General features: G+C 35.1%; 1 long non-coding RNA gene across 1 annotated transcript; it reads right to left on the minus strand.

Moving 5' to 3' along the window:
- Positions 1-338: 338 nt before the first annotated feature.
- LOC134757114 (uncharacterized) lies at positions 339-42,625 on the minus strand. Its single transcript, XR_010130737.1, has 5 exons — positions 42,561-42,625; positions 41,784-41,839; positions 39,291-39,374; positions 2,669-2,753; positions 339-409 (listed from the first exon to the last, which is right to left on the minus strand). It is a non-coding gene; the product is annotated as an uncharacterized lncRNA (long non-coding RNA).
- Positions 42,626-72,089: the final 29,464 nt, after the last annotated feature.

Below are 72,089 nucleotides of genomic sequence, written 5' to 3' on the forward strand. Positions count from 1 at the left end.
TCTTGCTGCAGAGATATTGGCTCAGGCAGCAGATTAAATGAATAGATTTGCTTCATATTTGAGTGTGCTAAATTGAATACAAGTCATAATAGAAAATCTCAACATGCAAATGAAATCAGAAGAGCTTTTCTAATTTTCAGGAAGTGAATGACAGAATCACCCTTTCAGTTTAAAAAAAAAAAATCTTCAGACCACTCATTAATAGCTGATCACATTTTGGCACTAGCCAAACTAATTGAATTTAAACCTACTCAGAGGTTGTGTTAGTTAGAAGAGTGAACCCTGTTGGAGCAAGTCATTTTAAAATCCACCCAAAATTTGAAAGAACTATTACTTACATAAGATAATCCTATGGATGGAGAGGAGCAGTGCCATGAATATCAAGAGAAAAGCAATAGACATCCATCTTCTATTAGGAGCTCAGCAGGGAAAGGAAAAAAAGCAGAGTCAAGATGCATTTTCCATGGGGCTGGTTCAAATTCTGTCATAAACCCTAAGGCCATATTTCAACAGCTGTGGCAAAATTTTTTATAGGGGAATGATTTGACATTTGAAGAGTTATCTTTCCAGTCTCTTCCGTGTAATTCTGTGATGAAACAACAAACTCAGGCACCCTGGAGAGGGCCTGGAATATCAAAAAAACCAATAGATTGTGGATTCAGACAAACCAGACTTTAAGTACAAGCATACCCATTCACTACATGAGTTACCTTGGAAAATCAGTTAACTTTTCTCAGCCTTAGTTCTTTCTACAGAAAGAGAATTAACTAAACAAACAGAGGCATCAAAGGTCATGTACCCAGCAAATATTTTGAAACATAATAGGCATTCAATAATTATTTGTTCACTCATCTCCTTTTCTTCAGATATTACCTTCACCCTAATTTTTATGCTATTAGCTACTGTTCAAAAACTTCAGTTGCTTCATGTGATTTTGCCTTCAGTCTCATATATTCTACTTTTATCTCAAGGTGTTCATCAGTTTGACCATATAATATATCTTTCGAAATACCTCAAGACCTTCTCTCCCCACAACCTCACTCCATTCTTCCTCTAGGGCTGGGGGAAGAACAGAACAATAGACAAATGGAATTAATAAGAATAGGCTATTGTACCAGAAGGTGGAATTTCTGTTGGGAAGAATAAAGGAATCATAATGGCAGCTAGACCCATGCAAACACACTCCTGTCTCTCATTAAATACTCTCCCCCTTAGAATTCCATGTGGCTGATAGGTTTCTTTTCTTATTGGAAGAGAAACACCCACAACTCTGGAGGAAGAGTTCAGGAAAAAGGAACTAAGAGACAGGATAGTGAGGCCCATACATTATTTAGGGCAAGGTAGTCCTCATGATACATATGAAGTACCGGTTTGTTCTCTGGAGGGCTGGATACATAAGCATTTCAGAGCCAAATCAGTAATTATTCTTTTTCTTTTTGTGAAATGGTATCTGTGCACATGGGACTCAAGTTGAGATGGTCAAGGGGGGCTGCAACTGCTGTATGAGACAGGTAGAAATCTCAAAGTTTTGATCCTGTCCACATGCTATCACTGCCCTTCTAATAGTTACGTGAATGTAGCCTAGCTTTCTTGAGTTACATACAAAAGTTTACAATATTATAAAATATGATTTTATACCTTTACTAAACCACAAAGGTTTAGTACCTTATAAAGAAATTTTGAACTTCTTTTCCAAAAATGAGTATAAAATATTTGTTCATATCATTTACAAGAACTCTCTTAGGTTACACATTCAGGTAACTATTTATAGACACTAATTTTCGATGGACCAGTATGGTCAGCTACACAATAGCCCCTCAAAATATTTATACCCTAATCTCTGGAATGTTTGGATGTTTTCTTACATGGCTAAAGGAATGTTGCAGATGTGATTTAATTAAGGATCTTGAGGAGGGGCAATTATTTTACCTTATATCATGGACCCTAAATGTAACCATCAGTGACCTTATATGGAGGAGACAGAGAGAGTTTGTTACAGGAGATGATGTGAGGGTGCTGCTGATTTTGCAGATGAAAGAAGGGGTCCGGGGTCGAGGCATGCATCTCTAGAAATGAAAAAGGTAAGGGATCACATTTTCCCAGAGAACCTCCCTAAGGAATATGGCTTTGGCGATACCTTCGTTTTGTCCCAAAGAAACCCACTTTGAGATTCAGGCCTCCAAATCTATAAAAGAATACATTTCTGTTTTAAGTTGACTAAATCTGTGGTAATTTGTTACAGCTACAATGGGAAGCCAATAAAGTCAGAAATGTTCTAACCAAATAGCAACTGAAGATTAAATAATTTATAATTTGAGTATGTGAACAGAAACTAAAGCTTTTCCCAAAACCTCCAAACTTGATTAGCTGCTTTCACAGCATAGCATAATCCTCTTTCACTGCATCTCTCACATACAGTGAAACTTAATTATTTAGTTGTCTCTCTTCTCCAAAAACCAGAAAGTCCATGAGAGCCTGGTTTCATACCTGCCTTGCTCATCTCTGTATCCCTAAAGTCGAGCACAGGAGCTGACACATAGCAGCATCAATAAACATTTGTTGAAACAATGAATATGTGAATGAGAAAATGAATGAATAAATAAATTGCTTAAGAATGGTGCCAAGCAAGGAGAAGCAAAATGAGGCAACACAGGCAAAAGAGAATTACCTTACACAAGTAAACTGTTGTCAGTATAGGGAAGAAAGCCAATGGATTCAGGGGATTTTTTCATGCTCCTCTTGATCATCTTTTGCTAAGTTTCAAGAAGCAAAGCACAAAAAGACAGCCAAATGAAATCAAAGTTTTGTATTATTTATAAACTTTTAAACAGACCTTAAATTATAAAATGTAAGCATTTATAGATGAGCGTAGGATCAAACATTTAAATATTTGAAAGCAATCTAATTCAAATTGTATTTTAAATACATTTCGTTGTAGTATATAATAGAAATACTATTATTATACTGTTATATTGTCTTATTATATGGTCTAAACGATGATTCTTAGTAACAAATTACAAATACAGTACTTTTACCATTTTACACAAGCCAATAATCAATAGCCGAATTCAACATGGAATTTGTATCTTTATACTCCGAATGTTTTATGTACCCCAAATGGTTGTGTTTCCTGTCTCCTCACAGGAAAGACAAACAACATTCACTAAAGTTTTATTCTCCTTGACAATCAGCACTTCTCTAAAACACACTCAAAGACATAGAAATGGGTGATTCTGCTTTGACAGCACCTAAACCATCTGCGTGGTAGGGTTGTTTGTCCAGTGACTTGCTCCTTGCAATTACTAATATTGCTCAGTAAAGAGGGCTAAGTTTTTCACTCTTTCTAATATATGTAAAAACCTTGTTTGTAAAATATTTTACTGTCAATAAATGCATTTCAATCATAGCCAGTCTATGTATCCCAAGCTAAATTCTTTCTTCAAACAGAAGTTCATATCCTGGAATATTTTGCACCTGTTAATTTGAAAGCAAAATTTGGATCTGAAACTTTTTTTAAATTTTTATCTAAGCACTTCTTTGCAGCTGTTCAAACTAGTATGATAATATGAAAATCACGTATCATTTATTCAGGAGGGAAATTAACTTTTATAATAACATACATTTCAGAAATTTTCTATGTAGATAAACATTGTTTTTGTCCCCAAATTTAGATTCTCTTTACAAAGATTTGTTCTGTCACTGAACTCTTCTTTCTGTAGTTTGAGAGCTATATATGAATACACAAATAAACTGGAGCAGTAGTCATTCATTGGAAAGCAATACTAATACTAATACTAATGCCATTTGTATCTTACAAAGAACTTCTCAGAGTTAATATATAATATATAGTATTATATGCAAGTAATTATCACTTGCATATAATATAGAAAAGTATGCCTGCTTCAGTATAACCAAAGATGAATTTGAAAATATTTCCAGCACAAAATCCATTTTTAAGTATTAGTGATCATTAAAAAGTCAGGAAACAACAGATGCTGGAGAGGATATGGAGAAACAGAAATGCTTTTACACTGTTGGTAGGACTGCAAACTAGTTCAACCATTGTGGAAGACAGTGTGGCGATTCCTCAAGGATCTTGAACCAGAAATACCGTTTGACCCAGCAATCCCATAACTGGGTATATACCCAAAGGATTATAAATCATTCTACTATAAAGATACATCCACACGTATGTTTATTGCAGCACTGTTCACAATAGCAAAGACTTCGAACCAACCCAAATGCCCATCAATGATAGACTGGATAAAGAAAATGTGGCATATATACACCATGGAATACTGTGTAGCCACAAAAAAGGATGAGTTCATGTTCTTTGAAGGGATATGGATGAAGCTGGAAACCATCATTCTCAGCAAACTAACACAGGAACAGAAAACTAAACACTGCATGTTCTCACTCATAAGTGGGAGTTGAACAATGAGAACACATGCACACAGTGAGGGGAACATCACACACTGGGGCCTGTTGAGGGGTGGGGGGTTATTGGAGGAATAGCATTAGGATAAATACCTAATGTAGATGATGGGTTGATGGGTGCAGCAAACCACCATGGCACGTGTATATCTATGTAACAAACCTGCACATTCTGCACATGTATCTCAGAACTTAAAGTATAATTAAAAATAATAGAATAAAATAAAATAAATAAAGATTGTTAGCCATTAACAAATGACTCTTTAAGAAACAACACACATTTTGATTAGGAGCAAGGAAATGTGGCAAAGATTGTAAAAATTCCCATCAGATTTTAACATTAATACATTGGTCAGGCTAAGAGTTAAATCAATGAAGGATGAGTGATGAGAAAACTTCAAGTATACCAAGAGATTCTGGGCTAAAGTACAGAACCATCACAAAGAAGATCTGCCAAAGTAAAGGAAAGAAAAAAAATCACAGAATGGTACCCTCAATTTCACTGGTCATCTGCTAGAATATTTGTTTTAAGATCTTGATTTCTGGGTTTAAAAGATCACCAAGGCTGGGCATGGTGGCTCACATCTGTAATCCCAGAACACTGAGAGTCCAAGGTGAGCAGGTCACTTGAGCTCAGGAGTTCAAGACCAGCTTGGGAAATAGGGCAAAACCCCATCTCTACAACAAATACAAAAATTAGCGAGGTGTGGTGGTGCGTGCCTGCAGTCCCAGCTACTTGAGAGGCTGAGGCAGGAGAATTGCTGGAGCCCAGGAGGTCGAGGTTACAGTGAGCCATGTTCGTGCCACTGCACTCCAGCCTGGGCAACAGAGTGAGACCTCCATGTCTAAGGAAAAAAAAATCATCAATTTTCTTCTCACTCTAATACATCATGGTAATAATGACCTGAATTATGTTTCTGTTAAGGCCATCTTTTAACAGGAAGATAAACGAGAAAAGAATAACTTCACATTAACACAACGGTACTTATAAAATTTAAAAAGTGATTATTATCAAGCTTCCTATTTCCTTTATAGATACAAGAAGAAATACAATTCAATTTGGAGTTGACAAGAAATTGTAAAAAAGCAATCGCTTATTTTGAACATGGACTCTGTAAACATATTTGAGCTGCTGAATACTTCACATGTATAGCTCTGCCAGATTTTAGTGGTCTTTAGTCTCAGTTTGGCACCTCTAAAGTTCACACAAACTGTTTCAAAAGGAAATTTGCAAAACAAAGAAAGATCAAAGTACATTTAAATATGTGGATGAGGCTGAAGTATCTGTCAGTGGAAAAGATCTCCAAGATAGAAACTGTGATCTTTAAAAGACAGTTTCTGTTCATCAGCAGAACCCAAAAAAAAACATCATTTTGTTCCAGAAGATGAAACCAAGGCATTTTACAGTTAGATTTGGACGATGGGCTTCCTAATTAATTCATGACTTCTAGCTCTGTATGGTAACATTTCTAATCCATTTCTTGAAGAAGAATAACACCACACAATGAAAAGTTGAATTTATTAAGAGGCCAACATTAGGAATGGGCAGAGACTTAGAATTCATGTAATAAAACTATCTCATGTTACAGGCATGGAAAGGAAGGCGTAGGGAGGGAAAGTGACTTGCCAAAAAGATGACACAACCTTTCCTCTAAAAGGAGGAAAGATACTCCTCATCTCCATACCCCCTGCCAAGTCCCCCTTCCCCTAATATTAAAGCACAACAAAGAGCAACTGAATGTGAGTGAATGATTTACCATACGTCATACTTGAGTTTTGGCAGCATTTCACTACTTTTTGAAACCATAGTGATCTGAGTTACTAAAGATTGACACTACTATTTCGGTGAAGTTTATTGTTCACATGAAACCATTACAAAGTATAGTAAGAGACAGAACAAATTTGATTTTGAAGTTGACTTTTTGTGCTTAGAGCATGTGATGAGGGAAAATGTTCTGACAGTTCAAGCTTACTCAAGCTTAATGACAGATCTAAATTGGAGCTTGGAGATAAAAGAAATTCTTTAGTGATGCCTCAGTTGTCATTGATTGCTATGAGCAATTTTAAAGCTATTCAAGATGAGAATTGCCAGCTTGGTTCTGAAAGAGGAGAAAGTGGTACATAAGATTAGAGGCTGGTACAAATGCTATCTTGGTTTAAAAAGAGAGAGGACAGTTTAGTATCACACGCATAGGTGACAATCGTGACTACATATAGACATTTATCAGCAGGAAATGACTCAATGAATGTTTAGGGTAGTGTAAGCACCAGCTGTGCTGAGGAAGATGAAAATGAAAAGCAGCTTCACTTATAAGGATCACCAGCAGCAACATGGCTGGGGAGGGAGGGGGAAGAAAGTGGTTGCTAAAGCTGAGAGCTAATAAAAAATAATAATAAACTATCTTCATAAATTACAGGATATCGTCCTTCTGCTTGCTGAAAATCATGGAATTAAAAAGATATAGAGTCCATTCTGAGAAATTCAATTTCATCAAATGGAAAGTGAAAGCATCTCCAATTCTATATATACACTGAAGCCTTCATGCCCCATTTACACTACTTGCATCGAATCCCGTAATAGGTTTCTGCCTATTGAGTCCAAATAAATGGTGGTTATCAAAATGTTCTATTTTTAACTGATCTTTTAAGTTGCTTTCTCTTTAGCATTTTTCCTGATAAAATATCCTAATTCCCTAAGTCTGTTAATTAATTGATGTGCTTTCCCCTAAATAATAGTATCATTCATTTAAAGGTAGGAGCCAGAAACAGAAACATTCAGCAATCTTTAAGATGTTTTTTATTTTTTTAATTTTTGACAAAAAGAGTTCTATCTACAGGTAAGATAGAGGGCCCCGGAAAATAATATAGCCCCAGTGGAGATTTTTCCACCGGAGCACACATCTCTTACCTGTTTGTTATCCTCTAAATATACTGTGCATATTCACACTCAATGCCTTTTTAAAAAATGAAGCTGTTCGTCTACATAAAAATGGCTTTTCCAAGACTATTCACCTAGTGTATATAACTCATTCTCTAATTCTTAACTCCAACGTCACTTTAGTGACCGGAAATCACATGTCAGAGAGAAATAAATATTCTGCCTTTGTATTTCCACAGCACACACCTCCAACATAGCAGTATCACATACAATTAATTTGTATGTCCATTTCCTTCACTACAAGAAGTGCCCTATAGAATATTATTTGTCCTGTATCTGTCACAGGAGTTAATGTATTTTCTAGGACATAGCAAGTACTACAGAATGTTTGTTGAATAAATGAATAAAAGTTGACTTTATCAATAGGATTGTATATTTCTTTGCTTTCAATGGGAATTACAATAAAAAGTAAAATCCATCTACAGACAACCTTGCTGGTGAATTTTTATTTCACATATATCACAGGAATGTATATTTTACCTTAATATGTCCTATGCAAATATTTCATTATGTCTATTTTCCACCTATTTATTGTTAACAAAGAAATTGCACAGGAATTTATGAGTGTGTTTGTATTACGAGATAAATAACATTTCTTCCTTTGTTTTGCAGCAAAATAGAAGAACTCACCAAAAATGGTATTTTCTGTTGACCTAGACTAGGATTGATAAACATAGAAATGGAAAAATGATTTTATGGAAATGACAGAATCCACCTCCTTTCAGAATCATACGTGGGTTAGGGAGGAGAGGAAGTGAATCACAGGAATTCCTGTGTTGTCTCTCGCTGACGTTTCACCTGCAATATCATAGCTTTCAGTTACTGTGGTGAGATTCAGCCACAGTATGGTTCAGTATGGTTACCTGTACTACACCATACTGTCTGCCAAAGTATTTCCTTACACAATTTTTTTATAGGAAACAAAAACTACTCTTATCTATTTATTTTTATCATATGGGTGGACCTGGGCAGAAAAATGCAGATGGTTTTGGTACAGTGAGCTGGCAAAACCCAGTGTAAATTTCCTAATAAACAAAAGCAAGTATTTTACAGTGTAAATTGTGCCACATCAGGGAAATCTCAGAGTCCACAGATGTTGCAAATTGCTAATAAGATATCCAATCCCAGCAGTCTGGGTATATCCAGTTGCTACTTGTTTGTTTGTTTTTCACTAGAAATGATCCTACCAGCAAAATGCTGTTGTTTTCTAAATTCTTGTTCATTTTGGCAATGTGCTCTAATAAGAGAGGAAAAAAACATTCATTGAAATAAGCTGCCATGAGGGTGTTTGTTATCTGTGAAGGTATATATAATGTCATTGTCTTTATCAGAGCAGAAATAGTTCTGACCTTCTCAAGAATGTATACAATCGCTGGGCACGGTGGCTCACGCCTGTAATCCCAGCACTTTGGGAGACCGAGGCAGGTGGATCACGAGGTCAGAGTTCAAGACAAGCCTGGCCAACATGGCGAAACACCATCTCTACTAAAAATACAAAAAATTAGCCAGGCGTGGTGGCGTGTGCCTGTGGTCCCAGCTACTCGGGAGGCTGAGGCAGGAGAGTTGTTTGAACCCAGAAGGCAGAGGTTGAGATAAGCTGAGATTGCACCACTGCACAGAGACAGAGGGAGACTCCATCTCATTAAAAAAAAAAAAGAATGTATACAATGTATATCAATCTAAAAATGAGATGGTTAAACTTACTTAACATGCCTTATTTTTATCCAAATAAAAGTGAAAGGATCTAACATAATATTTGAAATTCTACCATACGATATTTTATTAGAAAAAAATAGTGTTTTAAATAATGTTTATTCTCATCACAAAATTACTGAGAAGTAAAGCATTTCTAAAGTTACATTAGAACATTGTAATTAATGTTTGTGTTAGAATGATGGTTACCAGAATCTGGGAAGGGTAACGGAGGAGAAGCAGGGATGGTCATTGGGTACAAAAATATAGTTAGATAGAATGAAAAAGCCTAGTATTTGATAGCACATCAGGGTGACTACAGCCAGCAATAATTTATTGTACATTTTTAAATAACTGTATGACTATAATTAGATTGTAACACAAAGAAAGGATAAGTGCTTGAGGTGATGGATACACCATTTATTCTGATGTGATTATTGCGCATTGTATGCTTCTATCAAAATATCTCATGTGGCCAGGTGCAGTGGCTCACACCTGTAATCCCAGCACTTTGGGAGGCCAAGGTGGGTGGATCACGAGGTCAGGAGTTCGAGACCAGCCTGGCCAACAGGTGAAACCCTGTCTCTACTAAAAATACAAAAATTAGCCTGGCACGGTGGTGGATGCATGTAATCCCAGCTACTCAGGAGGCTGATGAGGCAGAGAATTGCTTGAACCCGGGAGGCAGAGGTTGCAGTGAGCAGAAATCACACCACTGCACTCCAGCCTGGGCAACAGAGTAAGACTCTGTCTCAAAAAAAAAAAAAATGTTCCCCACAAATATATACCCCTACTATGTACTCATAAAAAAAAAATTATAAAAATTATAAAAAATAAAAAACAAATGCTTCTCTTTTCTAGTAGTCCTCTAAAATTATTTCCAGAATGATATTTATGCTGTAACAAAATTAGGCAAAAATTGATAAAGTAGAACTGCAATTTGGGTCTTGTAAGAATAAATTTGCCCTGTGGTTTTTCTTATATAATGAAGTGGAATCTTTTAGTACCCAAGCCACTCCAGAAGAGCAAGTTACCTAGCTTTTGGGAAAAACAAAACAATAAACCTTACAAACCACACGTAACTTAGTAAATTAAAAGAGAAATTATGAATATTATTGAGAAGCATGAAAGAGACAATGCAATCATTAATTTATGTTCAGAAACAAATACCAGCTCTATATATAACTAATTATTGATAATAATAATAATTTTTCAAAATTTTCCTTTTCTGATAAATTTCTGGCCATTAATTACCATTCCAGTTTGTGTCCTTGCCTACCTTACCATACAACAGACTCTTAATTTTGTATTGATTGAACAATTTAATTATTGATTTAGTCTGTTTTTCTTCCATTGGTCTGAACATTCTGGAACTGATGCTGTATTTTCACTTACCCTGAAATTAACTAATAAGAAAGTCTGAATTATAACATTTTAATGCATCAAAATTGTTCTTTTAACAAATATTCTCTTAACTTTGAAGAAATAGCAATTATATTCTCAAAGTCTTTGTTTCATTAATGCTGTGGAAATGAGGCTTTATTTGTTTTTAACAGGAATATATTGTTGATTTATGGGGGCATATTTTTGGTTCTTTTTTTTTTGCTCTTGTTAACTAAAAAATAGGAAAAAGGATGGGCACGGTGGTTCACAACTGTAATCTCAGCACTTTGGGAGGCTGAGGCAGGCGGATCACCTGAAGTCAAGAATTCGAGACCAGCCTAGCTAACATGGTGAAATCTCATCTCTACTAAAAAAAGAAAAAAAAAAATTAGCCAGGCGTGGTGGTTCACACCTGTAATCCAAGCTACACAGGAGGCTGAGGCAGGAGAATTGTTTGAACCAGGGAGGTGGAGGTTGCAAGTGAGTCGAGATCATGCCACTGCAGTCCAGTCTGGGCAACAGAGTGAGACTCCATCTCAAAAAAAAAAAAAGAAAAAAATGAGGAAACATGTATATATTGAAGTAGTGTATTTGCTCTTGCAATAGTTATATTACTTGTTTTTTAAAATCTGATTCATCATTCAGGCAAATTATTATGTAATCTTATGTTTCCCTCTAAATTATATTAATATGTGCATTCTAATATATATAAAAAAAGAAAATCTGATTATTATACTTTCAATGGCCAGGCCTATATACCCCTCAACCTTTTCAACGTAATGTTTGTTTGTTTAATCTAAAACAATGAAATGGCTAAGGTTTATAAACAGAGAAAGCCCTTATCAAACCTAGAAAAATTGGATTGATAACTGTAACCAAATGATAATTTGATATGAAATTGAATTTTTAATTTCGATAACATTTAATCTTTAGTTTACATAACAAGTAGTATTCAAGATTCAAGAATATATGAAGGTATGGTGGAAGAGATTGTTCTGGGTGGAAGAAGGCACTGTAAATAACAATTACCAAGATACTGCTGTGAATGCCTTTTTACTGTTCATTATAGCAAACTGCTGTAGAATTTTCACTATATTCTGGGGAGCATCATGAAAGAGATTCTGGAGTCTGTGATCTTTTGCTGGGTCACTAGTGATCCATCAGATATGTACCCCTGGGGAGACACATATTCCTTGATGTGAAAGTTAGAAAATACTTCAACTGTATTACTTTCTGTATTTTTTTTACATTTTAAAAATGGAGCTTGACTTTTCATTCCTAGCACACTACAGGACATGCCTGAAACTAATGGACTTCAGACTCATCTAGCCGAAATAATGCAGTCATTTATTTTAATCTGTAGTGTTTGTGGGGTCATGTCCTTCTTCACATTCCTAGTATTTTTATTTATAATATCTCTTTTTTCCCCTTTGATCAGTTTTTCAAATGTTTACCTATTTTATTAGTATTTTTAGCAGATGTATTTTAATTGTACTAACAATTTTCTTTGTTTGCTTGCTTCTTTGTATATTTTTATTTCCTCAATGTCTAACATTATATTTGCTCTTCATTTCTTTTATATTATTTGGATTTATTCTGTGTTTCTTTCCCTTAATTTTGGGGTTGAAGGCCCAGCTCATTTATCTCAGTCCCTCTGGTGTAATGACATCACATCAGGTAACTTTTAAGCCAATATCTTTCTCTCTATGTAACACTTGGTTATATGTTGTAAATATTGAGGTGTGGTAAATTCAATTCCAAATATTTGGCAATTTTTATTATTATCTTTTTAATTCATCTTTTCTTTTTTAAAATAATTTTAATATTTATTGTAGATTCAAAGGTTATGTATGCAGGTTTGTTACCTCAGTATTTGCATGATGCTGAGGGTTGGGGTGTGATCGATCCTGTCACCCAGGTAGTGAGCATAGCGCCCAATAGTTAGTTTTTCAACCATGCCCTCCTCCTTCCCTTCCCACTCTGGTAGTCTCCAGTGTCTATTGTTGCCTTCTGTATGTTCATGATTACTCAATTTTTAGCTCCTACTTATAAGAGAAAACACGTGGTATTTGGTTTTCTGCTCCTACATTAATTTGTTTAGGATAATGGCCTCCAGCTGTATCCATAGTTGTTCAGATGTATAGTTTGTGAATATTTTCTCCCATTCTGTATGTTGTTCATTTACTCTGTTGATAGTTTCATTTGTTGTGCAGTAGCTCTTTAGTTTAATTAGATTTCCATTTGTCAATTTTTGTTTTTGTTGCAATTGCTTTTGAGGACTTTATCATGAATTTTTTTCCTAAGGCCCACATCCAGAGGTGTTTCCTAGGTTTTCCTCTAGGATTCTTATAGTTTGAGTTCTTATATTTAAATCTTTAATTCATCTTGAGTTAGTTTTTGTATGTAGTGAAAAATAGGTGTCCAGTTTTATTTCTCTCCATATGGCCAGCCAGTTATCCCAGTACCTTTTATTGAATAGGGAGTCCTTTCCCCATTTGACTTTGTCAAAGATCAGATGTCTGTAGGTATGCAGCTTTATATTGGGGGTTCTCTATTGTTTTCCATTGTCTATGTGTCTGGTTTTGTACCAGTACCATGCTGTTTTGGTTGTGGTAGCCTTTTAATACAGTTTGAAGTCAGGTAGATGATAATCTAGCAATTATCCCACCCTGTACTCACCCTTCAACCCACATAAGATGCTGACAGATATATGTTTCTGGTCCCACAGTTACTTACTCATTTTCTTGTCCAAGCCAGTTATGTATTTTCCATATTTCTGAGCACAGGCCTCTTGAGTTGTGCTTTGTCTTAGCTATGTCTACATCTTTCTTGGACACAGAAAACATTTGAAATTCTGGCTTCCTCAGACACGCCCCTCTAGTTATACCAAGTGTCCATCTCTATTATCACCTCATCAAAGGAAAAATGAGAAGACCACATCTATTGTGGCAATTTGCTGGTGTATAGGAGAGGATCAAGGCAAAACCGTGTTGGTGCACACGTGCATGCACATACACACACACACACACACCTCAATATATAAGTAAGTCCCTCCTCATTAAGTCTCCTTACCATATCTACTCCCACTCTGTTTTTCTCAGAGCAATGGAAGTCTTATTTAATCTGGAAAGAAAGGAGGCAGGAAGGAAACTTTTTCTGCCTTATTTTGTATTTTTTTAAAAAATGTATTGTTTATGAGGGTGGGTGTGGTGGCTCAAACGCATAATCCCAACACTTTGGCAGGGCGAGGCGGGTGAATCCCTTGAGCCCAGAAGTTCGAGACCAGGCTGGGCAAAATGGTGAAACCCCATCTCTACTAAAAATACAAAAAATTAGCTGGGTGTGGTGGTGTGTAACTATAGTCCCAGCTACTCAGGAGGCTGAAGTGCGAGGATCACCTGAGCCCAGGAGGTGGAGGCGGAGGTTGCAGTGAGCGGTGACTGCACCACAGCACTCCTGCTTGGGCAACAGTGAGACCCTGTCTTCCCCAAATATATGTATTTCATGGGATGAACTTTATGCCCAGCGTTCTTCAGGGCTTAAGCTTTTGAAAGTAAGTATCATTTTCTTTTTTTTTTTTTGAGACGGAGTTTCACCCTTGTTGCCCAGACTGGAGTGCAATGGTGCTGCAATCTCGGCTCACCGCAACCTCCACCTCACAGGTTCAAGTGATTCTCCTGCCTAAGCCTCCCGAGTAGCTGGGATTACAGCCATATGCCAGGACACCCAGCTAATTTTGTATTTTTACTAGAGACAGGGTTTCTCTATGTTGGCCAGGCTGGTCTCAAACTCCCGACCTCAGGTGATCCACCTGCCTTGGCCTCCCAAAGTGCTGGGACTACAGGCGTGAGCCACCATCCCCGGCCATTTTCTTTTTTCTTAAAAGAGGCTTCAGGTGTCCAAAATCTGTAGACTCTCCTTGAGGAAGTAATTGTCTCATCAACCTCAAGGTATGAGAGGGAGAGTAGTTCTGAGTAATAGAAAATCCTAGAAGTAACGTAGAAGCTAATATATTAAAAATATGGTTCTGACAGCATACAGTAAGAGAGCAGCACTAATGCTTTTCATTTGTGTTAAAGAAAATTTGTAAGAATTAAGACATACTTTATCCCAATTCTCATCTCCATTTCAGGATATCTCTGACCAGTGAATGATTTTCAGAACTAGATAAACTTTAAGGAAGTTATATACTGTTATGTAAAGGGCCTTCAAAGCTCTGAAGGTTGTAAATATTTTTTTTAAATTCAATAAGAATAAAAATAAATTTTCATTCCCAAACACGAAATTTTGCTTTTACAAGGGAAACATACAAGGTCCATATGTTAGAGATTGTATGTTATACTTTCCAGACAACCAAGTAGAAAATAAAAACAATCATTTATTTGTGGCTTTTCTTTGATAAGAATTTTTCCAGGATTTTAAGTAGAAATCAATCAAGTTTGGCAATATTAGGCCTCCACATCCACAAGACTGACATAATCAATGTTACCCTAAAACTCTGTAAAATACAATCCATTTTAAGCATATTAGCATATCTTCTGGAAGACATATGAGACTGAGAAAGAGACAATATTTTTAGTAAATAGTGGCAATCAAACATTAAGAATAATTGCAAAACAAAGCAAAAGAATATCTACCTCTAGGGTGAAATGAAAACTTGAACATAAGTTGTTTTTTCCTTCTGTGTAGGAAAAAAAAACTATAAGTAATTTTTAAAATTTGCATTAAATGTATTAGAACCTAGTTTTAAAACTGGGACTGTTTAAAAATATGTGCCACAAAGAAACAACATCAATTTAAAAATCAAAGATTCACAACCATTTAAAAGTACCTTGTATTTTGAGGCTCTTAAAACTGTTTGATTTTAAATTTTGTTATAAAATATAAGCTCTATGAGGACATGGGCCTTTTCTAAGCTTTTCCCCACTGAATTTTCACTGCTCAGAACATTAAATAAAATACAAAAATCACTGCATAAATCCCCATAGAATGAATTAAAATATACAATTTTACCCTGACCACATGTTTGTGACAATGAAGGTACTTTGTTCTTACTATTTCATAAGCAGAGATGCTAAGTGATATTTTTGAAATAGCACACAGTTATTTAGCATCAGACAAAAATGTTATTAAGTTTTACATCAGTGCAACATTCTTTCTCAAGAGCAGAACAAGATTTATGAGGCTACTAAAGGGTTACATATGTACAACATTGAATGAGTCAAAACTGCTATTTTAATTCCATACAGAACCTGAAATTTTGTCAGATTCAGAGAAAAAGTTTTGGTTTGTTTTCCTTTAAATCTGTATCTATTGAAGTATAACTAACATTTGTTCCTGAGCAGTTTGTCCATCAATTCACTCATCCACGCATTCGTTCATCCTTTTTATCTTAATGATATCACTCAGCACTAAAATAAAGGAACCATACAAATAAAATAAAGTTGATGGAGTCTGAACTATCACAATAAATAACCTAACTTACTTTGTGCTTAAGAGTACTATGACTTTGTTATGCCTTTGAGCTTTTTACAGCAAGAAATTATTTTGTCACATTGGCTTAGTTGTAAGGAGGTCCAATAAAATCTCAACAATTTGATGATTCCCTAAATTTTCACCATTCTCTATCATGTTTCAAGCAACTCCCTTTTACTTTACCAGGACAGTTTGATTAGGTCATTCCCTCCATTTACACTGCAGGATTTCATTCATTCCTGGGATAAGAGGAGAATGAACACTTTAAGAAGAATCAAGCCAAGCCATATGGGTTTCTCTATGAGCTCAGGGTTGTGAAGGAAATTAAAGGCATATTGAACGAGAAAAAGTTGAAGGAAACTGGAGGTATTTAGCAGTGAGAAAACTCTAAGACCAGGCAAGGTCATGGTCTTCAAATATTTGAAAGGTTGTAAGGTTCCAAAAAGGAATATTTGTACTGGGGATAGAAGTAGTACTGGTGGCAGGAAGGTTAAGAGTACAGATTGCAGTTCAATATAAGGAAGTAAGAGCTATTCAAATACAGAACGGGTTATGCAATTCAGGCCATGTGGAAATCTTCACTATTTATTTGTCGCTGGACTTATCCAAGTGTAGGTTAGAAAACCTCTTGATGGGGTTGATGTAAGCCAATTCAATCATTACATTAAGGTTTAGCTTTCATGACCTTTAAAGTCCATTCCAACACTGAGATTCACCAAGCCTCAGAAACCCACTCCACTGGGAGTGCTGCCTGCCAAATTAGTCTTTGCATGAAAGGCACAAAATGATGTCAATTGTTGCAGCTGCAGTGAGTCAGCTGGAAACTGCCTGACAAAGGCAAAGTTCAACCTAGTTACTAAACCCCAACTAATTTTAAATGATTTTAGCTTTCTTAGATGGTTCCAGAATTACACACTCAATTAATGCTGTTGATTTCAGCCAAGTCTCCACAAAAATAAGTGAAAGCAAGGCAATTATTTGGATAAGTCAAACCAAAGAAACTAAATCTTTCTATTTTTAACTCTATTTTCAACGGTCCTGAAAACTCAGACCAGAAGTATATCATGATTCATGATATAGAGGAATTGAATTGGAAAGTAGAAGCTCTCAGGCGAAGTTCCTGCCATATTTCACTGTATTTATAAGAGAGGAAGCTTCAGAGTGAGGCTGATCTAAGTTTGAATACTGGTTTAACCATCATTAGTTATGAGACCTTGCAGGAGCTATGATATCTCTGAATCAGTAATGTCATCTACAATAACAACTGCAACTACCATTATTGGAAGCCTGCTATGTGCCTGTCACTGAACTAGAGTTTCAAATACACACTTATTATCTTTACAGTATTTCTATGAGATGAGCATGTTAATTACATTTTAGAAATGAAGAAAATGACTTTCAAGGAGATAAAGTCACTTTCCCAAGCCATACATTTAGTAGGAATCTTATGAGGGTGAACAGCACTTTTTAACATTTCATTGTCAATTTTAGCCAGTGAAATGTAAAAATGTCCTGTAAATCTTACAGGAGGATTTATTTGAGAGAGGGGACATGTTCATCTTATGCCCTGCCTCTGTCCTGCTGTCCAGAAGTTGTCTGTGATGGCTAGAGCTCAAGTCACTGGCTAGCTCTGGTAACACACCTAGGGATGAGGAAGAAGCACACTGAGAATAATCTGGGTCCCTATGATTTTGAGCAACCACCATGTGTGTCTACACCAGCTCATAATAAAGTTCAACACGATAGGGAAATGCACTTCTTTCATTTTAAGCATTGTAAAACATTATTCATATGAGTTTTGGTATAAGGATGCTGACCTTAGTTATCCTAAGTGATAAACCACATATCCAAATAAATCATGTTTCTGGAGCAGAGGCTCATGCTGGGGCATAATATGAGAGATGTTTGATTAAACAATATGCAGATAACAACTACGGAAACCAAAACACTATCTAGCAGCCTAAAATTGCTGTAAGTTATTAAGTAGCCAACTGTGGTAAGTTTTGGGGCAGATATAACTAAGCAGCAGCATATATACAAAATAAGTTGGAGTTGAAGACAAAAGCTTGTCTTAATAAGCTGTAACATTGGCAAATCAATTCTTCCTATGATATTCCTCTAGAATCTGGTAATAATAAAAACCAGTTGCCAATTAATACTGGAAGCCAATAATCTCATCCTTTGATTCATTTACTTAGATAATTGTGCCATATTCTCCAACGCGCCATGCCTGCTATATATATGCTCAAGTCCTCAGGACTGATTTAGAGACACAGAAATTGAAAAGCATAATTCCTGTCCTCTAGTGAAAGAGACATAAAATTAAACAAATAAACAAACAAATACACAGAAATGAGTGATGTGATAGAAATAGGCACAAGATGCCTTGGAAGCCCAGAGGAGAAACATTCCCTTCCCAGATTATGGGGAGGGCTGGGGATTAAAGACTCCTCAAAAGAGGTGACAATTGACCTGAGTCCTCAGCAATACATAGAATTAACCAGGCATATAAACAGCAGAAGGGTACTCTAGACAGAGTAAAAAGTCCGTACAAATGCAAAGAACTGACAGCTTGACATATTCGGGCTGGTGTACACACATTAATATGGAATAGAGGAAAAGAGGATATGAAGAAAGGGCTGGATAACGAAGGCTCATTATACTAGCCAGAGGAGCTTAAATTTTATCCTTGAAACATTTAAGGTATTTCATGAGCACTTAAATGATCAAACGTGTTTGCTAAGATTACTCTGGGAAGAGTTTGGAGGACAAAATTGCATTGTAGATGTAAATTGAAGGTACTTCAGAGATATTTAAAAGAACTAAGAAGACTCTACCAAATTTAGCAGTCTAAAGGCCATTTGGTTTGAAGAGTGCGAGAATTTCAGGGGTGTGTGAAAGCCAACCCAAGGCTGACAAGAGTAGAGGATTGAATGAGCAATGAAGTGGAGAGGAGTGGAGACTAACTTTTACAATCATGTGCTGTATAAAGATGTTTTGGTCAATGCTGGACTACACATATGATGGTGGTTCCATAAGATTCAACGGAGCTGAAAAAGTTATATCACCTAGTATTTACTATACTATAATTTTTATCATTATTTTACAGTGTACTTCATATATATACATATACATATATATACAATATATACACACATATATACTTGTATATATATAAAATATATAATATATATTAATATTATATAATTATATATATAAATATATATATATATATAAAACGTTAACTGTAACACAGCCTCAGGCAGACCCTTCAGGAGGTATTCCAGAAGAAGGCATTGTTATCATAGGAAATGACAGCTGCATGGATGTTATTGCCCCTGAAGACCTTCCAGTGGGACAAAATGTAGAGGGAAAGACAGTGATATCGATGAGCCAGACACCGTGTAAGCCTAGGCTAATATGTGTGTGTGTGTTTAACAAAAACATTAAAAAGCTTATAGAATAAGGATATAAAGAAAGAATATTTTTGTACAGCTGTACAATGTGTTTGTGTTTTAAGCTGAGTGTTATTACAAATTACACTTTAATTAAATTTTTTTAAAAGTAATTTTTAAATTACTTTTTAATTAAAAAAGTGAAAAGTTTATGAAGTAAAAAAGTTACATCAGCTAAGGTTAATTTATTATTAGAAAATAAAAATAGCTTTAATAAATTTAGTATAGCCTAAGTATACCATGTTTATAAAACCTACAGTAGTGTACAGTAATGTCCTAGGCCTCCACATTCACTCACCACTCTCTAATTCGCCCAGAGCAACTTCCATTCCTGCAAGCTCCATTCATGGTAAGTGTCTTATACATTTTTTAATGGTAAAATGGTAAATGGTAAGTGTGCCATTTTTAAAATCTTTTTTTAATTTTAATTTTTTTTAATTTGTATTTTTTGGGACAGGGTCTCACTCTGTCACTCAGGCTGGAGTGCAGTGGCGCAATCACAGTTCACTTCAGCGTCTGCCTCCCAGGCTCAGGTGATCCTCATCAGCCTCCTAAGTAGCTGGGACTCCAGGTGCACGCCACCACACCCAGCTACTTTCTTTGTTATTTATTTATTTATTTTTAGTTTATTTTATTTTGTAGAGACAGGGTTTCGCATGTTGCCCAGGCCAGTCTCTGACTCCGTGGGCTCAAGCGATATGCCCACCTTGGCTTCCCAAAGTGCTGGGATTACAGGATTGAGCTACCATGCCTGGGATAAATCTTCTGTACTGTATTTTTCCACACCTTTTCTATGTTTAGACATGTTTAGATACATAAATATGTACAGTGTGCCACAGTTGCCTACGGTATTCAGTACAGCAACATTCTGTATAGGTTTGTAGTCTAGGAGCAATAGGCTATATCATATAGTCTGGGTGTGCAGTAGGCTATATTGTCTAGGTCAGCTGTCTCCAACCTTTTCAGCACTAGGGACCGGTTTCATGGAAGACAATTTTTCCACGGACTCAGTGGGGGCGGAGGGGAGGGTAGTGATGGTGTCCGGATGATTCAAGCACATTATTTATTGTGCACTTTATTTTCTGTTATTATCACTTTGTAATATACAATGAAATAATTATACAACTCACTATAATGTAGAATCAATGGGAGCCCAAAATTTGTTTTCCTGCAACTAGATGGTCCCATTTGGGAGTGATGGGAGACAGTGACAGATCATCAGGCATTAGGTTCTCATAAGGAGCACACAACCTAGATCTCTCGCATGCACAGTTCACAATAGGGCTCGTGCTCCTAGGAGAATCTAATGCCGCCATTGATCTGACAGGAGGCAGAGCTCAGGCAGTAATGCGAGCAATGAGAAGTGACTGCAAATACAGACTAAGCTTGGCTCACTGCCCACTGCTCACCTCCTGCTCTGCGGCCTGGTTCCTAACAGGCCACGGAAGTGGCCCAGGGCTTGGGGACCGCTGGTCTAGGTTTTTGTAAGTACACTGTGTGATGTTGACACAATGACAAAATCGCCTAATGTTGCATTTCTCAGAAAGTTACCAGTGCAACGCATGATTGTAGTTTTCCATCAAAGCAAAGCTGCTTGAATTGAGACCATATTCAAAAATATGTTTCAGGAAGAAAAGTAAAAGGAGTGTGTCTTTTTCCACAACTAGAGAGAACTGAAAATGTTTATATTGTGGTGGGGGCAGGAAAGTCTGTAGAAAGATGAGAATAATCACTGAAGGCAAGACCATGAGCACTTAAGGGAAACGGATCCTACACAAAATATGCAGTACATAATATAGTCAGGCAATAGAACTGTTCATGAAAAGGGACCCCAGGCATGAGTGGAGTATTCAGGTTTAAGGAAATTGAGAACTTTATCATTTGCTTCCCTATCCCGGATGTAAGCCAATTGGGAGAGTCAACAAGAAAAAAAAATCACAGTCAGCCAAAGGTTTGAACAGCCATATTATCTGTGAGATGTTTTATATTTGATCCAAGAACCAGAACAAAGAAATGTATTCTTTTCTTCCCCATTCTTATCATCTTATTTGTCCTTTTCTATGCAAATAGAGGTTGGGATAGAAATAAAAAACACTTAAAGACATTTTTATTCATTGTTAGGTAGACTTAGGCAAAACAACTTCCTGAATGAAATTATAGACAGTGTTTTAAACATTAAAATCCAACACAGGAGAAAGAAGGGGGGAGGAAATTCAGAAAGAAACTGTTAGTATTATTCACAAATGCAAAGACAATATTGTCAGATCAACAGTAGGAAAATTAGAAATGATTTTGAGAGATTAACACCTGGGGGGAAAGGTCTCAGGATTAAATCCCAGAGACTAGAAACAGGATTCTCAAAATGCAGTTTTGACAATGGCGAAGACTAGAGTGGTTTTCATCATTATATCCCCCATATGTGATGCTGTAACAGCACATAGCACTCACAAATGACTACTATTCTTATATTATTATGAAGCGTATAACATGAGCCTCATACCTTCAGTATGTTTAACCACATTCTTAGTATGGCTAAGTATGGGCTATCAGTTCTGTAACGCTTTTTTTAAAAATTTATTTTGTAATTGACAAATTAAAATTATATATGTTTATGGTATACAACATGATGTTTTAGAGTATATGTACATTAGGGAATAGCTAAATCCAATTAATATATGCATTACCTCTTATACATATTCTTGGTGATAAGAACACTTAAAATCTATGTTCAGCTATTTCCAAGAATACAATATATCATTACTAACAATAGTCACCAGGTTGTACAATAGATCTCTTGAGTTTATTCTTCCTATCTGCACTTTTGTATGTTTTGACCAACATCTCCTCAACCTCCCACCCTCACCCCAGCTCCTGGTACCACCAATCTACTCTCTACATCTAGGAATTCAATTTTTTAGATACCACATATGTGATATTCCGTGTCATTGGTCTTACTTGGCCTGGCTTATTTCACTCAATATAATGTATTCCACGTTCGTCCATGTTGTTACAAATGATGTGATTTCCTTCTTTTTAAAGGCTGAATCATATTTTATTATGTTTAAGTCCCAGATTGTCTTCATTCATCCAATGATGTACACTAGGATTGAGTCTATGTCTTGGCTATTGTGAATAATGCTACAGCGAATATGAGAGTACGGGTATCTCTACAACATACTGATTTTAATTCCTTTGGATTCCCAGTAGTGGGATTGCTGGATAATATAGTAGTTCTGTTTTTAATTTTTTTGAGGAACCTTCATACTATTTTCCATAATGGCTGTACTAATTTACATTCCCACCAACAGTGAGCCAGGGTTCCCTTTCCTCCACATCCTCACCAATGCCTATTATCGCCCATATTTTTGATAATGGCCATCCTAGCAGGTTTGAGGTAATATCTCATTGCAGTTTTAATTTGCATTTCTCTAATGATTGGTGATGTTGAGCATTTTTCATACATCTATTGACCATTTGAGTGCCTTCTTTTGATAAATTTTTCAGCTTCTTTGCCCATTTTTCAATCAGGTTATTTGCTTTCTTGCTATTGAGTTTGATATGGTTTGGCTCTGTGTCCCCATCCAAGTTTCATCTCGAATTGTAATCCCCACGTGTCTAGGGAGAAACCTGTAATCCCCACGTGTTGAGGGAGAAAGGTAATTGGATCATCGGGGCAGTTCCCCTGTGCTGTACTCCTGAAAGTAAATGAGTTCTCATGAGATCTGATTGTTTTATAGGTGTTTGGAAGCTCTTCCTTTGCTCATTTCTCTCCTTCAGCCTTTTGAAGAAGGTGCTTGCTTCCTCTTCGCCTTCCACCACGATTGTAAACTTCCTGAGGCCTCCCCAGCCTTGTGTAACTGCGAGTCAATTAAAGCTCTTTCCTTTATAAACTACCCAGTCCTGAGTATTTCTTTATAATAGCAGTGTGAGAACAGACTAATGTAAAGTTCTTTCAGTTCCTTATATACTTTCGATATTAACCCCTTATCAAATGCACCATTTGCAAATATTTCCTCCAACTCCATAGGTTGTTTCTCCATTCTGTTGATTGTCTGCTGTGCAGAAGCTTTTTAGTTTGAAATAATCCTATTTGTCTATTTTTGCCTTTGTTGCCAGTACTTTTAGGGTTATATCAAAAAATTCTTGCCCAGGCCAATGTCATTTATGGTTTTGTACGGGTTTTAGGATTGTCTCTTCTGTGAAAAATGTCATAGTAATTTTTATAGGGATTGCATCGAATCTGTAGATCACTTTGGGTAGTATGGACTATTTTAACAGTATTAATTCTTCCAACCCGTGAATATGGGATATATTTTTAATTATTGTGTCTTCAATTTCTTTCCTCAATATGTTGTTGCTTTCAGTGTACAAGTCTTTCACCTCCTTGGTTAAACTTACTTATAATTTTTTTTGTAGATATTGTAAATAAGATTGTTTTCTTGATTTCTTTTTGGATAGGTCTTTGTTGTTGCGAAGAAACATTAGTGATTTTTGTATCCTGCAACTTTGCTGAATTCTTTTATTTGTTCTAACAGTTTTTTACTGGAGTCTTTTGGATTTTCTATACATAAATAACGTCATCTGCAAACAGTGACCATTTAACTTCATCCTTTCCAATTTGGAAGTCTTTTATTTCTTTCTCTTGCCTAATTGCTCTGGCTAGGACTTCCAGTACTAGAATATTAACTAGTATGTTGAATAGAAGTGATGACAGTGGGCATCTTTGTCTTGTTCCTGATCTTAGAGGAAAAACTTTCAAATTTTCACCTTGAGTATAATGTCAGCTGTGGGTTTGTCATATGTGACCTTGATTGTGTTGCAGTACAATCCTTCTATATCAAATATATTGGGTTATTATTATGAAAGAATGTTGAATTTTGTCAAATGTTTTTTCTGCATCTATTGTGATGGTCATATAGTTTTTGTCTTTCAAATGTGGTATATTATGTTTATAGATCTGTGTATGTTAAGCTATCCTTTCATTCCTGGAATAAATCCCATTTGATCTTGGTGAATGGTCCTTTCAATGTGCTGTTTGATTTGGTTTGCTACTATTTTGTTGAGGATTTTTGTATTTGTGTTCATTGAGAATATTGGCCCCCAAAATTCTTGTCTTGAAGTGTTCTTGCCTGGCTTTGGTATCAAAATAACACTGGCTTTGTAAGATGAGTTTGGGCATTATTTCCTCTTCTTCAGTTGTTTTGAAGAGTTTTAAAGGGTTGGGAGTAGTTTTCCTTTAAATGTGTGATAGAATTCAGCTGTGAAGCTATAAGATCCTGGACTTTTCTTTAATGAGAGACTATTACTCATTCAATCTCCTTACTCTTTATTTTTATGTTTAGATTTTCCATTTCTTTATAATTCAGTCTTGGTAGGTTGTCTGTGTCTAGGAATTTATCTATTTCTCCTAGGTCATCCAGTTTGTTGGCATATAATTGCTTTTAGTATTTGCTTATGATCCTTTATATTTCTGCATTGTGACACTTTCTAGAGTCTACAGCTTCTGAAGGTGCTGGAGACACAATGGATGGTTAGATTCTCCAAGGGAGTGCTCATTTATTTATTTATTCATTTGAAAATTGTTTAGTAAGCTCTACTACAAATCAGACATGGTATTAGAACTAGAAATTCAGAACTCAATCAAGTTGCACTGTTTGTTTTCTATCATACCATCATATAGTTGTACCACAATTTCTAGCTATGAAGTGAAAGCCTGAAACAGCTTCTCTAAGATGGCAGAAATTGAGTGAGATTTTACAATAATATAAATTGTTTACAGCAGTATTTCTTAAATCTAAATGTGCATGCACTTGGGGATAATGTTAAAATGTGGACTCTGATTCAATAGGTCCAGGGTGTTTCATGGACCATACTTTGAGTATCAAAAATTCATAGTAATTTAATATAGGTGGTATTAATTCGAAAACACATTTGAAATTTTGTTTCTATAGTTTTTCTCTTAATAATATTTTGTCTTTTTGCTACCTTTCCTTAGTGTTTTTGTTTGTTTTCTAGTGCAATGGATAATTGCTGTCTCAATTGGAAAGAGTACACTTTGAATACATTCTTCAAACAAAAATATGCCATAGGTCACTGGTTACTATGGATATTAAAGTGTGTTTTAATATTGTTGGGCTCTAAACACTGCATAGCTTAGTTCCCTCAGGAAAACAAAATGCTCAATGATGTATTTTCTCTTTTTATTAAAGCATTATATTTTTAACATTGGAGGGAGCACATAAATGCTATCTTATTTTCTCTTGATAACCAAATTGTTCTACTTTTTTCAGTACTTAATTAGAATAATCTCAATCTTCACTGGAATAATAAATTTGTCACTAATATTCTGTGTGAACTTGACTAGAAAGCTAGAGAAAAACTCTTTTTCTTGTTTGAGTTATATATATATATATATATATTTTTTTTTTTTTTTTTGAGATGGAGTTTTGCTCGTCACCCAGGCTGGAGTGCAATGGCACGATCTTGGCTCACTGCAACTTCCGCCTCCCAGGTTTAAGCAATTCTCCTGTTTCAGCCTCCTGAGTAGCTGGGATTACAGGCACCCATGACTGTGCCCGGCTAATTTTTGGTATTTTTTAGTAGAGACGGGGTTTCACCATGTTGGTCAGGCTGGTCTCGAACTCCTGACCTCAGGTGATCCACCTGCTTCAGCCTCCCAAAGTGCTAGGACTACAGGCGTGAGCCACCATGCCTGGCCTAATTTTTAAAATTTACCAAAAGACTATATACAATTGTCACCCTAAGATTTTGCATATTGAAAACAAAGCAAAAACTCAGGAACTATTATTGCCCAACCAACCATTGATAGTCTGAATATAACAATCCTCATTGTTAAAATGAGGGTATAATAGTCTGCTTAATTCCCTGAACCTATAGCTCTCTAAGTCTAAACTAGAATTACTAACATTCCCATGAATATTTAGTTGCCTCACCCCCATTTATTAGCGCAAGGTGTAGTGTCAGAAGCTTTGGGACATTATTTATCATTAAACCCTCCTGACTGTTGGCCTCTCTTAATTTTAATAGCTGAATCACTGATTGTGAGGTGACTTCGTCTGTATTTGGTACTTCAAGATACTAAGAAACTGGATTTCCTAATCTTTAGCTTGACTGTCCCTTGGAAAAATACGCAATATCTTCTCCTAGATAAATATCAAAAAGCAGATGCTAGGTCATCAAAGTTATAATCTATTCTCTTTCCTACTGCACTGACACCCTTGATTTGAACTTAAATCAGAGTATTGGCTAATCCTCAAAATCTGCCTATATATTCCTCCATAAACAAAATTTATCAATTTAGATTTAATTTTAATAAATACCTGTGTTCAAATTTCCCATATTCCTGCTATAAATTCTTTATCTAATACTACGGACATACCTAGATTTCTAATCTTAGACATTCCAACATATTCCCTTCCCCTTGCTGCCACATCCATCTTATCCCTCTGTCACTCCATTTCTGATTTTGATACTAAGGCCATTTTTTTTTATCCTTAAAAAAAAAAGTAGAGTACCTACTGTGTTCTAGGAACTATCTTACATATAGTAAGATATATCTATATCTTATATACATATATAAGTATATAAACTATATACATACAGTAAGATACACAAGATATTACTCATCTGCACAAAGCTTATTTTTCAAATGCTATGATTCTAACATGTATCTATATAAATTTAAACAACTGTGAACTGTATTCCAACTGTATTTCATTCATTATTTCTGATATATATTTTTATGTTTTTACAAAATACATGTTTCTAAAAATGTTACAAGTTTAACCATCTATTTTACTTACATAAAATATTCCATAATCTTTCTTTTAGAATTCTAGATTGCAGTTATTTTTTAAAAAATTAGAAAATACCTAATTCAACAAACCCAAATTCAGAATACATTTTCCAGGGTCTGTGTACATTGCTAGTTTCTGCTCAGATATCCAAGAACTGGGACTTTTTTTTTTTTTTCTGAGACAGGGTCTTGCTCTGTCGCCCAGGCTGGAGTGCAGTGATGCAATCTTGGCTCACTGCAACCTCCGCCTCCCAGGTTCAAGTGATTCTCCTGCCTCAGCCTCCCTAGTAGCAGGGATTAGAGGGACCCGCCACCATGCCTGGCTAATGAGTTTCTTCTTTCATAAGGTGAGCTCACATTGTTGTTTCTCTAATTGGTATAATTTCTGGTCTTTCCTCAAAAAGAAAAATATTATCATAAGGCAACCTCCAAATATTAGAATTCCACTGTCCTGTGTCACCTTAATTCTTTCTTCTCTAAGTTAAAGAACTCAAATTTGTGGCAGAGTTTTATAGATCCTTCACCACTTTGATCCCTGTTCTCTGTATATGCTCTAATTTTGCAATGTTTCTCTAAAGATATGACACTCTGAATAGAACAAGATCACCCTGGTGGACAAGCACAAAGCACCACAAACACTCCTGAGACCTGGATAGCCTAAAATTGTAAGCGTGTCAATCTTCAGTTTGTAGTGAGCTGAGGGAAACTAAATCTCCTTCCACACGAAATACAAGCCAGATATTTCTATATCTTAAACTAAATCAACCAATTATTTATGCCTAAATGGAGTAAATTATATTTATCCCTGTTAATTTTTTGTTAGTTTCAACACAACATTCTAGTTCTGGTTATGATAACACTTGACTCAATCAACTATGCTATTAACTATCCCTTCCAATTTTTTTTCCATCTGAAAGTATGATAAGCTTGTCATATATGACTTCACCCAAATAATTGATAACATTTTTCAACAGTATGAAGGCAGAAGACAGAGCCTTGTGGCATTCCCAGATGGCAGCAAGCCATTAATCTTTCTTTTTTTTCCCATTTTTCTCCTTTGTAAGTATTTTCTTATGAAACTAACACATGCTTGCTATAAAAATTTAAACAATACAGGAATGGATATATTAGAAACAGAATAGTCCTATTACAATCCTACTTTCCAAAAGTAACATTTTTTAATGTTTTGTTACATATTTATCTACATAGATGTATTTGCCTATTTCTCTTATAATTGTATGTATTCATATTTTTCAAAAGTGGGCTTACATGGTAAATATTGTTCTACAAATGCTTTTATTTAAATTATCATCAGCCTATTTGCCTCTGTGTTCGAACATTTCAAGCTATCTTATTCTTTTCTCATTACATTGTATACCATCATATAGTTGTACCACAATTTATTTAATCTTTTTCTGATGAATCTACTTTACTTACAATTTTTGCCATTATAAAATATACTACAATATGTATTTACTGCCATGTACAAATTTATTAGGCAATATTGGCAGTATTTCTGTAGGATTAATTCCTTAAAGTAGAATTGTTGAATCAAAAATTATGCATATTTTCAGGTTTAATACATAGTGCCAAATTGCCCTCCAAAAATAATATGGAATTATACCTCAACCAGTGTTAATGACTATGTCCATTTGTTTATATCTTTGTCAAAAAAATTATCAATCTTTTAATTTGTGCCACTATGACAGATAAAAGCTTTTCTTAATTTATTTACCTTTTGTGTTTTTTAGTGAATTTCTGTTTTAATGTTTTCTGTTTTAACCTAGCAAACTATAGCTAGGTTTCATAGCTAGGTGTGAAAGCTTAAGGGACCCTAGAAATAATAAATTCTTTGAACTGAGATGGATGGCACCAACCCAGTCTCAACCCTTCTGTGACTATATATATCCCAAGTGAAGACTGAGAAGATTCCAATATTAAAGGCTTAAATACATGAAGAAAACTGATGTTCCTTAACTCTCTTCCTTTTTAAGTTAGAGCTCCATCATTTTGTATGTAAAATGGATGAAGTGAAGGCATATATTTTTACAAAATGGGAAACAAAATATATTCTCCTGGCTACAATTTGGTTTTATTATAATGTGTGAATATGGAATGCTTTCTATTTGAACAAGAAAATGGTAAGTTGTTTTTTTCTTACTTTCACATAATAAAGCATCGTTTTCTTATTATATATTCAATGTATTAATTTCCCCATTTAATTAAATACCCAAAATATCTATTACTCCCCAGTGATCTCAAGCAGTTTCTTTTTAATTATACAGCTCCTAAATGAAATCAGTAATTTTTAAGAAGATAATATAAAGCAGTTATTCTCAAATCTAGATAATCACAGTATCCTTTGAGGACCTTTAAAACGACAGCAACAACAATGACAGATCTCTGGAGCACATCACTAAAAAGTCCAATGTACTAGAAGTAGTAGGAGGCATTAAGTCTACACTTGTAAAAAAGTAGTTTCAGGTGATTCTGATAATGTTTTTAAATATTATAGATGTTTTTGCCCATTTCTGTAGAATTTATACTGTAGCGTCTTAGACCACCGAGTTTAGATTATCTGGGAAGATTATTTTAAATGCATATAATAACTAGGCTATAGTCCAGATACACTGACTCAAACATTTAGAAGGACCTGGAAGTTTCAGTCTTAATTCCCATCCCACTAAGTTTCAGTAATATTTACTTCAATACTGAGTCTCTACCATAGCATCATTGAAGTAGAAATGCAGGAAGATTGATTATGAAACTGCCTTTGCAAAAATTATATCAGAGAGAAAATATGGCAGTGGGGGAGATTTGATTCAACCAACCCCCACTCTTGCCTTTAGGTTTCAAGCTGCCTTAATTATTCTTAGACTTAGGCCAAGCTAACTTTGGAAGACATTTAAGTTATAGTTTAAGCCGGCCGGGCGCGGTGGCTCACGCCTGTAATCCCAGCACTTTGGGAGGCCGAGGCGGGAGGATCATGAGGTCAGGAGATCGAGACCATCCTAGCTAATACGGTGAAACTCCGTCTCTACTAAAAATGCAAAAAGTTAGCCGGGCGTGGTGGTGGGCGCCTGTGGTCCCAGCTACTCGGGACGCTGAGGCAGGAGAATGGCGTGAACCTGGGAGGCGGAGCTTGCAGTGAGCCGAGATCGCGCCACTGTACTCCAGACTGGGCGACGGAGCAAGACTCCGTCTCAAAAAAAAAAAAAAAAAAAAAAAAAAAAAGATAATAGCCTTTGCCCAAAACTAAACTGCCTTTGTAAAGCTAATGAAAGACCACCAGGCTAGGGGGAAGAGAGGAGCCTGAATTCTGCTAAGGTGTAGACTGGTCACAAGATAGGCAGCTTCTCCAATTACTCCTGCAGATAACATCACTATTGTACATTGGCCTTTTGAGATATCTTCTTAAGTTTTTTGCATGTCTGACACTGATGGCTCCACCTCGACCCACCAAACCCCTCCTGTGGCTCCACCAATGAGCTACTCAGCTCAAGAGGACAGCTTTGACCTGCTATGATTTAATCTCTGCTGCAGCCTATCAGCAGCAAGCACCCATTGCCTAGGCAGCCCCACTCCTTTTCCCAAAATGCTTCTGAAAAATCCCTCACCTACAAGCCTTCAATGATATTGACTTGAGTAGGAACTATTGGCACAGCATTTTTAAAGTGTTGAAAGCAAAGAACTGGTAATCCAGGTCATTATCCAGCAAAAATATCCCTCAGGAATGAAGGTGAAATAAAGACATTCTCAATTTATGAAGACATAGTATGTAAGCAAACTATAGTGTAAATGGGAGGGGTAAATGTTCCCGTTGAAATAATAAAATATTAATTCTAAGTAAACAATGAAAAGTTAAATAAGTACTTTATAATCCGTGGAGCATACACTAAAACAAAAAAGAAAAAATTCAAAGAGATATAGTCAAAATCACAAAACATAAATAAAACTAAATGCTAAAAAAAAGTTCAGCTAGCTCAAAAGAAGGCCAGAAAGGTAAAATAGAAGGATGAAAAACAGAGGGGAGAAACATGAAACAAATAATAATGTGATATATCTAAATTCAAACATATCAAATATCATATACTGTTAAATCAATAAACTTATAATTTAAGACACAGATTATCAGAATGTAAAAACAAACATGACCCCAACTACATATTATTTAAAAAAAACTTCAAATATAATGTAGGTAGGTTAAAATTAAAAGAATGGAAGAAGACATACTATTAAACACTAATCAAAAGTAGCTGGAAAAAATAAAGAATATATTTGGCTTTATTAAAATATAATCATCTTTGGAGCAAAGAAATTATCAAGGATAAAGAAGGGCACTATATTGTTACCAGTGGTGAATTCATATGGGTCTGGTCTGTAGCAACTTTATACTTCCCTCCTCAGAGGAAATAATTTGGCTGAGGCACAGAAGTAGGTTTAAAGCAAAAGGAGAGACCAAGACAAGTTTTAGAGCAAAAGTGAATGTTTACTAAAAAGTTTTAGAGCAGGAATGAAAGGAAGTAAAGTACACTTGGAAGAGGGCCAAGCAGGTGACTTGAGAGATCCAAGCGCCTCGTCTGGCCTTTGACTTGGGGTTTTACACATTGGCATAGTCCCAGGTTTGCATTTCTTCTCCCTTGATTCATCCCTTGGAGCAGGCTGTCCACATGCGCAGTGGCCACATGCTCGGTATGTTTATTGAAATTGTGCACATGCTCGCTTAAGGTATTTTTCCCTTACCAGTCACGTGTTCCCTGAGGAAGGTCGTATACTGGTTAAACTCAGCCATTTTGCCTCTTGGTGCACATGCTTGAGCCCACTTGCCCAATTCCTGAGATCTTATCAGGAAGCTACTGATCACCAGTTTCAGGTGTTTTGTAGCTCTTGGGAGACTGTCTTTACCTGGCATTGGCTGCAACCAATTATTATTTTAGAGAGGCAGTTTTACAACCACTTGACCATCACCTGATGGTTGCCTGACATTCCTGGTCAGGGATGAGCCTGGTGGGGGGCCTTCTCCCGCGCTGCTCATGTCTGCCTGACTACCTACTCTAACAATATAATGACAAAAGTTTTAGCTCACCAAAAGATATACCAATCCTAAATGTGTATATACCTAACCAAAGAGCTACAAAACAGATGCAGGAAAAACGGACAGAATCAATAGAAGAAATAGACAAATTCACAATTATAGTTGGAGACAGAAATTCAGCAAAGCTATAAAAGAACTAGACAATGTCATTAACATATTGGACCTAGCATACTGGATTTATAGAACGCTGCATCTCACCATAGTAGAATTCACATCCTTCTCAATTTATTTTCTTGATTTTTATTTTTCCTAGATATTGCAGCTTCAGTCTTGCTGTATGCCTCTTACATGTGTTCTCTGATGCTGGAAAATTAGGACTTTATCTACACATTTCTCAACTGAGATGTGGCATCTGCTCAAAGTGTTTTAGCTATACCATTCTCCTATAACTTTAACCACTTACTCTCACCCTAACCTACAACTCTTGTGTATCTACTAAAGACGACCAGTATCGGAAAAAGAAAACATAAGAGAAGCATGTAGAAGTAATTATATTTTTTCTCCATAGGTCTATTTTAAATGTGTGTGTGTGTTTGTGTTTGTTTATTTTTAAATACAGGGTCTTCCTATTTTACCCAGGCTGGTCTCAAATTCCTGGGCTCAAGTAGTCCTCCCACCTCAGCCTCTCAAGTAGCTGGGATTACATGCACAGCCACCATGCCTAGCTAAAGGTTTTTAATTTTAAAATATATTATAAAAATCAGAAATGTATACATAAGTAAATTACAAAAGCAATTTTAACCAACCCAGGTTTTAGAAATAGATTGTTGTCAGCATTTTAAAGCCTCCTGTTTGACCTTTCTTGTTACATTTATCTCTCTTCCCACAAGAGAGAATCATTATTATGATTTCTATGAATAATTTATTATTGTTTTCCTTTGTATGAATCTCTAAACAATAAAGTTTATTTTTTCTGTCTTCTCAGTAATATAACATTTAAATCATACTGCACATATTCTGTTGACTTTCTTCTTTTCCTCAGTACTTTGTATATGTCCATTCATGTTAGGGATTGTATCATATAGTGTTCTATTTTATGAATATACCAGAATGTTAAATTTTACTACTAATGCAAATTTGAGTTGTTTCTAGTTAGGACTATTATTTTAAAAGATTGCTATAAACGTGTTGTAGACAAACAAGTTTTCCTCTAGAGTATGCAACTTGAAGTGGGTTTGCTAAGTCATAGGATATATATATATATATATATATATATATATATATATATATATATATCTTTAATTTTTCTAGGTAATGACTAACCTGTTTTCCAGAGTCATTGCACCAGCTTACAATACACCAACAGAGTATGCATGTTCCCATTGCCTTATATTTGCACCAACACTTGGTATTTCTGGTTATTTAATTTTGGTCAATCTAATACATGTGTTAGGGTAGCTCAATGTAATTTACAGTTACATGTGTTTTATTACTAATGAGACTGAGAATGTTTTGAGTTTTGTTGTGTGTTCCAATAAAATTTTATTTACAAAAATAGAGGTAGGCCTAAATTTGGGTGGTAAAAGTCATGTCAGAAGTGGCTAAATTCGAGAATGTTTGTATATGTTTATCGGCTCTTTAGATTTCATCTCTTGTCAGTTAATGTCTTTTGAAAATTCTCTGGTAATCTTGAGTTCCACCTCAACTTCTTCCCCAGCAGTTTATCTGAGAATAAAAAATGTTATTGATGTTGGCTTTCAGACTTCTGTAGCCATTTAACATCACCTCCAAAGTTTTACAGAAGAACTGCATTTCTAAGAGGTACCTTGTGTTCCCCACCCTTACTAACATGTCTGATTTCACATCACATACAAGATCTTCTAGAAATAATCAGGAGTCACCTTCCAAGTGAACATCCTCTTTCAATCCTACCACATTTTATTACATTTCTCCTTCTGAAGAAGACATACTAGGGTTTGAAACAGTGTGTAGAGTAAACATGTTGGAGACTGATGGGGCCATGAAAACAATTCATCATATATCCTCAAATTCTCACTTTAGAGACAAATAAAGACTCAGAAACATAAAGAGAACCAAATTTACAATATAATTTAATGATCTTTTCCATAATTCTAGATAAAATTGAAAGACTATTTTTCTAATTACGAAAAGAATATATATTCACATAGGAAATTTAAGCAATAAAAAAAGATACAAAGAAGAAAATAAAATTCACTCGCCACCCCATTAACTGAAAGTAACCAGTGTATATTTTCTTTGAACCAACTTGTAAACATGTCTTTCTCTCTCGCTCTCTTTCTCTCTCTTCAATATATTTCTTTAAAAATTATTTTTAATTTTTGTGGGTACATAGTTGATATATATATTCATGGAGTACATGAGATATTTTGATGCAGGCATACAATATATAATAACCACAACAGGGTAAACGGAGTATCCATCCCCTCAAGCATTTATCTTCTCTTTGAGTTACAAACTATCCAATTATACTCTTTTAGTTATTATTGTTGACTGTAGTCACTCCATTGTGCTATCAAACACTAGATCTCATTCATTCTACGTTTTTGTACCTATTAACCATCCCTGCTTTACCCTCTCCCCACAACTACCCTTCACAGCCTCTGGTAATCATCATACTATTCTCTATCTCCATGAGTGCAATTGTTTTAACTTTTAGCTCCCCCTAAATAAGGGAGTACACGCAAAGTTTGTCTTTCTGTGCCTTGCTTATTTTACTTAACATAATGACTTCCAGTTCCATCCACGTTGTTGCAAATGACAGGCTCTTATTTTTTTATGGCCAAATAATACTCCATTGTATGTATGTTCCACATTTTATTTATCTATTTGTCTGTTGATGGACACTTAGGTTGTTTCCAAATTTTGATTATTGTGAATAGTGCTGTAATAAACATTGGAAGTGAAAATATCTCTTCGGCATACTGATTTCCTTCCTTTTGGATATATACCTAGCAGTGGGATTGCTGGATCGTGTAGTAGTTTTATCTTTAGCTTTTTGAGGAACCTCCAAACTGTCCTCCATAGCGGTTGGACTAGTTTATATTCCCACCAACAGTGTACAGTGTTCCTTTTTCTCTACATCCTCACCGGCATTTGTTATTGCCTGTCTTTTAGATAAAAGCCATTTTAACTGGAATGAAATGATGTCTCATTGTAGTTTTCGTTTGCATTTCTCTGATGATCAGTGATGTTGAGCAGCTTTTCTTGTATCTCTTTGCCATTTGCATGTCTTCTTTTGAGAAATGTCTATTCAGATCTTTTTCCCATTCTTTAATTGGATTATCAGATTTTTCCTTTAGAGTTGTTTGAGTTCTTTATATATTCTGATTATTAATTCCTCGTCAGACAGATAGTTGGCAAATATTTTCTCCCATTCTATGTGTTGTCTCTTCACTTTGTTGATTGTTTCCTTTGCTGTGCAGAAGCTTTTGACTTTTTGTGACTTCATTTGTCCTTTTTTGCTTTGATTGCCTATGCTTGTAGGGTATTACCCAAGAAATCTTTGCTCAGTCCAGTGTCCTAGTGAGTGACCCCAATGTTTTCTTTAAGTAGTTTCAGAATTTGAGGTCTTAGATGTAAGTCTTTAATCTATTTTGATTTGATTTTTGTATATGACAGGAAATAGAGGTTTAGTTTCATTCTTCTGCATACAAATATCTAGTTTTCCCAGCACTATTTATTGAAGAGACTGTCCTTCCCTCAATGTATATTCTTGGCACCCTTGTTGAAAATGAGTTCACAATAGATGTATGGATTTGTTTCTTGGTTCTCTATTCTATTTTATTGGTCTAGGTGCTTATTTTTATGGCAATAAGGTGCTGTTTTGGTTACCATAGATTTCTAGTATAATTTGAAGTTAGGTGATTTGTTTCTCCAGTTTTGTTCTTTTTGCTCAGGATAGCTTTGGCCATTATCTGTCTTTTTTGGTTTCATATAAATTTTAGGATTGTTTTTATATTACTGTGAAGACTGTTATTTGGCATTTTGATAAGGACTGCATTGCATCTGCAGATTGCTTTGGGTAGTATGGACATTTTAACAATATTGATTCTTCCAACCCATGAACGTGGAATATCTTTCCATTTTTCTGTGTCTTCCTACGATTATTTCATCAATGATCTATAGTTTTCATTGTAGACATCTTTTCCTTCTCTTTTTCAGATTTTTCACTGCTGGCATACAGAAATGTTACTGATTTTCGTATGTTGATTTTATGTACTTTTACTGAATTTGTTTATCAGTTCTAATAATTTTTTGGTAGAGTCTTTAGGTTTTTTCAAATGTAAGATCATATCATCAGCAAACAAGGATAATTTGACTTCTTTCTTTCCAATTTGGATGCTCTTTATTTCTCTTTCTTGTCCGATTGCTTTAGCTAGGACTTCTCCCCTAAATTTTTTATTTGTCATTTAGCTTAATTCTTTATTATAAACAATATTGTAATGAATATTTTTTGGCATGTATTATCCCATATTTATTTGATGTTTTTCTTATTATAAATTCCTGGAAAATAGGATATCACATTTATGTTTTACTAGTTTACATTTGTTAACAAACTTTCTCCTTGAAAGTATCAATTTAGTCTGAATGCTGGTTTCCTCATGTCTTTACTGACATTGAATATTGTCAATCTTTTTAATATTTCATAGATTGACAAAAAATCTGAAAAATCATTGCTTTGTGTATGTGTGTTTTTGAATGCCAGTTATGTTGACATGTTGTCACATGTTTAATAGCTTTTTACATTTCCTTTTAGAATTGCTTGTCCATGTCCTTTGTTAATTTGTAATTGGAATGTTTGTTTTATCTTATTGATTTTGAAATTTTTGTATGTATTAAGATCATTAATATTTTTATCATATATGGTGCAGATAACCTCCAGTTTTTAATCTCTTAACTTTGTTTTGTTTTATTAAACTAAGATTTTAAGAAAATGTTTTGTTTGATGTACTAATTATAATAAAAATGATTAGAAATATATAAACAAAAATGCTAATGATCCCATATTTGTGTGATAATACCAAAAGTGACAGTGGTAGACAGTGTATTATTGTCTTGTCTGCCCAGCATGCAAATATTCAGTATGGCAAGCAATTTCCTCCCACCTCTACAGTATGTGAAAATATGTCTCTCTCAACATGACTTAGCAGCTAGAGTTAGGCATGTGAGTCAACACAGCAACTTAGTAGCTGCTACGGAAGAAAAAGAAAACTGGGGGAGTGACACAGAGATAAAGGGCCAAACAGGGGCTCTATGAAGCAGCTACCAAGAGTTGACAGCCTAGTGACATGATGTAAATCAAATATTCAAAGATGTAGGCAAGCAGCATATCAGCTAATTGTCCAGTGGCATCAGGGCCAGAAATGTCACATGACCAGGGACAATTATGCCAAAACTGATGCCCTAAGCAAACAAACACTTCTTATAACAAAATCTTATCTGTGCAGAGTTTTTTGCACAACCAAGATCCTGCTCAGTCTTGGTTCTCATCCTCCCTGTTGATTATGTAAGCCACCTGATATCCCTGTCTGTCTGCACTTCCACTTCTGGCTTAGTTCCATGACTTTCTTCCCTTTTACTTATTTCTAAGCCTTCTATAATCACATGATAGATGATATAACAGACCATACATTTGTTAGTTTTTAAATTAATACATAAAGCAATACAAAATATGTTATTTTATTACCTTTATCTTTAATTTATATGGCAGAATTTCAGGTATAATTTTCAGACACGTATTTGCCAAATTTGCTTCAGGAAGTTATATTTAAACAAGCAAACAAATCTGGACTCACATATGCCTTAAGAATTTTGTAATATACATAGCAATGTTCTTTTCATTTTAAAATAAAATATGTGGTTAACTGAATAATTTTTAATTTACATAATCTGTTGATAAAGCAACATGGAAACTTTATTTAAAATAGGTGTCATTCACCATCACATGTACATGTTGAAATCTGCAAGGGCATGCTTTGATTATACTGGAAAAAAAAGTATTTCTTGATTATACTGGAAACATAAATTTATTGAAAGGAAATTTTCCTGTGTAATACTGTCAACTACCGAATGTCACAGATTTTGAAGAAAGACGAAAATGAGTGATTCTTCAATTAAAAACCCCACGTGAAGCAAAATAATTTGCAAGTTTAATCTGACACTTATAGACATCTGGAGAAACATTTGGTAAATTTAGAGAAGTTGCACTGGATGTTTCAGAACTCCTTACTGCAAATTTATCTCATTAAAACCAAAGTCAAATCATTATTTAAAGTGACATCATTTTTCTCCGAGTAATTAAAACTAAAATCCAACTTTTAATAACATTTAACTGTACTTTACTTTTTAATAACCATTATCTCGTGGTAGGTCCAAAATTTCAGAAAGTTATAGCAGCTATACATAAAGGCAAATTGACTTTACTTATTAACATCTTAATTACCCTGCCCAGTTAATCTTGGAGTTCACTGTGTGATTTGCTTTGGCTAATGGAAGGTGAATGGATGTGAAGTACGCCATGACCGAACAGAAACTTTGAGCACTCAAGTGGTTGGGCTCACTTAGCAGCTATTTTATTTATTCCATGAGAACTGCATGGCCCAAATAGAGACTGCCCCTTCCACCTGAATCCTCAAATGAAAAAAGACTCATAGAAAAAGAGTAGACTTGGGTTATCTCTGTTTAGCAGTGGCCTACGGATTACAAGTAATGAGAGAAACCAAATAACTTTGTTGTCATAAGCAATTCAGATTTAAGAGATACTTGCTACGCATCATAACCTAATGCAAGCTGACTAATACAAGTGGTATTGGTCCTCATTGTGGCCCAGTCTACGTCTTCAGATCAAAAAATTCTGCATATTCTATGTTACTTATTTAAAAAATAATAATAATGAGAGATAAAGTATATGCATCTTAACCCCAATATACCCAGCAGAATTTCTGTTATTTACCTTAATTAGAACAGGTTAAATCACACATTACTCTGACTTAGGGTAGGAATATGGAATGAGATACTTACTGTAGTCTACATATTCCACTACCGTAGCCCAGGGTGGAAGCAGTTTCTCTAACACTGCAAGTATCACTCAATGGAAATTAAGGACTTTTGGAAATTGAGAAAAGAGAAATAAATGATTAGAAGACAGTTTACAATTATTTGTTACACCATGAAACAAGACACTTTTTAGTGCTCCCTTATAAATATTATTGTAACCTTTGAAGAAAATGGGTGCATGGTTTTTATTTGCAAATATTTAAAATGTGGATAGAAATATAACTTAGGGATCAAGTCATATTAGTGGTTAAGGTCTATTAGATTAGTGGTTAGAATTTTAACCACTAAAAGATTACATGGTTAGTTTGATACAGAATTCACTAAAATATTTTGTAACCAGTAAGGAAGGTTATGGAATAAATCTAGATATTTGTACACATATTTGAATCTGTGGTACATTTCAGATTAACTAATGTAGGTAGTTAACAGAGACCATTTCGTGACTTTCATCTTCAAAATATGTTGTCCTATCTGAAAATTAAATAGATGCATACATTGTACAATATGTCCATTTCACTTTATTTACCAATGTTAGTCAGAACAAGCATGTGTATGTTTTTTCTGTCTTTAAATTCAGTAGCAGTTGTGTGAGATTTTTAACCATATTTAACTGTTCAAATGAAAATGAGTACATATAGAATCAGAAGAGGTGGGTGACAAAATGTATTACATAAAACAGTAAGGAATCAAAGGTGCCTCAGGAATGGACAAATGATAAATAAGACGGAGTATCATTAAGGATGGAGGGATAGAAATGCAGGCAGCAACAGTGAAAGCTGGCAGAAAAGTAAGTGCCTCAGTCCCCTAAAAGGATTAAAAGCTCAGAATAATAACTTTGATTGGAAGATTTCGAAAGTTACTTTTCCTTATAATAAATCACATCAAATTATTTCTTTTCTTTCTATAGAGAGATAATCAAAATTTTTAAAAGAAAAAATGGAGTCAACCCAATGACATAGTTGTCTTATTTATTCCTGAGAGCCCACATTTCTGAAGAAATCTATGGGTAGACGAATGGAAAAAAAAGGATGTCATTTACATAGTTTTTCAGGATATCTGTTATTCTAACTTTACTACATAGGAAAAAATTGAAACAGGATTTGATTGATTGTGAAAATGCCTTTTCTTCCTTCAAAAAATACCCCTTCAGTGGATGCATGTATTATTAGTGAAAATAGCTCAGTTGCATCACCTACTGTGAACATACAGCTGTATCAATCAATGCTGGTTTTTTTTTTTTTTTCCTTCAGCAAAGCAAAAGAAAAATTTTTAGACAGGAAATGGAAAGGAAAGTCAAATAATTGTGTTGTATTTTTTTCCCATTTGGGAGTGAAGTGAGCTTCCAGAAATAAAACAGCTGCAGCAGGCAATACATCCCCATTGTTACGGCTGCTGCTCTAATGATTTTACGAGAGTACCATGCTATTAATTGAGCTTGCATCTTGTGATTTCCTAAAGTCTGCTCTCATGACTGGAACTATAACCAGGAGTCAAAACTTGACTGAGCTTGTTTGATGATGACATGCCCTTGGAGTCCCAGCTACTCAGGAGGCTGGAGTTCAAGACTAGTCTGGGAAACATAGAAAGACTCTATCTTTAAAAACAAAATGAAGCAAAAAAATAAAAACAAAGCAAAACAACTTTCATTTCTCTTTCCTTGTGTCTTGTTTACCATCTTTCCTTTGTTCTTTTTGTCATTTAAAGAGAAAAAAGAATTTGTGCAGGACTTTACCTTTGGGCAGGTGGATTCTCACTGGGGACTAGGGTGCCATGTTGCACAGTGTTAAGGGTTATTAATCAAAATGTAGCAAAAGCCTGGATATAAATGTTTTGAAGTTCCTGGAGTTCCACAGGGCACTATTCACCTAGAAAACAATATTAGTGCTGTCCCCTGGGGTTTAGGGACACAATCGTATTGCATGAAGCCTGCTATGTGAGTCCTCCGAAACCTTGGGCTCCAGTGAAAAACAGAAGCTGTAAGAAACTAGCTTCACCATCACCACTAAAAGTACCAACAGTCTGAGATAAGGACAGAAGTCACTGGCAACATTTTACATCCATGATATGGCATTATGCTTCCTTCCCTTTTTTACCCTGTGGCTATTTATTTGCGAAAATAATAAATAAAGGAGTTTTATATGAATGAAAGAAATAGAAGGTCATTCAATTTGTAGATAATGGTAAATTGATAGATCATAGTGAAGAGTGAAGAGATCTTAGATAGCTGAAGAATTGAAAATTGTAGATCAGAAAAAATGGCCATTTTGTGCTGTAGCTTCAATTTACAAATGAGTAAATCAAAGCCTAAACAGGATTTTAGGTTCCTAACTCAAATCAATCAGGAAAGCTCTACTTCTTTATGTTTTATTTTAAAATGCTGCCTTGTAAGATTTCTTCTGCATAAAAGATTACCAGTGCCCAGCACAAACACTATCTTTCACCCAAGCTAAGGCATACCTTGTCTCATAAAAAGCAATTGTAAAGCAGGTACTTTAGGCAGAAGGATGGTAATCCTAGGAATGGAGAGAAAGGCAAGTGAAAAATGAAGAATGGTCATATAAAACAATAATATGTTTTATAGTTAAATATTAAGATTAAAGTATATAAATCAATAACATGTAAGTCTAGAAAGGGGCATTAAGTGGAAATAAAATGATCTACAGTTCTAATATTGTCTGAGAGAAAGACAAAGTATTGAGTATGTTTGGACTTAGTGAATTAAGTATGCAAATTTTGATTTCTAGTGTTATCACTAAAAGAATTAAAAAGTGTATTTTTAACTGAGCAGAGAGGAAATAAATTCTTTAGCTGTTTCTTCTGCTATGTACTTTCATATTTCTAAGCAATCTGTTTATATGGCTGCTTGATCAATTTTAGACACTATCAATTATTTGCCTTTTATGTCATCTAACCACTTTTAATACCATGACCACACCATTTTCTTTTCTTGTGTCCTTCCCAATATAGTTATATCATGGCTCTGAGGTAAATCAATATTCAGCTTTAATACTGTCATGACTATATAAATAATGTTACTTGCTAAAACAAGTTTATTGAAAATGTATTTCCTTTCTTGTATAGCATTTTGCCATTTTTCTGGAATAATAATGGCCTCATTTTTCCTTTTCATCCATCATGTATCTCTAATTCTTCATAGATGTTCCCTTGGAGTGAGAATGAGGGAGGGGGATGAGTAAGGCTGAATATTAAAATATTTAACAACCAATAACTTACATATATGCCAACTAATCCAATAGTCTCTGTCCATAAACAATCAGCAAGACTGCTCCAGGATACACCCACCAAACATCAGCCCTGGGGATGGGAATTTAGGAGGAAAGAGTGAAACCTTGGAATGCTATTTGACCATTTAAACAATATGTGTAAATTATATCTGTATTAGGCCATTCTCTCATTGCTATAAAGAAACACCTGAGACTAGGTAATTTTCAAAGAAAAGAGGTTTCATTGGCTTATAGTTCTGCAGGCTGTACAGGAATCATGATGCTTGTTTCTGTTAGGCTTTCTGGGAAGGCCTCAGGAAACTTACAATCATGGCAGCAGGTGAAGAAGGAACAGGCACATCACACAGTCCAAGCAGAAGCAAGAGAGAGAGGGGAGGTGCTACACACTTTTATATGACCAGATCTCATAACTCACTCACCGGTGAGGATGGCACTAAGGTGATGATACTAAACCATTCTTGAGCAATCTGTCCCCATGATCCAATCACCTCCCATCTCTAACACTGGGGATTACAAATGGACAAGAGATACAAACCATATCAATGCCAAATAAAAATTAAAATTAATTTAAAATATAAATATATTTGCTTATATTTAGTCCTTTATTCCCAGCTGATCAATTTGATGCTAAATAATTCATTATGTGAAATATCCACAAAATAAAATGCAAGTAGGTATTTGAAGCAAAAGTCTATAGCAGGGGAAAATGCGTCTGGTGTGTAAGAGGATTGCTCAACAACCAAGGCACTTACTTTCTAACGAATAAATACTTTTGCCACTGTTTAGAGCCAGAAGCTGAATAATATACATGAAATTATTCAAAGCAAAATGAATTGAATTAAAGAGATAAGGCAGATTTCCTCTTGAGGAAACTGTGAAGCAATTGCACCCTATTAGGTGTTAATTTTCAACAGGTACTGCTTAAATGTAATGTAGCATCATCCTTGTATTTAATAAGGTCTCTGAGTTGTATGTCTTGGTGCCGAATTTTACACCGATTCATTTAAATTGGATGAAGTTACTACACCTCCCCCAACACAAATAGAGACAGACATGCCATTTAGTAACTGTAAGGGGCACCACATTAATTATCATTCTTAATTTCCCTCTAGAAATCATTTCTGTCAATAATTCTATCTCAACTAAGATGAATGGGAGAAAAGGGCATTAGATTTAAGCAGCAGGCTGCTGACAAACCGATTTTGGGACTACAGCCAAGATTAGATCATGAACGTATGAAACAGTGGAAACATGTCATATATGCCATCTATTTTGTGGTGTACAAATATACAAAAAAGAGAGAAAAATAATCTTTCCTAATGTTGAATTTTTGTTAAAATACAGAGTACCTACTAATACAAAAACTTTTGTAGGCTCTCAGTATGAAAGACTTTTCTTTTGAATGGATTATCAAATAAAAGTCTTCCTCTTATATTTTGAAGTTCAAGGACAAAAGCCGGAAGCAAAATCTAGGAAGAATTCAAAAATAAAAAAGTGTAACTGAACATTGAAAACAGTATGAAATTTGCTATAGAGAAGATATTAAAACTCTGTGACTATCAAGCAATGCACAGAAATAAATTAACAATGTGTGTGTGAGAGTTACAAAGTAATACGAAACTATTAAACATTAAGTTATTTTATTCAATTCAATAAATATTTAAGAGAGGGTTTGGAGATAGTAGAAAATGTCATGGTCTTGTCCTTGTGAAAAATATAATCTAAAAGTGGAAACAGAGTCATACGGAAATAATTTTATAATAACCGAACAATTAGAGATCTGTGGTTAATTTTGCCTGGGACTGGATTGAGGATGACTATTTAAGAAAAACCTATTTGAAATATATGTAAGTGATTATTAAATAAATACAGAAAAAGATGCATTTTAGGCAGATGGAACAGCAAGAAAGCATGAAAGTACACAATATTATTGAAGGAAGCATAAAGAGTGTGAGGTGGTTAGAATTTATAGCAAACTTTTTTGTCTGAAAACAGCACTTATTGGGAGAAACTACTAGAAGTCTAACACATTTGCTGTTTCCTGCATTTATCTAATTTCTCAAACAATTAGATAAATAGCCTGTTCTATTGGAATTATGGCTCCAGCTCATGTTTATTTGTGCTCTCCATTTTGTAAGTAATTAGAATTTGTACTCCAAATAGAAATTACTTTACCTAATGTGTACAGCAATACCCTCTCCGTAACTGTAACCATGCACCCACCAACAGGATCTAAAGCACTATCTCAAAACACAGGCACATCCTATCAGCAGCCTTTACAGGTTTGAGCATATATTTTCTTCCTATTTCTGTCTTGGCCACCTTATGCGATATTATCAACATAGGATATGAACCAAGAAAATCTAAACTTGAAACTTAGTTATTTTTCTCCTGCATCAACCAAGAAATAATGATTGTCCTCAGCATATCAAAATGCTATTTCAGAGATTTTAAGAGCTACAGAAATTCAATCCATTAAAATAAGTTGTGGGAAGGCCTGGGGTGCTATTCAGCATAGATAAAATAAAGAAATATTATATTTTTACATAATTTTTATCCCCTTAGGAAAAGCATATCCTTTTTCAATGAATAATACTATACATAAAAGTCTTACATAACACCTGTTTGCTATTATAACTTTGTCATCTTCTTTATCCTCAAGATATTATGACTTGACACAATGCAGCTAATTTTTATAATTCACATCATAATCTCTCAATGTTTTATCTACATTGCCAATCAATTTTAAATGTTAATAAAAATGTAAGGGAGTCTTTTGGAGTATGTATTTTAGCTATTGCTTGGATAAAGGGAATTCAGATGACTCTCAACTTTTCACAGCAGAATTTTCAATCTTTGATTTTGTGACCTTGTTCTCATAAATAAGATCTCCACGAATCTCATATTTATAATTATATTGACTGTGATGTTAACACTCCTGATTTTGAATGATGGAAACTGTCCCTCCTTCAGCATTTACAATTATAAGGCTTTCAGAGACTTTCATGTTCTTTAAATGTTTTCAATATTAGTAGCCCCAAAGTTGAACGCCAAGTATTACTTAACAGCCCTGGTGTCAGGAGGGCCTTACAAAATAACCACGTTTGCATTTATGCTAGTTCTGAGGGGGATATTTGCCAGTCTTTACCTTCCTTGCGCTAGGAATTTCCAGCTGTTGAAGTAAAAATGAACATAACTTGACAACCCTTAAAGTCAAAGCATATAGATGTTCCTGCCTTCCAAATAAATTGCAAGCAATAATATTTGAAACAAAATTTTAAAAGGTGGAAATATTTATAATATTTAATGTGGAATGAGATCATCAACCATGCATCCTGATTGTCAAATATTTGCCAAAACTTCATAGACTTTTGAAAAACTGGTTTCATATAAGGCAAGTGATGGATATGTCAACTTCTATTAGCTTATGAGCTGAATTTTTCCAAATTGTTCCTTATTATAAATATTTTCCTTTAAAAATTATAAGGAAAAAGAGAACATTCTTATTGGTTGTGTTGACTCATTGCCTGGGTGTTTGTTCCAGCAAAGGAATAAACAAAATAGGCTTTGGAAAATAACTTATCTATTATCATATATCTATGGAAATTAGTTTATATCTAAACAATCATGCTTTCATATGAAATCATATGAAACTTAGGAACATAAAAACTTTCATGAAAATCTCATCAAAGTCCATTAGGAAAGCTAACATCAGTCATGATGTCTAGGAACTTCATATAGAAAGAACTTATCTCACTTTAGGGAATCAACAAGACAGTTCAACTCTCACTTTCTCCTCTAAGTCATCCAAAGCTAGTGGTAAAAAGTCTTGCCTACTTTTTCATCCATAATCATTATACAAGAAGATGTGATATTCAAATAACATTTGTAATGATATATTCTCAGGACATTTTTTAAACTCTTATGTTCAGGGGCACATGTGCAGGCTTGTTACACAGGTAAACTTGCGTCATGGGGCTTTGTTGTGCAGATTATTTCGTCACCCAGGTATTAAGCCTAGTACCCATTAGTTATTTTTCCTGATCCTCTCCTTCCTCCTACCCTCAACCCTTCAATAGGCCTCTATGTGTCCATGTGTAATCATAATTTAGCTCCCACTTATATATGAGAATACGGTGCATTTGGTTTTCTTTTCCTGCATTAGTTTGCTAAGAATAATGGCCTCTAGTTCCACCCATGTTCCTGCAAAAGACATAATCGTATTCATTTTTTATGGCTGCATAGTATTCCATGGTATATGTACCATATTTTCTTTATCCAGTTTATCACTGATGGGCATTTAGGTTGATTGTATGTTTTTGCTATTGCAAATAGTACTATGATGAACATACATATGCAGGTGTCTTTATAACAGAAAAATTTATACTGATTTTGGCAGATACCCAGTAATGGGATTGCTGGGTTGAATGGTATTTCTGTTTTTAGGTCTTTGAAGAATCACCACAATGTCTTCCACAGTGGTTAACTAATTTACACTCTGACCAACAGTGTATAAGCATTCCTTTTTCTTTGCAATCTCTTTGACTTTTTAATAGTAGCCATTCTGACTGGTGTGATGGTACTCACTGTGGTTTTGATTTGCATTTCTCTAATGATCAGTAATGTAGAGCTTTTTTTCATTTGATTGTTGGCTGCATGTATGTCTTCTTTTGAAAAGTGCCTGTTCACATCCATTGTCTTAGGATAATTTAAGCGGTCTTCTGTCACAGAAAGAAATTAAACTCTACTTAAAAGTCAACTTTAATATTTTGCTTTCAAAAACGGTGGAAAATCACTTCAAAATTTTGAAATTTATTTCCAGATGCTAAGTCCAGGAAACTGCATGGTTATATTAGAAAAGACATAAAGTATTAACAGAAAACAATGAAAAATAATGGACATGATAACTAACCTGAATGATCAAGAAAAATACTATGAAATTAACTAATATTATAAAAGGAGTCAAGGAATCCTGAAATTCTAAACCTTTTTTTTTTTTTTTTGTATTTTTAGTTGAGACAGGGTTTCACCATGTTAGCCAGGATGGTCTTGATCTCCTGACCTCATAATCCGCCTGCTACGGCCTCCCAAAGTGCTGGGATTATAGGCGTGAGCCACCATGCCCAGCCTAAACCTTGTCTTAAGTTTAAACCAGCAATCAGAAGTGAGGTTCGGGGTTATATTTATATGGTTATTTTACTGGAGTTCATAACAGAAGTGACTATTATGCTCTACTATGTTAACACAGAGAATATAATAAATAAAAGACAGGCACCATGCCCTCAAGAAAATTATCATCCATGCTTTTCTCTTCATTTGCATATGGCAAGAGCTAAAAAACTCATATATCTAAGATAACTCTACACTACAATGTTGTAGTAGACTGACATTTTTATTTCTCAATCCAAATGGAGTTATTTCCATTAATAGGAAGAGGAGAGAAGGAAAAAGAGAAAGGAGAAAAACTTTACCTCTAATAATATAATTATGCTACCAAGTTTTATGTGAAACTTGTTTATAATAATGTTTGCTTTTATTGAATTTTCCAAACATTTCCCAAATATAAGTCACAAAAGTTGTTAGCAAAAGAAATATTCAAATTTGTTTTTTAAAGAGCTATTTTATGAATATACAATATTGTCAAGCTGTTCAAAAAAATGTTCCTGCACAATTTAAAGTACTTTGAAATATCTTTTATCATCCTTAACTTTAGCATTAGAGAAAACAGGAAACCACCAACTTATCTACCATCACTTAGCAACTTAAATACTTTAAGATTAGATCTTTAATAAAGATATTTAGCAAAAATAATTTGAGTTCTTCTAAAGAAGTAGTATTTGAAAAGACAGTGTTATCTAAGATTCTTAATGACTTTAGGCTAATTAAAAAACAAAACTCTTATAATAGTAACACAAGGATTTCTCCTATTTGAAAATATATTAATTTTCCACTGTGTTTTACATTATTTAAAAGTCACTTTACTATAATTGCACACAATATTTTGTCCATTTTTCTGTGTCATGGACCCACAGACAAATGATAAAAATTAAATCATAGAGGGATTATAATTACTAAAACTGAAAATGATCTCTGAAATTGGAGCTAAATATTCTCTAGCTAATGAAGCACATGGGCAGCTGTAAATTAACCAGTAATTCAAAATTTGTCAGAAGTATTTGGTAATATTAAACCTTAGCTAACACCACACATCAAATTTCTGTCATCTTGTCATAGCAAGGCCACCTAAATCTTTAATTCTCCCTCTGGTTCAGCACTGTACTTAATAAAAAACACTTAAGACACACAACACACATATTAAAATTATGTTGAGTGAAATAAGCAAAGTACAGAGAGATAAACTGCATGATTTCCTGATATGGTTAGGCTTTGTACTCCCATCCAATTCTCATCTTGAATTGTAATAGTCATATTCCCAATATGTCAAGGGAGACACCAGGTGGGGGTAATTGAATCATAGAAGTGGTTTCCCCCCATGCTGTTCTCATGATAGTGAGTGAGTTCTCACGAGACCTGATGGTTTTATAAGGGAAGGGGCTCTTCCCACTTCACTTGGTACTGCTCCTTCCTGCCACCCTGTGAAGAAGGTGCCTTGCTTCCCCTTTGTTTTCCACCATGATTGTAAGTTTCCTGAGGCCTCCCCAGCCATGCTGAACTGTGAGTCACTTAAACCTCTTTCCTTTACAAATTACCCAATCTCGGGCAGTTCTTTATAGCATTATGAAGACAGACTAATATATCTCCATATGTGGAATCTTGAAAAGTTGATCTCATAGAAATAGAGAGTAGAATGGTGATTACGAGGAGCTAGAGTAGTTGGGGTGGAGGAAGGGGTTCGAGAGGTATTGTTCCAAGTGTACAGATTTTAGTCAGATAGGAGGAATAAGTCCAAGAGATACATTGTACAACATGGTGACTATAGGTAAAAGATTTTATTCTTGAAATACACTAAGAGAGTGGATGTTTAGTGTTCTCACTATAAAATGATAAGTATGTGAGGTAACACGTGTTAATTTGCTAATTTAGTCATTCCACACTGTACGTATATTTCAAAGCATCATGTTGTACATAATACATAAAATTTTATATTTCAATTTGGAAATTAAGTTTTAATTAATTTAATGTTTAAAAAACCCTTCAGGGTCTAATACAATTATTCCATGGGAAATATAAACCGTTTTATTTAGGTTTTTGTTTCCTATTAAGAGAAACAGATATAACTTGACATTTAGAAATATAATTTGTTATTCCCAAATTCATCATACCCATTAAAATACAACTGGGGATAGAAATGATGTTGGAGCACTTTGGGAGGACGAAGTGGGTGGATCACTTGAGGCCAGGAGTTTGAGACCATCCTGGGCAACATGGAAAAACCCCATCTCTACTGAAAATACAAAAATTAGCTGGGCATGGTGGCATGTGACTATAGTCCCAGCTACTCGGGAGGCTGAGGCACGAGAATTGCTTGGGCCTGGGGGCATAGGTTACAGTGAGCCAAGATTGCGCCACTGCACTCCATCCTGATGACAGAGTGAGACCCTGTCTCAAGAAAGAAAGAAGTCTCAAGAAAGAAAGAGAGAGAGAGAGACAGAGAGAGGGAGGGAGGGAGGAAGGAAGGAGGGAGGGAGGGAATGAAGGAAGGAAGGAGAAAGAAAGGAAAGAAAGAAAGAAAGAAAGCAAATACATAAAGAAAAAGAAAGAAAGAAAGAGGAATGATGTTGGATACTCTATGTATCTCCTAAAATTACTTCCATAGTTTAAGAAGTACAAACATGGCCATCATAAGGAAACATTCAGTTTTGTTTTTCTGATCAAACTTTGCTTCTAAGTAGAGAGAGACCAAATTAAATCATGGTGTTGGTGAATCATGCCAGTGTTCTTGGAAGGGGGGACTTAGTGTGACTTTCAGATCTAGACTGAACTGTGGTGGGCAAGAAATGGAAAAAGGGATCTAGATCTTAGAGCTTATTCTCTAATTTATTTTTCTTTTCCAGATTGAACTATTTTCTTTTCAACTACCATTGGCTCACACCACACACAAAACACATTTTTATTCAACCCTAAAGCTTGCAGATTCTTTTGAAACAGAGGAATTTAAAACCCATTAACGGTATTTATTTCTCATTCACTCTTCCACCGGTCACCCTGATCTTTAGTTTATTCTGCCTTATGATCTACCTTATACATGACTAATGATATTATATGATGCTCCTCCAGTACTGTTTTTTATACTATTATTACCCTGGCTCCTTATAATATTATTAGCCAAATGTCCTTACCTTGCCAGCCTTTGAGTATGATATAAATTATATTTTTGTTTAATAATCCCCATCAGAATGTCCCAATTACTTATGTCCCTTCAGAGAGCCTTGTTTCTCTACTCAGTAACATTTCTGCGTGTTTTATTATACTCTGGAATATTTCAATCTCTCCAGTGTCTCCACCAGGTGGCCCCACTGCCTCCATTGCTGCTGCTGACCCTCCTAAGACTAGGCCTCCATTTTTCACAGCTGTCCTCAACTGGGGGCCATTGCTAGACCACTGCTCTCTCATTAAAGGATTAGTCAGAATCATCCCTAAATGTTTATTGGTTTTCTTCTCAGCACTGGCCTGGCATAAGCTATACGCCCATTTTTATTTCCTATGGCTCAGCAGAGACGAAACTATATATTTAAGATACATAGTTTTTACTAAAGATTTGTGTAAAAATGAAGGTAAAGTGCAAACGGGGAAGTACTTACAAGGACTACTGTGTGTCACTACTCTCAGAGCACATAGGCTAAAAGGCTTCCTCAGTAATTTTCATCAGGCCTTCTCCCCATCCATTTCCAATGCTGTCAAAATGAGATTAAAAACCAGATTACTCCTAACCAGTGGGAATACTTTGACTATGCACAGTTCCTAGTCCAGAATAAAACAGTCACAGAATACAACAAGAAACTTATATTTGTTTTCCCCCAACAAGGTGTAACACATATCCTTAGACCTTATTTCCTGTTTCGGGAGACCATCTTAGATAATAGGGAGACAGTGTATTCTTTTCAACCAAAGCCCTTCTACCTGTCACAGAAGTATATTCTAACTTGATTTCAAGAAGATAATTACACTGGAATATAGAACCTAACATCAACAAATTCTGTAATTATTCAGTCTTAAAAATATTGCCAGCTGTGAACATCAACAACTCAAACTGTGTATGGCTATGCCATGAGGAGATCAGTTCCATGACAGTTTTCCCATAGTAGGAGTTTTAGAAATTGCACATGACACTACCAGTATGGTTACAATGCATATCAAGAAAGCTATACTTAATTTCCTAGTCTACAACATCTGCACTCAGGTAACTTCAGCCATCCCTAAGACTTGCTTTTTGTATACGTAACTAAAAGGGTCTTGGTAACTGTTCTCGTATCTTTGGAATAGCTTTTACTGGCTGCTATATCCATGAAAAGCAGGTGGAGGGGGAGAATGATTAGTCTCAATGGGCAAATTTTACACTAGAGTATACATTCCATGATATAACTTCTAAACTTAGCATCTTTAAGCTAATCTTCAAGACCATATAAAAGTTTGCGATCACATAATTCATCAATATGTAACTATTTCTTTACACTCTGGCTAAAAATCATCTCCATGATTTTTTTCTTACTGATTGCCACATCACTCCTTCTGCCTGGAATCTAAACTTACAAGTTAGATACAAGAATACAAGCCTGTATTCTTCACTTCCTTCAAAGCCAATTGCAGCCAATGTTTATTGGTTGCCTTCTCAGCGCCAATTTTCCCCTTTCCCCTTCCTGTTAGCATCTTGTTTTCATTTGAGATACAGAATCTTCTGAGGAATTTACTTCTCTCTCAAAGCCAGGGATGGGGCATATGCACTCCATACCCACTAGCCACAGTAATTCATTCAGAGATTCTCCCAGGATAACTCAGCCTCTGGAGAGTAAGAAGAGTGTTTGAAGTTTGGAATTCTGTAATCATTATTGTTTCCAGAAGAGAGGTGCCTGAATATGATGCCAACATGCCGAGGGCAGCAGACACAAAAGGTTACTAACAAATGGAGCCAGATCCTTGATGACATTTTGTATCCCCGGATGAATTCTTTTCAGAAGCCAGATCTACCTTTGAACTTTCTTGTTACAGGAGCTGATGAATTCCCTTTATTTTTGTATCTGAGTGGGACTTTCTGTTTCTCGCAATGGAGAGTATATTTTCTACTACTCATAGTGTAAACTTCATCTTCTTTGGGAAGCCTTTTATCCTTGAAACCACCTGACTTTTTCTCTCCTACTTATCTTTTCCTTGGCTGTTAAGCTGCAGTCTACTAGGGTAATCTGCAATAATCCACAGTAATGGCAAATTAAATTACCAAAAATCAGTTTTAGTATTTAAAATGTTCCTAATTTGATTACAAGCTTTAAAAGGCATAAAAAAACCTTCTCTTGCATTTTTTTCTTTCAAGAACCACATACAAATGTGGTTCTTGAAATTTTAATTCAGAAAATGTTGACAAATATCAATAAATGAGGCAAACAGCAAAAACAGTAGAATTTTGTTTTACAGATAATGACTTAGTAACATACATCTCATGGTTAATAGGTATTTAACACACTTGAAATTGCACTTAAGAGACATTGAACTTGCCTGGTCACTTGTTCATTTTCTTCTTTAGTTGATGTTAAAATTGTAAACATTTCATGTTTGATAGAGTTTTTCCAACTGTATATTCAATTTTCTTATTTTGTCTCAATATTTCAGTGACAACTTGCTTTAACACGGCATATATAAAATGAAGAGGATAAGTCCAAGTACAAAAAATTCAACTTTTAATTTTACCACCTATCTTCACAAATTGCAAATATAGAAAAGGACAATAGCAGTGAAATACTTGCAGTGCTTATAGAAAATTTTATATACAATTGTCTAAAACTGGTATGTCAACTGAAACAGCAAAAAACACCTGCTAGATTAGTCCAATATTTCAACAGCTTTATTCCCTACATAGACAAAACACAAGGTAACAGAGAGTGCTGATACATGGGCCTAAAGTCCAGTGGTTACAGTGTTCTTCTCATTCTCTTAATATTCCTTCTTGAATTTTTTGCAATAATCGAATTGCTAGTTTCTCTAAATATAATGGTGTTTGTGTCCTAGATCAGAAATCAAATATACTCAAGTTTTGGAAAAGCTAAAAATCATTTGTTCTGCAAGCAATCAAATCTCTTTTAAACACAAGGTTTTGTTCAGCCAAGATCTGAACAACTGCCCTTCAGACACTACTGTTTCTGGTGCATGGCTTCCTGATAGATTATTCTCCACCTCTGTGTCTTTCTGGTTTGTTTTGTTTCAGCCTGCTATGCTACCCTCTGTTACTAAAAAGTGTGAAAACTTGAGTATAATACTTCTGGAGGCTCCTGAGTGTGTTTGTAAGGGATGACAGGATAGTCTAAGATTTGATTCCAGATATCAAAGCTGACAATTTCGCTGGTGATAAAACTATTCATTAAACAGTTACAGAGCAATGAATGTTTTTCACAAGGCATCATTTAGCTTTTCTTCAGAACTGCAAATCCTCATTACAGAGAATGAGTGTAATTAATAGCTTAAAATTCATAGCAGGCTCTCAAATGCTGAGCTGAATTAATAGTTTAGATTTACACAATTCTCTTTCTAGATTTTATGTTGAATTGAATCCCAAAGTTAGCCATTTTCTTTTCCTAATTAGCCTCAATTCAAAAAATATTAATTGAATATTTATATTGTACCCTGTACTATGCACAGCTTTAGAGACACAATGGTGATCAATACAGGAGGTTTCTGTTCTCAGGGAGCTTACTGTCTAGCACATATCAATACTTCAGATATATAAGGAAAGTAATTTGAATGCAATTTGAGAAATGGCGTGGGAAGCTCAATATGCTGTGGAAGTACATAAAAGGGGTGAACATATTACCCGTTTGGTAGAATCACAAAAGATATCCCAGCAAAATCATGTCTAAGTGAAAACTTCAGGTTAAGTAGGATTCAGGTGGCTAGATTGAGGAGAGAGACAGTGTCGAAAGAATGCTGCAGGAAGAGAGAACAGCATTTGTGAAGGACTAAAGCAAGACCATTAGGCAATAACGATTTGATATTTTGTTTAGTTTTGTGTTAAAACCAAATTGGGTGCACAGAAATACAAAAGTGAATTTTCTAACTTTCGAATTTTCAAAATTCTTCTCAATAAGCTAGAGCATTCAGGTTAGAGCTATAGGAAAACAAAATGAAATGTTGGATGTGGGCATCTCCTGATGTTGCATTGGAAATAACTCTTTGTGTGGGTTCTTTGGGTTAATTGTTGTAATAATTTAATATCAACAAAAGGAAAAAACTATGACTTCATTAACTTCCATTTGTCCCATATCAAAGATTAAAATCCCATTACTTGCATGGGTCATAGTCAGATTAACCTAATCTTACTGTGTAGTACGTGTTCACTGGCAGTGCACAGGCATTCAGGTAACAGGGAAATAGAAGAAAATTAATATTTAAGTGCCTACTACATGCCACTGTGTTTTGTATATGCAATTTTATTTAATTTCAATGAGGAAGGTTTTATTATTTGTATTATATGGATGAGGCTACTGAAGCTTGTGAAGTTATTACTTGTTTAATTAACACAAAATTTGTCCTACAATATCTTAAAATATTAACACATTGGAACAACAATGATGGATTTGAGTATTTAAGTTAATCCATTTGTTTTGCTACTTTCACAATAAATCACATATTTGAAGTTCTTATGATAGAGTCATTGATTAGGAAGGTTGTAGTTCACAAGTGTATATTTTAGATTTGGGCTTGCACATGACTTTGATATAAAATTATACAACTGTGTACAATGCCACAGCCATATGTGCCACGCTTAATAAAAGACCACAACCTGTGCATGCATTTGTATTTATTTTATACATGTTCTCTACAAATAAAACAGCCAGTTATAAAACAACTGAACACAAAGTCTATGAGTTTATGACATCATACCTTATAATTGACTATGCTTTCTTTGAAAATAATTTAATTTGTATAACTTTTATATTTATGACTAAGATACAAGGTGTCATAGGTACCATTTTCCCAAATGGTTAACAAGTTGATCCAACAGTATTTATTCAACGTTTTATTCTTTCCTCTATCTGGCTTGAGAGGTCAATATTATTATATAGTTAAGTTCTCTACATACATGGTTCTATTTCATGTACTATTATTTTCACTAACCTGCTTGTTCTGTTGAATACTTTTATACTATAAATGGTTTTGTTTTGTTTTGTTTTTTGAGATGGAGTATCACTCTGTGGTCCAGGCTGAAGTACAGTAGTGTGATCTCAGATCACCACAACCTCCACCTCCCTGGTTCAAGTGATTCTCCTGCCTCAGCCTCTCAAGTAGCTGAGATTACAGGTGTGTGCCACCACACCTGGCTAATTTTTGCATTTTTAGTAGAGATGAGGTTTCACCATGTTGGCCAGGCTGGCCTCGAACCCCTGACCTCAAGTGATCTGCCCACTTCAGCCTCCCAAAGTGCTGGGATAACAGGGATGAGCCACCACACCCAGCCATAAAGTATTCATGTTAATACCCTTATTTTTCAAAGCTTCTTTAGTTATTCTTCAAAATACTCTTCAGTTATTCCTTAATTATTCTTCTAAACATATAATCATTTTTTCAAGTTTTGTCTATAAAATTATATTTAAATTTTGGCTAAATTTTCAAGAAAATTTTAAGCTGTTTAACTTCGATGAAAATAAAAATAAGGCAGAAATGGCCTTATTGATTATGGATTTCCCTCTGCAATATATTATGTTTTTTCTGCTTTTGAAAAAGAAAAACAAAAAGTTATATCGCCTATGGAAATTTTAGGAAGTATAATGTTCTGGCTCAAAATATATTATAAATCAATGACAAATTTTACCAGGCAGTACAACTTAGCCGAGAAAAACATGGTTTGAATTATTGAACTATGGTCCTTAAGTAAAATAAAAATAATTGAGTAAATACTGAGACCTGTATTAGTCCATTCTCACATACCTGAGAGTGGGTAATTTATGAAGAAAAGAGGTTTAATTGACTCACAATTCAGCAGGCTGTACAGGAAGCATGGCTGGGAGGCCTCAGGAAACTTATAATCACAGCAAAAAGCAAAGGAGGAGCAAGCACATCTTACTATGACAGAGCAGGAGAGAGAGAGCCAAGGGGGAAGTGCCACACTCTTTTAAACCAACAGATCTCAACAAAAGACAAAATTGACAAATGGGATCTAATTAAACTAAAGAGCTTCTGCACAGCAAAAGAAACTACCATCAGAGTGAACAGGCAACCTACAAAATGGGAGAAAATTTTCGCAACCTACTCATCTGACAAAGGGCTAATATCCAGAATCTACAATGAACTCAAACAAATTTACAAGAAAAAAACAAACAACCCCATCAAAAAGTGGGCGAAGGATATAAACAGACACTTCTCAAAAGAAGACATTTATGCAGCCAAAAGACACATGAAAAAATGCTCATCATCACTGGCCATCAGAGAAATGCAAATCAAAACCACAAGCAGATACATCTCACACCAGTTAGAATGGCGATCATTAAAAAGTCAGGAAACAACAGGTGCTGGAGAGGATGTGGAGAAATAGGAACACTTTGACACTGTTGGTGGGACTGTAAACTAGTTCAACCATTGTGGAAGTCAGTGTGGTGATTCCTCGGGGATCTAGAACTAGAAATACCGTTTGACCCAGCCATCCCATTACTGGGTATATACCCAAAGGATTATAAATCATGCTGCTATAAAGACACATGCACACGTATGTTTATTGCGGCATTACTCACAATAGCAAAGACTTGGAACCAACCCAAATGTCCAACAATGATAGACTGGATTAAGAAAATGTGGCACATATACACCATGGAATACTATGCAGCCATAAAAAATGATGAGTTCATGTCCTTTGTAGGGACATGGATGAAATTGGAAATCATCATTCTCAGTAAACTATCGCAAGAACAAAAACCAAACACTGCATATTCTCACTCATAGGTGGGAATTGAACAATGAGATCACATGGACACAGGAAGGGGAACATCACACTCTGGGGATTGTGGTGGGGTGGGGGGAGGGGGGAGGGATAGCATTAGGAGATATACCTAATGCTAGATGACGAGTTAGTGGGTGCAGCGCACCAGCATGGCACATGTATACATATGTAACTAACCTGCACAATGTGCACATGTACCCTAAAACTTAAAGTATAATAATAAAAGAAAAAAAAAAAACCAGATCTCATGAGAACTCACTCATTATCATGAAAACAGCAAGGGGGAAATCTATCCCCATGATCCAATTACCTCCCACCAGGCCTCTTTTCCAATTTGACATGAGATTTCTTGGGGAACCCAAATCCAAACCATATCAAGACCCCACTCCTCTGACTGATTGTAATGAAAGATAAATCTTCCTTTTCTGGTGGAAGAAACTTGAAGGAAGTTTATTTACTCCAATGAGTATATTTTCCTTAAATGCCTCATGTTAATTTCAGTGAACTAGGCTTGCATGGGTGAGGAAGAATTAGAATCAGATTCTAGAAATTTGTTGCTACAGTAAGATTTTGTTAATACCTGGAGTGCCTTTAAACATAGTTTTGTAAAAATTATTAGTTATTTTAATATAAGGGTTCTCAAGATTTCCTTCAAAGTTGAATTCCAGTGATATCATGAATATAACATATTGATCAGATTTTCTAATTATTTATTTTTGGTATATAAAAATGATATTGATTTTGTATATTGATTTTATAAAAAAACATTTCACATAACTCACGCATTAGGTCCAGTAGAATTTCAGAAAGCAACCAGCAGAAAACAATCCTATTAAAAAAATGGACAAAGAACATGAGCAGACATTTCTCAAAAGAAGACATACATGTGGCCAACAAGCATATGAAAAAATGCTCAACATCACTAATCATCAGAGATATGCAAATCAAAACTACAATGAGATACCGTATCACACTAGTCTGAATGGCTATTACTAATAAGTCAAAAAATAACATGTTGGCAAGGTTGCAGAGAAAAGGGAACGCTTGTACGCTGTTGGTGGGGATGTGCATTAGTTCAGCTACTATAGATAGCAGTCAGGAGATTTCTCAAAGAACTTAAAATAGACGCAGCAGTTTCCATTACTGGGTATATACCCAAAGGAATATAAATTGTTCTACCATAAAGACAAATGCATGCATATGTTCATTGTAACACTTTTTACAATAGCAGAGACATGGAGTCAACTGAGATGCCCATCAACAGTGGACTAGATAAAGAAAATGTGTACATATACACCATGGCTTTCTTTCTACACAGCCATAAAAAAGAATGAAATCACGTTCTTTGCAGCAACACGAATGCACCTGGAGGCTATTATCCTAAGTGAATTAACGCAGGAACAGAAAACCAAATACCACATGTTCTCACTTATAAATGTGAGCTAAATGTTGAGTACGCATGGACACAAAGAAGGGAACAATAGACACTTGGGCCTGCTTGAGTGTGGAGTGTGGGAGGAGTGTGAGGATGGATAAACTACCTCTTGGATATTATGCTCACTACCTGGGTGATGAAATCACTTGTACACTAGGCCCCAGTGACAAGCCATTTACCCATGTTACAAACCTACACATGAACCCCTTGAACCTAAAATAAAAGTTGGAAGGACATAAAAAAGAATTTCAGTTGATTCTCTTGGGTTTCTCAGCTAGGTACATATTATCTACAAACCAAAAATGATTTTGGCAATATTTATTTCAAAATCTATGCATTTTAAAATTTTGTTTTATAGCATTACCTCTGTCTTCCAAAAAATAATGAATAATAATGACAGTAATCAGCTTTGTCTCTAGCATAGCACCTGCCAAAGTTATTTCAGCAAAATTATAGTTCCATGTTAATACAATATTATTATGTGGAAGATTATTCTATGATCAGTTAGAAAAGCAAGTCTCACTAGTGAAAAAAGGCCCCGGAGTTTTAATAGGACAAATGCTTATTGTGAATTTCCCAGAGTCTAATATTGTGTGTAGTTTATCCTCAAATTATTTGACCACTTTAGATCATTAATTCATCCTAAATTGAATTTATATTGTGAGTTGCTTGAAAACAGATATGAGTTGATTTTACTTTCAAATGATTACCTCTCACAAAATCATGTTTTTCTCCATGGATTTGAGAAACCATTTGTAATAAAATATTTACTTTTCTTATTCAGCATATTTTACTTGTATTACAGGTGCTTCATTGTCTTTAACATAGGTATTTTTTCTATATGTGTACTATAGAGTTTCTGGTTTTGGTTTCTTTTACTTAGGTTTACACATGAATCCTTCGTCAGATGACTTTATAAGAACTCCCATTCATACTTCAGTGATCCTTTGATTTAAACTGTAGCTGAGATAAAATAGCCTTACCTACTTGATGTTATTACTGCTAATACAAATTCCCTTTTTAATAGTTTATGCTTGTTTGAAATATTTATGTTTAATCAGTTTGTTTTTCAAGCATCTCTTGTAAACAGCATGTGATCATATTCTTTTATATGTTTGACTTGAACAATTATTATGTATTTTAATGAATAAATTAATCTCATTCATATTATAATTCATATATTTTATCTTATTTCAGTCAACTTTTTCTGAATAGACTACATTTTTTCTACTTTTACATTCTCCTGTGTGTTACGTATAAATCATATCTTGTTTTTAATTTTATTGATTACTTGGAATAGTAAATAACATTTTAAAAATGATTATCAGAATCAAGCCTTAATTGGCATTTATTGAAACCTGCATTTCTTATTTTTTCTCATTTTTTTCATCTAACCCCTTAGAAGGCAAGAACCTGCTTTCTCAACAATAAATTTCACATACTAAATCCTAAAATTTTTGCCTTTGCATCAAATTTTATTACCACATATGTACATATTTTAAAAATTTAATGAGTGTCTATATACCATGAAATGCAATGATTAGTTTATAATCTAAATATTTCTGGCTCAAATATAAATTACTGTAACACATTATTCAATTATAAAAAATCAAGGAGATGGAAGAAAATTAAACATTAAGAAATAAGTATATATTCTATTTTGATTTAATTGTGTTGTATTTTTAGAATTATTTTAGGTTACATTATTAATAGCAACTTTATATGGACTTTGTGTTCTCTCTTTATATTTTTCACTTTTTCTTCTTTTTTCCTTCCTTCTAATCTTCCTTTTTCCCTTCTTTTTTTTACTTCCTTCTCCTCTTCTTTTTCCTCCTGGCACATCTTTTATTTTTTCATCTTCACCTCACCTTCTTTCACTCTCACCCACAAGCTGAGAATATCCACACAGCCATCTGGCTGCTTAAAGACTTTTCTTAAATAAACCTATACTGAGAGGTAGCTATATTTCTAATTTAACCCTTTTGCTGCAACTACAAAGCTTGATATTAGACTCCATCATACAGAGCAGCTATATGAGTGATGGGAAGGGAATGGGAAGATGTTGCTTCATTCTCGTGTCATCTCAGGAGATAGTCCAATGTCCTGAGGTGAAAAGCAGCACTGCAGTAGTTGCAAGGCTTCATGATGCTTCTGACTTTGCTAGAAATGCTCTACCAGAACAGGAACAAGAATTTTTTATACGCACCATTGAATCTCTAACACCTACCCTATACTAACACAATTATAAAGTTAAGATGTATAAGGAATAGTCTAAATTAAAGCAATGGCGAACATAACCAAAAACATTCAAATTATTCTATGTAATAATTTGTTTTTCTAAAATTAAAACAAGACAGATATGAAATGTATTATCCTGCTTTTTTAAAAAATGTGTTCCACATGATAATTCAAGTCTTCCTCCACGCTTTCTCTTCAAACTCTGTTACACCTTTATTCCTACAGAACAGCAAGGTCTTCATTTGATGGAGATGCATTATTTATATGCTGAGTTAACTTCCTCTGTTCTTTTCTCATTAGCTAGTGACAACTGAACTAGTACTGCACTGTCTTTTTCATGAGGTCAAATCGATGTTTTAATCTATTGAAAAACTTAAGAAACTAAAGTTTTTATGCCGTGGAAATGTCTTTTAATTGCAAATTTACTTTGCGAAAGGAATTATGTGTTATAAGAGGCAAAATAATTCCGCAACAATATACATGAAAATATTGTTCTCATCTTGATATTAAGACATGCCATCCCTAAAGGCAGCACAATAATATTAAATAGTGTCATTTTAGGTGATACTTGACATCTACAAAATCATAAATATGCATGCAAATCCAGGAATTGAAATAATAATCCAGACTGTATCAGCAAAATTTTTAAAAAATCCATAACATTTAAAATTCTTATAGAGCACTCCTGTACCATAAAACTGCATTATCTAAAGACAGTTTGAGAAACAGTGAATTATACCATGCTCAGGATTACAGGAGGGAGAGGCATAAATGATTTTGATGTGAGAATGAACTAGAGGTAGGCAGGCTATAGCTGAAATGTCAATGAATTTTGTTGAAAATTTTGTCTCTCAGCTACTTGATGAAGCAATGAGGACAACTGTTTCTCTGGACTTAACTTTGACCAAAAGAAAAAAACTGGTTCATGAAATTCAAGTGACAGGAACCTGGGGAGAAAGTCAAGTTGTCATCTTAGTGCTTGAAATAGCCAAGAAAGGAAACACTCGGCACAGTCTGACAGATACTTAGGAATTTAGAAAAGCAGATTTCAAAACTTTCAGAGAGTAGATGCGAGTGATTCTACCACCTTAGACTTTTAAAAGAATTAGAGGCTTTTAAAAAGAAATTCTGATAAGAAAATTATAAATGACTTCAATGAGGTAGAAACAAGAGGGAAAAGTACATAAAAGAAAATGTCATAGCTATATACACATTCCTGCGCTGTAATAGTGAGAAAGGAAAAACATTTCTACTTTTTTGTTTTTGTTTTTGTTTTGAGACAGAGTCTAGCTTGGTCACCCAGGCTGGAGTGCAGTGGCGTGATCTCGGCTTGCTGCAACCTCTGCCTCCCAGGTTCAAGCGATTCTCCTGCCTCAGCCTCCTAAGTAGCTATGATTACAGGAGCGTACTACCACGCCCAGCTAATTTTTGTGTTTTTAGTAGAGATGGGTTGCACCATGTTGTCCAGGCTGGTCGCGAACTCCTGACCTCAGTTTATCTGCCCACCTCAACCTCCCAAAATGTTGGGATTATAGGTGTGAGCCAGATTCTTACATTTTGAGCATCTGTTATGCGGAAACAAGATGCTTGGTTGTTCCCATAGATGATGTTGTGACAGGTGTTTCTATAACTATTTTATAGAAGAGAAAACCGAGGCTAGGCTCGAAGTGATTAAGAAGTCTCCAGAAATATAAAGTTCAGCATAGAACTATTAAGATAATTGAAGATAATAAAAATGTATCATCCATGTTCAAGGCACCTTTTCAAAAAGATAATTAATTATAGTGGTTGAAGCTGATCGTTTCACATTAACCAAAATAGTAGGCAAGTATAGATATTTAATCCTCAACTTATCTATGGTGAAAACTTTCCTTCATACTACTAAAGACAAACCAAGTTCAAAGAAAAGATATCTAGATGGCTCTACCTATTATAAGAGGTCAATGTGTTTATGAATAGATAATTTATATTCTATTTTAGCAAAAGTATCCATCAAAATGTCCTGCCTTGGTCCCCTTCTTACCAGTGGGAATCTGACAAAAATCCCAAACCAATCAACTAACTGCTAGTAACTAGCAGATTCATTCTCTATGTAACCTTAACTCAAAACCTCAGAAAGAGTAGCTAGTCAGATGAAGGTAAGCAATAGAAGTGAAGAGTCATTTTCAGTTACGCAAGGATCAGCATTGTAAGTCTAAGCTATTTGCACAGTGAAGTCATGGAGGACTCATGACCATGAATAGCCAAAGAATCCAAGTATTCTGGGAGCATAAACACCGTGAGGAATGCGTAAAAAGAAAAGTATAGATGAGAAGCCAGATCACCCTAGAAAGACACAAAGCAGTTTCAGATACCGGCTTCCAATTCCAGGCCTCAAGTGGGTAGGCTGCCCTGTGTTTCTTATCCTTGGATATCTGAATGATACATTGTATGTGATGTATACCTACTGGGTTGTCTGAACATCATCTCTAGTTCTGGAAGTTCCCCTCTACATTTTACTTCTGCTTGAGAATCGGACAGTCATATTCATATAACATTATTCCATTTCCTTGACAATATTAGTTAATCCAGACATTGAAACCTCAGCCAAGTGAATCAAAAATCCTTTCTGCATAGAATATGAAATAAGAGATTTCAGCTTATAGGCCACTTTCTGAAATAGAACGGTTGTAAATTTTAGAGTTATTCATACTAGCCGTTATCTACTATTTTAACTAGAAAACATAAATTTTCTCTATACAAATGAATACGGATGAGAGAAAAGGTGATGTGAAAAGGAAAAGAGAGACAACGGATTAAGAGAACTTGCTGAGTTCCCTTCAAGTGGACTAATGTGTGGTTGATTTCTAAAATACATTTCCATTCCTGCCTTTGGATTCCATGAGACAGCTCCTATTTCTCATATAATTACAGTATCAATGTAAGCAGCATGAGGATAATCATGGTGAGTGGAAAGAGTGCTAGAAAATGGTATACAGATCAATATATTTTTTCTTCTCTCATGGAAAATGTAAATGGACATACCACAATTATATATCATGGAGCAATCCATCAATTCCCAGCAAAATTCCAAGACATATAATTAAACGGATGGCTCATGAACACCTAGAAAAGGAAGAAGCAATCACTGAGAGCCACTTTGAGTTCACTAAGAATAAATTATACCAAATTAATTAAATTATTTAGACATAGTGAATCTGCATTTCAATGAGGCACTTAATGCAGTGTTTTGTTGGTGTCTTTGTGAACAAGATAGATGTACAGAGGATTTTTGTAAATTATGTGGATATGTGTTAGTTGAACAATTATTGTCAAATGATGATGATTAAATGGCTCATTTTTGAATCTGTGAATTGAATTGTGAGCTTTACTCACAATTTTAGTTTAAAAATAGATGTAGACATAGAAAGGATATGTATCAACTTGGAGAGGTAGTCAAATATTGGATGACAGAATCATGATAAAAAAATCAATTTTTTTTATTATGAAGGTTGAAACAGTAGATCAAATTGAGCAAGAAAGAATTCTGGAAGATAAATATAAAGTCTAACACCTAAATTTAAATGTCAACCACAAATGCAGGATGGCAGAGATTGTGAATAGGAAGGAAATCCTCATGTCCTTGGAGAAATGGGACCCTACCTTTGTAGCTCCATATTCACATTTCTTAATGCAATTCCTGGCACAACACAAAAGCTTACATTAGATAATTTTTAATTAATAAGAGATTTAATATGAGCCAAAAAATATATATTGCATTTTCATAGAACAGTGTTTAGCAAGGGAGTCAACAATATCCCTGTATCTTGCATTGATAAGACTATATTTGGAGCACTGTGTCTGCTTCAGATATTAATATCAATTAGGTGGAACACTGATGGGGTGTAGTGGTTCCAGAACTAACAGGAGGGTGAAAAACAGGACTCCTGTATTTTTCATGGTTCTCCAGAGCAAAAGAATCAGTAGGATATGTGCGTGTATGTCTCTGTGTGGGTGTCTGTGTGTATGTGTGACTGTGTGTATATATGGTATATGTGTGCATATATACATATATATGTGAGTCAATTCCTTCAAATTTCTCTCTACCCTAGAGAGAGAGAGAGAGGAGAGAGGGAGATTTGAAGGAACCGACTCACACAATTATGGAAACTGGAGATCCAGAGAAGAGAAGATGTTGAAATTCTAGTCCAAAGGCAGTCTGTTGGAAGAATTCCCTCTTCTTTGGGAAAGGTCAATCTTTTCCTTAAGGCCCTCAACAGATTAAATAAGACTTTCCCATCTTATGAAGGGTAACCTACTCTACTCAAAGTCTGCTGATTTAAATGTTAATCTTCTCTAAAAATTACCTTCACAGAAATATCTGGACTAATATTTGATCAAATATCTGCCCACAGTGACCCAGACAAGTTGACAAGTGAAATTTAGCCATCACAACTCCATTGCTATGTGATAAATGGGTAAAGAGAGGAGAGAGATTTAACTTGGAAAAAACAAAAGTTAGGGAAATAAATGACACCTGTTTTAAAATATTTCAAATTTTGAAATAAAGAAAAGATTAGACTTTGTCCCTGTAACTCTAAAGTGTTACCTTAAGATACAGGGTGAAAATTACATATGAATCCAGTGAATAACATTTTTAACACTTAAATTATACTATCTGATTGAGAAGGTATACATATAGCAAGAAATATGTGACAAGGTCTCGATCCTCAAGAAAATTTATAGCTTAGTTGCAAAGACAAAAATGCACACATAAAGTAAAACTAATTCATTCATTGAATAAACATTTTTAATGATCTACCACGTACCAGGCACTTTTCTATACATTAGCAATGCAACAGCAAACAGCAAAATTCCCCTGCCCTCATGAAGCTAGTGAAAGATACAGAAAACAAATGAAATGTGGATTTGTAATATACAGTATGATAAAAGTGATAACTGCTAATGAAACAGGAGAGTCTGGCTCCTGGCTAAAAACCTATGTGTGACTTCGGGTCCAACCACAGGAAATTATCAAGGCTTTATTTGCCAGGTCTCATATGGGAAAGCTGTTATACCCACAGCCGACTTGGTGCAGCCAGTGCATTGCATCTCTGAAAGGAGTTCCAGTCAAAGTCTCAGGCCCCCTTAGCCAGCCATGCTTTATGTATAACCAAATCCCTAGCCCAAAAACCTTCATTTCAAGGCCTCTATGGAAGGCTTTCTCCAGATTCATCTGTCTAAAACTCCTTATTGAGTGCAAAGATCATGAGTCTCAAAGATCCTTTTTGCTTTGACTCAATACCAATGCTCCTCGACTTAGAATGGTGCTATGTCTTGATAAACCCATTGTAAGTAGAAAATAAAAGTCAAAAATATTATAACTGGAAAATACACTTAATGCTCCAATAAACCCACCTTAAAGTCAAAAAATCATAAGTTGTACTAACATAAGTCAAGGACCATCTGTACTCAATACATTTCCCACTCCTGGTCCTTTTCTTTCCTTCTCCCCATAGCCCCCATGTCCATTAAACTACAGGAATCTTTTCTTTTAGGCTTCCTCAGCAGTGAGCCAACCTTTACATCTGTGTTCATCCTCCTGACCTTAAACCTCTGTGCCTTTCCATGGGCAAAAATGGAAAGAAGTGGTGTGGAGGGGGAGTCTACACTTTCTCTAAGTTATTCTTTCACTTACACTCCAGCAGTAAGTGATCAAAGGCCTGATACTTTCATTTTTGGTTTGTTGTCCTGGTTGACTATTCTGAAAGCTGGTACCTAGTTCAGCTGATCTGGGATGGAGGCAAAATAAAGCAAGAAAGGAAGATAAATAGGGACAGAAGAGGTGGGGTTACCATAAGGTGGTCAGGGACCTAAGAAGGTGATACCCAAGTAAACACCTGAAGGAGGCTAAGGATAAAGCCTTGTGACTGTCTAGGAAAGACACTGCAAGTGGGAGAATAGCAACAACAAAGGCCCTGAGGATGTGGGGCTTTCTAGGCACTGGGAAGATGTTAAATATCCACCATGTAGGCTAGCAGAGGCCTGGCTGCCATGGTTCTTCCAGTCTAGATGGAGAAGAAAATACCTATAAGACAGTGACAAGTGCTATGACAGAAGAAATGTAAGTATGCTTTGGAGGCACAAGGTACAGGTGCCCAATGATCATGGAGTAAGCATGAGATGACTAATCAAAAACAAGAAGAATAAGAAACAAGAAAAAGTGTCACAAAGGATTCCATGAGGGAAAAAATGAGTCATCAGGTAGGAACGTTGTGCTGCACATCTCTAGGGGACCCCACTCACATCACAATGTTAGATTCATGCAGTGCACAGCTGTGAAGCCCTATATGACAGTCCTAAAATCAGAAGCTAAAATGAATATGCTGGCGTTAGGGAACCAACAACATTCAACAGCACTGGAGTATATACAGTGAGTCAGGCAGTGTAATGGTGAAATCAAGATGTAAGCACAGAGTTGTACAAATTGTTCAAAGTCTAAAAATATTTTAAACAAGAGATTCAGATGACAAAAACTGACTGTTATGATGGATTAGAGATTGTGGGGCAGCAAGAAAAAACAGTTCTGATACTATTATGAAAGATGTATTTTCTTGGCTTATGCTAGGGTCTCAAAGGGTTAAAAAAAGCATATGAAGATACGTAGAAGCAAAAAGGACTGGGAGTTAATGGAATTAGACATGGATGAGATCAGTTAAGGATGATCTGTATGTTTTGATTTGGACACCTGGTATACTGGGGTGGTCCCACTCCAAACAGAAAACAAAAGAGGACAATTGGATATTGTACACAAGATGATCCGAAGTTCCACCAACAAATTCAACTAGAAAAGTAAAGGGAAGAAATGTTAATAGATATTCCACAAAAGAAAGGTTTTCTGGTCAGATATACCTGAGAAAACTACATATTCCATCCTCTCATGAAGATCCATTCAGTTATTTATTCATTCAACCTACATTTTATAGTTTCTGCTTTGTGCCATTTTAATCTGTGTTTTACTCTGGAATGTAGAAGTGAATGAGAAAAACATGGTCCCTGCCTTCGAGAACCTTACATTCTATGGGGAATACATGAACTAACCAAATAATTGTTTGAACTATAATTGGGAAGATGTTGCGAATGAGTAGCAGAAGGTGGTAGGAGTGTGTAAAACTGAACTAATCTAGCCTGACAAGCTCCTGTGTTATTCTCACGTTAGTGTTTTCAAACCCTGCTACTTTAGTGAACCCTACCAGAATTATTTAAATAAGAGTTTCCAAGAGTTGTCAGATGTTTTTAAGCATGGAAGTCTTTTTATTTTCCCCCACAAAATGTCTATTACTTGTAAAGAGCAAACCTTGGAATGTAGTTTGGAAAACTCTCAGAAAGGGGACAAGGGAAAGTTTAGTAAGTAGTTGAGTCTTCATCGTCAGCGTGTAGTTTTCACCTTCTGCAAAGAAAGACCAGCAGGATCAAAGGTGTGGATGCAGGACACACAGAGAGTACAGGAAGGAGAGTGACCCGATTAGAGAAGAACCAGACTGAGTTAAAGCAACTCTGGTCAAATGGGCACTAAAAGAGAAACTATAGGAGTTGCTTGGATTGAGTCACTTGACCACCCAAATTGCCTCCATTTCCTATTTCACATATTCAAAATTATGATATTCATTTTTCTCTTGTCTTCCTATCCTAGAAACACAGTGAGGCTGTCATAGCTGTGTTTAATGAATGAAAGAATGAATGAACTCTGATCTCTTTGGTATGTGTAATGAATAAAATATTTTTTGTATTAATAATGAAATACAGTTATTTAACATTTAACTGGCACAGATTGAGATTTCATTTCTGATGTCTGGAACTGTACTTTGGGTCATCAACAGACTTTAAATCAGTTGGATGTTCAGGCAGAATATATCTATATATTTTTTTTCTTTTTCAGTATGATTGTGGGTCAGGGATACTAGAGCTAGAAATATGCCCTGGGAGGACACAGGATTTAGTGTGCCTTCTCAAATCCTCTCCCTCTCCTTGTTTCTCTTTTCCTCCCAAATATATTCTACTAAATTCTTGGTGAAAATTTTTACAATTTATGTGCAAGCAGTTTTAGAAACTGAACATTCACGAGTTGATTAAACTAGAGCAAATTGCTGCAATTAGATAATATGCAATGATTAAATATAAATATTGCATTTAATAGCGTAAAAAGATGTTCCAAATATGTTGTAAGCAAAAAGAAAAAATTTAGTTTAAGCTCCAATTTTCTGTTTAAAAAATATGCAACTGTGTAGTAGAGTATGCTACCTTCTGGGTAGTTTTTAAAAACAGGATTTTTTTTTCCATTTTTTTGTTCATGTATATTTTTAAATTTTCCTGTTGATAATTTAAATAAAATTATTGAATAATTAAGTTAAACATTTCAGAGGCATTTGGTCAAACATATATTTTAAGGGGCTACATGTGAGTTTTTATTAATAATAGTTGCATTGGATTTACAAGCAAATTTGAGGGTTTTTTTTTTCGTTTTTAGCTTTATATACGTAACAGCTTTTCTGACATTTGTCAAATATTCTGTTAAATAATCATTTCATGCTTGCCTTTCTGAACACTCTACTCTCACTACTTCTTCCACTACTCACTAGCAAAGAACAAGCAGTGGTGGCAACCACTAGCTAGGTTCCAGTGGTCCTGGTAATTCAGTTTATCATGAATATTCGCTAGCAGGTTGTACATTCTGAAAGTAATGGCCTTAGTGGAGGATCTGGTGAAGAGCCCAGAGGACAAAGTCCAGTTTTTTTGTGACTATCAGGCATGTTACACAGGCTGTTGAAAAGAAAGTTATTGAATTAAGCCTTTTTGGATAACTAACTTGCTTTTTTTTTTTTTTTGGCCAAATTATACTTTATTCTATGTAAAATAATTCCTGCACGAAAAAGTGTGACCTTAAAGTGCCAAACTGATTTTCATGGGTCTATATATTCTCATATCTTTACAGTAACATTCCAAAAAATGTTTAATAAACACTGTCTATGTACCACAGACAGAGTGTGTGTGTGTGTTATGTATGTGGTGGGGGATGAAGTGAAGAATACAATTAGGAATAACATTATTTCTGCTTTAGAAGTGTTTACAAACTAGAAAGGAAGATGATCCCAATGTAAGGTGGAATAAACTAATTTAACACTTTGAGGTTTGATGGGCTCTCAGTGACAGGGAAGAAAGTAAGAAAAACATATTCTAAGTTAATTAGGACCAAAAGCATAATAAGAGCATGAAAATACATGGTGTAATGAGAAAATGGCTAAAGTTAAGCTTAATGAAAGAATATGCATTTGGAAGTAATCTGAACAATCATACAGAGATCAGCTGTAGCAGCCTATGAATGTCATTTTAGGTAATTTTGACTGTATTCTGGAGGCCATAGGCTGTTGCCATTTTTTTCTTTATTAAAAAAAAGTGATATGTACTCTGACCTACACTTTAAGTAGCTAATTCTGGACCCTGTGTAAAAGGTACAGTAGTATATTGAAAGTCTGAAGACAGAGATACCAATTAGAAAACTACAAGAATATTCTGGGTATGAGGTAATGTCATTGCGTGCTCTACAGGAAGAAGAACAAAATTAAATGATAGACTGATGAAGCACCATCATGCAGGTAGAACAAATAGAACATAGTAATTTAACAGTGGCAAGGATGATGGCGATGAATGACTTAAGTATAACTACTTCTTTTCATGGGTGACCAGAAAGATGAAGTATCAACTATAGTGGATTGCATTCAATTTGGCTTTAAGATATGCAAATTATTGGGAATTAGGTTTAAAATTTCAAGAAACACATGCAAAGTTGCCAGTTATTGCCCAGAAGTGAGGGCATGATATTTCTAAGGGGAAAAAAAAGACATTAAACAATAAAAAGACCAAGACCAGAAAGGGAAAGATTTTATATGTAAGGATTAATCAAACCCACCCAGAAAACTGTGATATGTAAGGGGTGAGAAGAAAGGTAATAAACTCAACGGTGAAATTGACAAGGATCCACATTAAAAGCAAGAGTAGCAAAATACAGTCTTAGTTAAAGAAATAAGATAAAGCTAACTAAAGAACAATGCCAGAGAATCAATGGCACATAAAGGTTAAAGAATGAAGAGTGTCCAATAACTGTCGAATACAGCAGAACATTTGGGGAAGATGAGGACTAAGAATGACTAGAAATGGCAAAAAATACGTTACTGATGACCTCTGATTTGGTAGTTTCAATAAAGTGTAGGAGACAGAAGCCATAAAGAAACATATAGATGGATGGTAAAGAAATAGAGATAGCAATGTAAAATAGTCTTTCAAAATATTTAGTAAATTTAAGAAAAGACATGAGGTGAGGGAAGCAGGGCCTGGTAAAAGAGTTTGGTTTTATTTGTTTACATTTGAAATATGAGTGTTTGTTGACTTCAGAAAATCTGGTGAATATAAAGAAAGATATTAATTGGGTAATAAATTATGGGACTACAATTATGAAACTGAGAATAATAATGAATGCAATCAATAATAAGAATGAGTTCAATTAAGGATAGAATGACTAGCTTTGGAAACCAGGAGCACTTTTTCTTCAAAGACAGGACAAATTGGGTGGAAGTCAAGACACAAATCAATTTATTAGAAGGGAGGGAAGTTAAGAGTAGTATGTTGACTTGTTTCTTTACTTCCAAAGCACAGACCAACCCTATGGCTTAAGGTAATATATGGAGTTAATGATTCTATATCCTATTAGTGGT

Source organism: Gorilla gorilla, chromosome 15, assembly GCF_029281585.2.
Source record: "Gorilla gorilla gorilla isolate KB3781 chromosome 15, NHGRI_mGorGor1-v2.1_pri, whole genome shotgun sequence".
NCBI lineage: Eukaryota > Metazoa > Chordata > Mammalia > Primates > Hominidae > Gorilla > Gorilla gorilla.